Here is a 52,257-nt window from a genome sequence, read left to right as displayed (position 1 = left end):
GGCTTTGGGATGATGTTTCCCAGCTCATTCAGCCCTGGCAGGACAGCTACTGGTATAAATAGTCTAGAGGCGGCAGAGGCAAAACCCTGGGCAGCCTTTAAATCACAAAATAGGCACTGTTCACACATTCTTTCAGTGCTGCAGCATCTCCTGGCAAACTGCTAAATGAAGAGCCCGAGACCCAGGCTGACCCTGACCGGGCTAGCTGGCCTCGACTCCCTTATGAAATGAATACATGCACTTCCAGGGAACATCTGCTATCCAGAGACAGAGCCGCTCTGTCAGTGAGGTCAGCAGAACCAAACAACATCAGCCCTCCTCTTCACCACGGACTTAATATTTTCAGTTGCACCTGCCTTAAACAGAGAGTGCTACGTCTCTTTCTGAAGTACTGCAATGAGAAGCAGGTGTATAGGGTCATCTGGAAGATATGGCTTGGAAACATAATAAAAAGCAGCATGTTTTATATTTTATGGGACCTGAAGAAGAACACGCAGGCTTATCAGTGAGGAAATATGAAATCCTGTTCAAATACACCAGTTTAAATTGCTTAAATAATCAACGGTCCACTTTTACCGTATTGTATAATCATCCATGTTTCCATTTTACAGTCAAGCTCTATTTGTTTAAAGCCCAAACGGAAAAGGGGTGTCATAGCAAAAAGCCGTCAGCTGCGTTATTAATCTGGACAGAAGCTTCATTCAGCAGCTCAACGCAGAGCTTGTTCGCATGCAAGAAACTTCCAGCCCTGAGTAACAAGTCAGAATTGTAGCTGTTGGATCTTCAAATGATTTACTGAGAAAGCGAACTGAAAATGTCCACTTTAATCACTGAATTGTTGTGAAATGCGTTATTTTCGCTTTCCTTCGGAACCAAAGTTCATTTAGTCGTAAAAAACTGAAACCAAACACAACCAGACAGCTGCAGACAGAACAATAGCCAAAGCAGATGTCATACTGTACACAGAGACCTTCTTGGAAATGATGTTTGTAATTTGTATCCTGCACAGAAAGGCACAGGGCGTGTCAGTGAGCCAGTTCTTTGGTCAAAATGAGCCACAAATATCCAACAAAGTTCGACTGATTTGGTATTTCAGCGTTAGCGGGAACAAGGCAACATGTCAGACTGCAGTAATGAAGGGGACTGAGGCTCCAGTGGGAGTCACTTTTTCCTAATTGGACTGCCATGACATCATGATTGTATAGCAGGTGGGATAGGCTCACAATCCAGCTTGGAATGAATGACTTCTTTGTTTCAAATAATCTGCAGGCTAATTAAAACCATTCTGCACCTGAAACTTTTCCACACACGAGCAAATAAAACAGAATATTCCACGCTAAGGGGAACTTATGGACCGCGTCATTGACTGCAGATTAGATTAAAGACGAGCTTGTTATACAAACGAAGCAGCTTTAGATAGGCAAGATCGGATCAGACAGTGCCTGCTGAACCTGAGCGGTGGCCTCACGTACTTGGACTCTGTAATGGGAGGAGATGAACAGATGAAGGGAGGGCAAAGGCAAAGGAACAAGAGGTGAGAGAGCAGCAGTAGGGGGCCCATCAGTCCACAGACTCGGCCTTTCCTTACAGATTCTCTGAGATTTTCTGACAAATTAACAAATTCTGGAGCATTACTGTCTTCGTGAATGGCGAGTCTGCACAGAGATGATGCTTGCATCACATGCAGATTACACTGAAGTGCATACACAAAATTCAGAGGTGTTTTACTCCAGCTGTAACTCACTCTTGCTTTGCTCCTGCTAGGTTGAAGTCATATTTTTACGCAATCTGTGTGCATATCTTTTAAAGTAAAGCCAACTTTTCAAATTTTACAGTGCACAGCACATTCAAAATTGATTGTAAACTATTTAGTAGAGCTCAGTGGTGGTACTTAACAAAGAAAAATCACAGTCATGCATCTTTATTTTCATCTTATGTCTTCAGGTCAGCTGAAAACCTCACCAGGGTCAAAGATCAGTATTAGCAGCAATTACATGTGGTTCAATCAATAACAGAAATCATTTAACTGGTGGGGATTGGTCCAGTATGGCTGACTGCAATATATAAACCCTATACTGAAATGTTACTTCATAACACACACAAAAGGTCACGGGATCGATAAGTAATTCCAATCTTGAGCACTGGGTTTTCCATTAATATCCAAATCTGAGCACATTCATGCACTCCACACAGAGGAATGACCTGGTTTTAACCTTGCCACCCTGAAGGACATCCAAGAAATCATGTTCTCTCGAATAATTGCATGACATTTTTAGTCAACCCCCACCACGCGCATCCATCTGAGTGATGATCGAAAAGAGCTCAGGCTTTGCAGCTGCTTCACTGTCATCATTAGGAGCGAGAGGCTTTTACAGTAATTATGAGTCCTCTTAGGATTTGGCTCTGTGAGCCTGAGTATATCAAGTGTCCCCGTGCTTCATTATATCCTGTCAACCTGTCACCATCTCTAGGTTTCCTAGGTAGAGCAGCTTGGTAGTTCAGTTCAAGCCGCCACAAGCATCTCTGGAAAAGAAGACGAACCACAAGTTGCTCTTGATAGAAAGCAAATAGGTGAATAAGAATCAGATTGTAAAGCACCGTTTAGAAAGATCTCCATTCAGAGTGAAAGCACACTTTGTCACGTTTCATTGTGTAGGAGACACCAGCGTCGTATTTTGTTCAGTGTCCCCTGGGGCAACATGAGACTTCTGAATTAATAAAAGGTCAGTGGCTGTGCATATTACTCTTCTCCTCTAATCCCCAACACGTACCACAGGATATTAGCTGTTAAACTATGTGACAAAACACACACACAAAAGTGATAATGATCTCTGAACGATCTCACCAGTTCAATCCTCGTATCTCTGGGTTGAAAACATGCAGATGGGCACACAGGCTGCTGTGTACTAAGAAGACCTCATGCCTGTCGAGGAAACATAATATCCGTGCTGTGTGGACTCTCCTTGTGATCAATGCAGATATTTAGATTTATTTATTTATTTATTTTAAATATCTACAATTAAAAATGAACCCCTCCTCTGATGCTACACTAAACAGATTCATTACCAGCTATGGATCAGTATAAGTGGATAAAATAGTTTAAGGTGGTAATCATTATTAGGCTGCAGACATGACAGTTACATTCTTTGCCACTGTTACGGCCCTAGCAGGGCCTCTCTCTCTCCTGAGGGTGCCTGTGTGGGCGTGTCCCACTACCTCCTGCCTGAGGTGCCACCTTTCCCTCCTGTACAGCTGACTCCCATCAGCAATTAAGGGTATTTAAGCCCAGAGCAGGGTGAGCTCTGGGCCAGAGTGCCATTTTGTGTGGGCCCAGCTAGTGAGCTGAGTGTCTTGTGGTGTTTCCAGCTAGTGAGCTCCGCTTTCCTTTTGACTTTTTGCCTTACTGACCGACGCCTGAGTTTTGTTTGTTTCTTTTATGGTGATAACGGCTTGTCCGTCTCCTTTAGTTGAATTACTTCAATAAAACTGTTTTATTTAACTGTTTTGCCTCCCTGACTCCTTTTTCTGACCCGGTCACTTTTGTTACTTCCCCCTCCCCGCCTAGACCCCTCAGGGGAACGTAACAGCCACCAACTCAAGCACGCTTAGTATGTTGTTATTGTCTTCATCCATCTACCAAGGGAGGTTAGGCTAACAGGGCCTTGAACTACATGTCACTGTTTCATCCACACTAATTCCATTGAAATTAAAACAGGGTAAACTTGGCTTTAGATTCTCTCTAAATCTGCTACTCTTCTGCACCTTGAAACCAAATGAACCTCCCAGAAAATCCTGCAAGCCCCCCTAAGTGGCATGGTGCAAATTCCCAAGCTGCATTGATACAATAACGGATAAGGTGAGAGCATCTGAGGCATTTAAAGAAGTTGCACTGTAGATCCTATTGATGGATTCACAGCAGGGAGGGTAGATGCAATTCATTCCACAATCCTGAAAATGCCGGGTCAGTTCAAAGTGCATTAGGAGTGGATGCTACAGTTATGGTGTATCACAGAAAGAATAAAGCGAAGTGAACCTGCAAGTATCCCCTTGGGAAGGCTAATGAAAGGCCAGTGAGTTCATTCCATGCAACACAATGATTCTGTCGGTCCTGATCAGAAATTGTTCACAAAGTGGAGCCTAAACAGCAGTCGTCTTCATCCATTTTCCCGACTAGATGGAATTATTTATCCATATGGAAAATGTCATCATAGAAGAAGTTGTCCTGCATAATGCAACAGCAGCAGGTGAAAAGACAGGAAGTGCAGCGGAATGACAATGCGAGGAGGAAACAGAAGCGTGATCTCTTTTCTGGATCGGATCAATACTAGAGTCCACTGGGATTTTTTATATCCACCACAATTTGGTTATTAAACGTATCCACAATGAATCACCGTGAGGTTAGTCTAAATAAGACGTTTGGTGATTGACATTAGCTGATTCTCTGTGATTCATTATCTTCTTGGTTTATTGATTTTCTTGCCAAAAGTCAACTAAAAGAAAAAAAAAATGCTGCTAGTGTTTAATTTAATTTATTCATCCTACTGGGAAAAAAACAGCTGTTGTCAATTTAAAGGAAGGCTTGAATTTAAAAAGCACTTTGCGGAGATTTAGACTACAGATTTGCCTTCCTGTATCTTGGCTAGTTGTGGTTTCACAGGAGAGGAACATTAAAGAATTCAGAAAATAGATTTTGGACATGGAAATCAGAATATTACAGGGACATGTGTGAAAACTGACAGGCCTCCTTAAATTCTGCTATGCTCACTCCCAGTTACACTCCCACTCTTCCCCTCCCCTGAAGCCTCTATTGTGTTTCCACTTTGCATGCTGCATTGGTTTGTGCAGTGCTTCTGAACTTTGTGGCCATGAAGTGAATTTAGGTCGAAGATCACAAGCTGAAATTCTGCATGATGGATTTCAAACATCAGTTGAACACTGCATGCATTCATTGACAAAACTATGAAAAAAAAAACCTGTCCGAGAACCAGTTTGGGAACATATATTGTGAGCTTAATCTGTTCTTCTTCCACTATCTTGATAAGATCGGTCACCTATTTGTTATCTCCATTAGTTGAGATGGCTACAATCCTGGATGAGTGGGGAAAAATAGAGAGACATTAGGAGACTACATAAAGTCAGACTGTAAGTGAGGGTACATGAACGACTGCCCCACCCTTTAGCTGAGTGTGGGCAGAAAATGAAACAATGAGCTGGGAGAGCTCCCGTTTCTCTGACGGAAAAAGATGTTTCCAAATGTATTGTTGATGTAGGAAAATCATGTGTGTGTGTTTGCACTCTGCAGTCTAGCTGGGGCACACCATGCTAATTATTTGAAGTGTTAGTAAATCTCTTCTCCTCTCTGCAGCTTTTATTTTTCTGAAAAACACCTTTCAACTTTCATTTATTGTTTTTTTTTTTTTGGTATTTGGATAATATGCGGCATTATGTTGATATTGTATTTCAACCTTTTTCCCCTTTTTATTCAGAAAGTTTTTCAGTATCTCAAAGCTAGGATTTATCTGTCAGTAAAAGCTCATAACACTGTTCACCGATTAAAAAACACAGCCCCAGACTTAAACAACAGCTCATTTTATTCCCGCAGGTTATACTACTAGACTATTTTGAGTGACGATGATAATGTGCTTGCAGAAAATTCCCACTGGGAATTGCAGAACCATTAAAACGGTCGACACTCTCCTGTGCCAAGTAAGCTGTCTGCGGGCATTGCTGCTAAACCAAAATGGAAAGGGAGGAGAGGGGAGGGGTGAGGAAGAGAGCGGGCTCTTCAGACATTGCCGATTGTGGTGGTAAAGTAGTAGTCCATCTCTGTGGACTTGTGTTCTATTTCAAGAAGCCTAGTCCAGCTTTGGGAGTGAGGCCTGACCCCCAAACACAAAGGCACTTCCTCTCTGATATGTAAAGAGAAAGGCTGCATGTCTCCTGAGAAGCAAGAATGAGTGCAAAACATGAGCTATTGACTAAATAAGGAGCTTTGCCTCAGCACAGCTTTGCTGATAAACAAATATTAGCGTGGTGAAAAGGTTTTTTTGGAAATAGAAGTAGTAGCAGAAATAGAAGACTGAATGCAGGGATTATCATACGTGTGCATGTGGCCTCCCTAGTATGTGAGTGGGAACTTCCATTAACTCCACCACCATTCACATCGTGCTACAACCTTTTAAATAGCCCAGTGAAAGCTTCTCCCTGCTCTTTCTCACCACCTCTTTTCTCCACGCTCTTTAGGTAGCATTAGTTTGTAAGAGAGACACAGTGAGAAATAGGACGGCGTTGCCATGACAGTGTCAAGTTAACAAACTGCATCTCTTTTCACAATTTAATTGGATATCATCGGTAAAGAACAAAAGCACAGTTGTCTTTGTGTAGTTATGAATGATTAACGGTAATTACATAAGAGCTGCGGTACAAGAAGTGTATGTGAGTGTTCCAGGAGAGCATAGTGTAGTGAAGGTGCAATCTCCAGAGGGCCTCAGTATAAATAAATGCCTGACAATTACAAAGGCGCTGATGCCATCCAGTCTCACACACTCCTAAGTGGATGAATCAACTGACAATTCATTACACCCACTACAGTTACAGTTCTGCTCTCTCTTATGCAAGCCGTTTTCTTTCTTGCACATGGAGCTTTTCTTTAACATTTCATGGACTCCTTTAGCATCCAGTATGATGCGCAGCTTCAGAAAACCTTATGATACACCAGCGACTGTTAAATAATTGAGCATCCCCAATCCTCACAGGCAGACACGCACAAGCGATAGCACAAAAAAAAAAATGCCTTGTCATTCTCCCATGGGGTCAGACTGATTCCAAATAAAACTGCAAAATACAGTTTTAAAAGCAAAAGTCAAGGTAAAAATGATACTGAGTGATGCAAACAAGACCACCAAGGCTGCCAGCAAAAACACATGCAAGTGTAGGAAACAGACGTGTGAGAGAAAAAACACAAGCCTCTTAAACAAGAACACTCCTCATGACACACACTCACACACACGTGCATTAAATATTGCTTTAGAGGTTGAGCTTATTTACGCTGCTGTATTGTCTCAGTTAAGATTATGCATGGCAGCGAGCCAGTATTTATATTAGAGTAAATAGAGAAAAAAAACTTCACAAATAGAAGAAAAAATAATAAATCAAGCTGACTCGTCTACCTCTGACAGCTGATAAAATGTATTTGATAAAATGTGATGCTTGAAATCCACTTTAATCTATACACCTGCAAAAAATATTTACATGCATTGTCTGGGATGTGTTTAGTAGCTTCTTGTGTGCATTCACGCACACTGGGCACAGGTTTAAGTAACACTTAATGTAATATAAGAAGTGTAACTTAATGTCATTTAAGAATAATTTTCACACAGTTTTAGTAGCTTCAGTAAGTTGTTAAGTTGCTAAGACTCCTTTGGATGACGCAGGTGTTTCCTTTAACTTTCCCTTTCTGCTCCCTTTTTCCTCTTACTCCAGTTCCCTCCTGCTAAGAAGCGGGAAGTTGTGATAGTATACCTAATCTGTCTGCCCGTACACCAGGCAAACTGAGAGTCTTCTGTGTTTATTGCTCCTCTACATCTTAATCTTTTCATCCTCCATTTGGCCTCTAGTCTGTATCTCCACAGCAGCTGTCGTGCTGTTATGTGTGCCAAGGTGATGCATTTGGTGTTGGGGTGGAACAAAAGATCAGAGAGTTGTGTTACACATCACCCTGCTTTTAATTAAGAGGCACTTAAGGAGTCCACTGAGCTGTGCCATGCTGAATGAGTCTGATCTGATCAATGCTATGCAATGCATTTAACTCAGTCAAGCCGATCCTTGTACCAGTGTCATTAAAATATTTCTTATATATAAAGTTACCTTTATTACTTAATCATATACAAATAAGCACTGGAGACCAAAAAGCACATGGTGTATTTTTTGTGTCTTTATAAACCTAATAAAATGTAATATGTTTACTATACTGGGATTATACATAAGCTTTGACTCCTAAAGTTTTCATACTGCAGGACTAGTGAAAAAGCGAATGAGCTGCTGTTTATGAGTACGCGCTGCCCTCTATTGGCTACTGAGGCCTGGTGCAGACACCAGCTTTACCGCTTTAAACAAAACATAACTGGATTATTTAGGGAAAACTTAACCACACACTATGACTAACACTTCAGTGACAATATAAACGAGTTATTTATAATCCCATTTTAAATATATATCCGATACTTTATACCTAAGCAGGTTAAAAGGAAAATTTAGTGGGAACCACTAGATGGTGCTGATAGCAGACGGAGAATAAAACTAGTTGTGTGACTTTTCTGGTTTGCTAATTTTCATATACAAAAGGCATATACAAAGCCTTTGGGAAAACACATCATTTTCATAACGTGCAAAGCTGCACCTGCACACCTTTCAGATTGATGGACTTCAATGGTGTTTTCCTTTCAGCCTCATGATGCAGTGGAAAGTGAAAGGCAACATCCTGTCTTACATTCTCAAATCGAAAAAAACAGATAGATTAAATAGAGCAATGGAAATGACTGTTACAGCCACAGGCTAAAGAATAAAAAAATCATAATCTATAAGCGAAAAAAGGTTTATATACACAACAGTGATAAAATAAATAAAAACAATGACGTTCATCATGAAAATAATGACTGACATTGTGAAAAGTAATAGGGGCACTATACATTTAAACAGTATCTAGCAGGTATAAAAAGGAAATGTGCAAATACTGACATTTTGAGCGACATTATATTACATAATTTCGATGTTAGAAATATCCGTGAGTTACTTAAGTGTAATATAATAATCTTTATATAACCACCCTCAGGTTATACAGATGGTGACCCCTGAAGTCATGTTTACCTCCTTTTAATGTCGCTATAAAGGACCAATGCTGATATTTGAGATAAAGGTCTTGCTTTTTTTTTGTTTTTTTTACACCAACTTCGTTTTTGTCTTTTTCTTAAACGAGTATTACCAAAAACACCCCTTACGTCATGCTTTTTCTCCCCCTTCGCGTGTGGAATGGTGTAAATGACAGTGGAACGGAGGGGGGCGGAGCGTGCAGCATCCCTCACGTTTAAATTCAATTTGCCTCGAGGACCCCGAATCCAAATGCGGATTTACGACAGTGGCACTGGATAATGGGATTCACGTTCTCCGCACACAGGGGTCAAAAAATGTTGTCAGGGAGGGCTGGGTCGCCATCTCTCCACCCACACCGACACCATTGTCGACGTCATTGTCATCAAAGGTGTTGTACAATCGAGATAGTTCACGCGCTAGCCTTCAAAAGTAGCAACCGCTGTGTCCTATTTGAGCTAATGAAATTGAACGAAGATTATATTAAACGTTAGATAGAACAAACAAACAAAAAAACAAAAACAACCCTCAGCTCGTGAATAAATAGCGGTGGATATATATATATTTTTTTACGACAACTTACATTGCGCGTGCTCCTAACAGGAGTTGCCACTTTTCTTCAATGTAAATAATTATCATGCTGTGTAAGGCGAGAGGGGGCTTAAATGTGGTTTAGTTTTCAAACGTGTTTCTTTCTTGCAACTCGTAGCTAATACATATATAACTACGAGTTGCAAGAAAGAACATACGGGTAACTCTCTTGTTCCGGCTGCGTTATCTTCGTTGAGTGTGTGCCGTGGATGACAACAGTACAGCTCGTCGCAACAACAGCAGCAGCGGCAGGAACAGCGGCGGCGGCGGCAGTGTATTTGTCATTGCAGCAGCCTAGGGGAGCGAGGTGAACCGAGGGGAGGAAAGGAAACGAAAGGATTTACGGACACCGTCCAAGCATGGCTACCCAAACGACAGCATCATGCACTGGATCCACTCTGTTGCAGCCGCTCAGTGAAATTATCAACCTCCCTCTTGACCAGGTATGTGTTTGGATGAAGAAAAAAATTGATCGGTGAAGCGAAAGACACGTTACGATACATGTTTGTCACAGTTAGGAAGCATCCGTAGATCTGAGGTTAGCAGAGGCTGGTGATGCGCACTACCAAATCGTTAGCTTAGCATTTATACATTGCGGTTTCACTGAAAACGACTACACACACATGCACACGCACACAAATATCACAGTTGGTGGTTCACTGTCACCATCAGCTAGTTCTTAGCCAAGCTACACTAACGGTAATGCCCTTTGTGTCTTTATTTCGATGCCCAGATCCTAATCCAGTCTCTTCCAAACTGGGATCTCTTAAATATTCCATCGGGTCCTCCAGTCTAATTGAGGTCTACTAGTTTAAATGTATTTAAATTTCACTTAAATATTCCTTAAAGAGTCAGTATGCAGGCAGGAACGATTAACCCACTGCATTGTTTTTTCACTCTTACATACAAAATCTATCGCTGTATAGTTAAAGGTGAGCTGTTTTTAAAAAATCAGGCTTGTGATTATGATGTAAGGCTTTATTTTAGGTTCATAGCTGTAGGAATCTTAGCTCATGAATCCCTCTTTAAAAAATTCCCAAACCGCGAAAACATGTGACAGTGTTGTGTTGTTCACCAGAAGAGAGACCCATGCTGTTAAAAAAAATGCCCAAAGCCAGGTCTTTGGGCATTTTTTTTTTTAACAGCATGGAGACGGGTTGGGTAACTTTTGATAGCTGTGCCTTGTGTGGATTATTTTGAAGTATATTTGTCACTGGTAGATTCTTGAAGTAGTGCAAAACATTGGCACTTTAGCTGCACTCACAGGCACCACACCCACTAACTCTGGTGGATCAGTCCATAATGATCTGTAATGGTGGTTTCAAAGCTCTGGACAGCAGAGATGGTGTGTTTGTCTGTAAAAGCGTCTGACTAGTCTAAGACAGATAAGGCCCATTTTTGTGTCTTTTCTAATCTCGTGCATTTGTACTGAAATAACTACCTTGCTACCTTCCTTGTCAATGTCAGGTAATGTTCTTTTTGTTAACTGTGATCTGAAATCAAACCTCGATTTACTTTTTATTCCCCACATTGCTTTCGGCATTTGCCATAACTAGTCTGAATAACACTTTGTGAAAGCATAAAAAAAGTTCCCCAAAAATGTTCTCCTCCTAGAGTGGCATGCTCCTAATGCCATGCATTTTTCTTCACATGCAAGTCTTGAAGTCATTATAGAAGGTTTTTGGTGGGGAATGTTTGCTTCCCCAGCCAAGCACTAGTGCTAGTGTTTTACCATATTTTAAAAGTAAAAATGTAACTTTGTTACACAAAATAGTTGTGTCCAGAATCATGGATTTTGTCATTTGTGAATAAACTACGTGGTTTGCATCTCCATTGGCAGACCCTGCACACAGCTACTTAGTCAATGTTTAACTCCTTGTCTTGCTGTGTCAAGCAGTAAACCAGTCTTTCATCCTCAGTTGAAGCTACATGTGGAGACAAGAATGTGCCATTATTTTTCTCCTCCGTAGAATGTACCAGTTTCTGCAGGGAGTGTCATGTGTTGAGGACTCAGTCACATGAAGTAAGGAGTGTACATCCCTGGGATCCAAACTTATTTGCTTGTTTTTTGATTGCAATAGTTGTATAATAAGTTTTAGAATTATTAGAGGAATCTGTAGCTGACTGGAACCAAATCTCATGCTAAGCTGTTGAGATTTTTATTCTCTTGTATCCTGCAATATTTAGCATGTTTCAACCTCAGCGTTTGGCATTAAAATACCTACATTTCCATTTCTACTCTGTGCGGTCCCGTGGACATCAACACCTGCTTTGGTCTAGCACCTCCCTGTATGTTAGGACTCCTCGGCACTGGCTCGTCTCAGAGCTATAACAGAAGCTGTAAAATCTAAAATGACACTATGTTTTTCCTTCTCTCTTCTTTTTCTCTCCATCACACACTGCCCGCCTTCTGTCAGTAACATGCCGGCACTACTTTGAATAAGACCTCCCACTGCATTTTGTGTGCCCACACAAACACTATTCACCTACTCTGATTCAAGAGTTTTTATAGGAGAAAAGATTACACACAATTACATTCAAAAGATTACACACAATTACATTCCAAAATCCTAAACTGTGCCATATCTAGTACAAATTGATGCACTTAGTCTTAAAGATACAGTGTTCATGAAGAAATCATCCCCATCCCATCTTCCTCCTACTCAGTCTTCTTATGTCGACTGGTCTACAGATCCTTTTTTTTTATCAGGAAGCATGAAAGACAGTTTTTGTTTCAGATATCCACTTTCAGTGAGGATGCTGGACACTTATTGCTCTCTCTTACTCCCTTTAGGACTTGGTGTTCTATCACGTATTTGCACAATTAAGCAGAGCTGCCTTAGCTGCCATTTTCAGAGCTGGTGGGTAAATAAATCAAATCAAATCTCTTGGATTTAATGTTTGCACGTCCTGTTTTTTTGTTGTTGTTTTTTACAAACAGGTCGAGGCATCGCAGATCCAGTTTCAATCTGAAATGTCCAGTTCACATAACCTCACAGCTGCTTTGCTTGTTATCAAGGCTCATTGGGTCCATATCATCATTCAGCTGAGTGACAGAAAATCAAAAATAACCCAGTTGAATGAATTATGCAGTCCATCTATAAATGTATGACTCCATACCAGAAACGACTTCGGTAATGGCCAAATTCAATTTTCCTCTTTTTGATGACACTGAAGCTAGAAGGGACTTTTGTAATTTGCAGCATCAGCTGTGATGTTCCTTCTGCAGCTGTTTCAATATGCAGCAGCTGGAGGCCTAGTAAGAGACTCCATGAAGTATATATGCACTAACCCTTTGTTTTAGACATTTGTAGGCTGAAAGTGATGTTTGAATTAACTTAATATAGTTATAATAACTGGTGATAGCAATACCAAATGCATGTGAAACAACAGATACAGCCTTCTTGCTTGTCAACAGTGCAATAGAGATCAGTTGATAAACTTTTTTTGTACGTGCAGCTATTCTTTGTCTTGCATTTACATTGCAGTGCACCAGTTGTGCACTTCTGTACTGTCCTTTAAAAAAGCAATTCAGCTGATAGCTAATGCCATAATAGAATTTTTTTTGATTAATATAAAACGGGAACAAATCCATGCACATCATGCGGTGCAGGTGCAGAGCTGAAAAAATATAACATGGAAAAAATGAACGGCTTGCACACTACAGGACTCAACGGTTTTCTTACTTATTGCATCTAGTTGTGACATTTTAGGCAAACCTGCTCTTCAGCAGACAATGAAACACTGGGCGGCACAATCTTAAATCACCTGTGATAAGTCACATGACCCACGGCACTAACGTCTAATAAGACAGTGTCTTGTATAGGACAAACAACTGATAAATAATTGACAAGTCATACTTGTTGCCTTGGCATAAATCAGATGATGTGACGCAACAGATAAATATCATCCACTGACATCAGTAAATACCAACTTTGTGATGCACAGATGGTTGATGCAGCCATTACAGCGTGTTATTGTTTTGTTTCCTTACAGCGCTCAGGCCTAGTGGCTAAAACTACAGGGTGGTGATCGTGTCTGTAACCAATGATCTTGTTGTATTAAGTTTACATAGTTCACGCATGATATACTTTGCATTTCTATTCAGTGTTCTGGGTAAACGTGATGTGACTTGATAAAGTTTACTTGCATTCAAAAGGCTGACGGCACTACCACCTGTGCAGGTGTGTGGGATGTCTCAGAGGAGCATGGCAGTGTGGAAATTTCCAACTGTACCATGTTGTGTTTTGCAGGTGGTGCACTCATAGGCTACACTGCCACGACTGGCACGACATCACCAATAAAAGGCATTTTGCTCATTTACTTAGGGTCTTTATAGATCTCAAATATTCAGTGGAGATTTTGGATGAGATGTTTTTAATGTAAGCAGTGACCTTTAAAGCTGGGAGGCAGGAGCTTGCATGTATTCAGGTTCAGAGACAGCTTTGAGATTTCAGCTGATTATTGCAGACGTGAGTGTGTCAGTAGACCGTAGTGGCCCTGCCTTGTGATGCAGAGAAATACTGTCTGATGGATTACACAGTACTCTCTCTAGTCTCCAGTGATTTGATGGCTCAGCCACAAAAGTATCAATTTCTCACCTTTGTCATTTCATCTTGAAATAGCAGAGCATTTGTACCCGTGCTGAGAGGTATTCCGTGAACATGCAGGTTTTGTAGCTCAGTGGTAATTTCACTGTGCACTGTCTGATATAAAGATATAGTCTTTGGGGCTCACGGTGTACAGGCGGCTCTGCTCTGTGTCCTGTGCTCCCAAAAGGCCCAGCTGTAGAATCAATCTTCTGTTTGTGCTACATATTGGATTGCAGTCTGTCACAGTCAACGGACATGTCTGTTATCACAATAACAAGCTTTCTTTTGTTGCTGCTGCTGGATTGCCTACCCAGCTATTGTGCTGTAAGGCCTTTGAGCCCACACAGTGCTTGAGGGTTTGACTCCCACTTTTCTTTTATCCACTGTCAATTCCCTGTGATCTGTGACACAATTCAGTTTAATGGTTAGGTTAAAATGCGTTTAACTGAGGTTTGAAAGCAGATAAAAGTAGTCACATCTATAGTGTAAAAAAACGGGATCTTGAAAGGGGACTCAAAATAATTCCAGATACCTCTGATTTCCTGTAAAATGAACTTAATGTTCCTCTTATTAGCCTTAAAGCAAACATTTGCTTCTTTCAGTTCATTTAGTAAAGCGATAGCAGAGCTTGGATAAGCCTTGCCTGAAAAATCCTATGTTTGCTCCTCTCCAAAGTCTCCTGCCACTGACTGAGTTCCCAGAGTCCCCTGCCTTGGGGCTTCTGGTCTTCATTTTAAGCCCTTGGGTCTTGTTAGAGTTTCCCTACCTCCCCTTTGTCTTTAATTGGCTGACCTCTTGGGAGTTGTATCCTTTCAATTGATTTCGGTCCCTTAGCTCTCTGTAATACAGTGCCAGTGGCTGTTGCGTTATTATGGTTAGCTATCAACTATACAAGCATTGTGTAATTCCTCCTTGGGAATATGGGAATGCTTTGTTGTTAGTTGCTGATAACAGGCAACGCAGTAATAATAACAAGCAGACAAGCTCCCTCTAAATGCAATTAGACGTAATGATTATGTGTTTATGACACTTATCTGTTACAAGTGTGACATACAGCAAAATCCAGAGAAGTACAAGATCTGACCATAGAGGAAGGATCAGCCCATAGCTTTCCAATTTACACATCTTAATCAGTGTAATTACTAAAACTGCATTTTGTAGTACTTCTCCCACATAATGTCCTGATTAAGTTCCATTAAATGTTATTAGGAAAATTAAATTTGTTGCACCTCTTGTGAGTCTTGGACCATTTATTCTTAATTTCTTTTCAACAGCGATTAAAATTCTGCTGCTGCCTTTCATATATTTCTTTCCCTCACTGAGTCTGCTACATTATAGAGAGACAAACTGTGCGCAAACCTGCGTTCTATCATCATAGCGTGGCAGTCACCCTTTTATTTACCCTTTCAAGTGATTTTTCCCAAATTCTTAAGTTGTCTGGAGACTCACTGGTTAGCTGGTTTTGGTAATCTTTGAGCAAAACTTGGAGCTCCCCCCTTTTTCTTCCACTCTCAGTATTCACCATGACCTCATCCTGTATTAGGGTTGAAGTGATAACTCTGATGGGTATGGATGTATTTCTTACTAACCATAAATGCAGTCATGGAATGGCAAAGCCATTAGGCTGAAAGCATCAGTCAAGTGTGATACAAGGCATCTGTTATGTCACACACACACACACACACACACACACACACACACACAGTCAAGTGATTTCCGTATATCCTGTAATGTAGTTTATCTACTAATGCCTGTTGTTATGGGTTTTGCTGTTTGCATGGTAGAGCAAAGCAGGTAGGTTGTAGATTGAGAAAGAGAGGGAAATCTGTGCAGCTGTCGCTCCTCTTCAGTCTGAAGTGCTCGCCACAAAAGTGGATGTACACATGACTCAGCTATACTAACTCATTAGTTCTGTTGGTAATGGTGTGGTGCTATGAGGGTGGATTGGGTTTCTAAAAAGCCTGCACTCTCGGGCCTGGAGTGCCAGTTTAGTACTTGAGTGGCACAGCATATAGGTGGCACAGAGAAGATATTTTCAGGGGCTCATTTTAGCTGTTTCAAATTACAGGCTAGTCAAATTTCTATAAATTTGATGTTGCAGAATGTGAATTTATGTGACCAAGCAAAACTCATCTGAGAAGATCTGCTTTAGGTTATGATGGTGAAGGCAAAGCTCACAGTCTTACTTTATTAGGTGTCACTGAGCGAGGCTGTACTTTAGGAAACTGCAGCTTCGGAAAGTTTTCTCAAAGTAATTAAATGATAGATAATGTCAGTTTATCCAGTGGTGCACAGCAAAAAAGGATTTTTTTAAAATTTTTTATTTATTTTTTTTAACCCATATAAACAAATTTAAAACTCATGAAGCAGCGCCTGAACATATTCTCCGCAAGCTTATCAAATACAAGGGCTTCCTCGGACAAATAAAATGTCAAATTCATTCCACAGCCAGTTTTTTTTCATTTCGTCAAACAAGATGAAGGAGATGCATCCAATATAAATATAAATAAGAGAATATACAGTACTGTGCAAAAGTCTTGCACTGTATGTTTCTTAATATTTTGCTTCTATGGAGTCAGACTTTAATTTATTAAAGTAGTCTTGAACAATAGTTATCCCAGCTTGTATTTTAAGTTGCCTGCTTTTTCTACTCATTTTCAGTCCAGTCCTTTTACCCTAACCTGTTTGTTTTCTCTTGCCAAGTGGCAGGCCTGCAAGGGCAGCAGAGGAAGAGTACATGAAACTCCATGTCCTTAGGAAATAGGAAAACCTTTTAAGTTGATTTATCTAGACCAAAACCTCATCATTATTGGTCTCAGTGGGACAATAATGCCAAGAAAGTAAGGTAAACTGTAAAAAAAAAGAAAAAGAAAAAAAGCCTTAGGTATGCCAAATTAAACAAGAACTGGACTGCAAATCAGTGGCGATAGGTCTTGCGGGGTGATGAATCCAAATGAGAGATTGGTGGTTCAAATCGCCTACAGTGCAGAGGTGGTCAAGAGTGAAGTACAACACTGGTTATAGCCACCTGTAAGACACAGTGGAGGCTCATAGTTTGAGGCTGTATTTAAGCCATTGGTGTTGGGGATCATGTCAAACGTGATCCACCAAGCAACCATCTGGAAAAAAGCACAAAATGGAACACGATCAGTCACATATTGTCCTCTTCATAGCCCGGACTTAAACATTATTAAAGCTGTGTGAGGTCATTTTTGACAGAGAATAGAACAAAAGGCAGCCAAGATCCAAAGAAGAGCTTTGAATGTCCTGGAGAACTAGTCCCGAAGACTACTTAAAGAACTTAAAGAAAACCTGCCACGGGGAGTTTATTGGTAAGCTGAACAAACTGTTCTTGCCTTATATACTGTATTTCCATCTATGTTTGCACATTTCATTACGTTGTTGTTCCTATTTCCCCATTTCCTCAAAAAAATAAAGCATTGAGGAGTGGCTGAAGACTTTTGCACAGTACTACGTGGGCATACAACGAATTGACCCTCACTGGAAGACAGTCACATTCACCAGGCCTCTGTCTGGCTGTACATTCCAACTAGTCAACACAAATGTTGACTAAAAAAGTACGAGTTGTATTGTCATTTGAAAAGTGGGACTTGATTCATCGTGTTCACTCTCCAGCACCTTCTGCTATCGATTCCCTTGAACTTGATTAGTTGTGCCACACGATGCTTTTTAATTTGTACTTAAAGGTGAACAATGCTATGTGCACGCTTCAAGCTGATAAAGTTACAAATTAGTGTGCCATGGTCTGCTAGAATTGTTATCCCCCCCCACTTGCAAACATGAAAGCATATTGTGCTTGAAGCTTCGCCACATTATGTACATGTGCATCAAAGCAGCCTCGAGTGTTTCCTGTCACATTGCCAACTTCTGCTAATAGCCAGTCACTTCTGCGCCAATTGACCGAGCATTGTAACACATGTTCTTGATACTTTTTGAAGGATAGCACAGCCTTGAATTTAGAAAGAGCCATTGTATCCATTTTGCTTGTACGATGCCTGGCTGATCGTATTTGTCCATTCAGAAACATTTTAGCAGTTGCCACTCTGCACATGCTGAGTTGCACCTATTGCTATTTTTAATATAGAAAGTGGCCGCAGTTGCTTGGGTTTCTCTAGCATTTGATCGCTCTCTCTCAGTTACAAAGAGATATCAAAGACACACTGTTGATAATTTTAGAACAAGCGTGTCTACACACAAACTCCACTTCTACTTTCCTGTGGGGTACACTTGTGAAGGGGGAGGTGGTTTCAGATGGTATGTCTTTCAGCGACCATCAGTAGTAGAATAGAAATGTATTACCACAGAAGAACAACCACAGAACATTCATCCATCCAGCTAATGTCGGTTACTTAACTTGCTTATGTAACATTATCCCTGCATTTACAGTCTTTTGTAACTTTACACAAAAACCTGTCTTTTGTGCTGGTAGGTCCGATAGCCGAGCTAATAAAGCCTGCATCCTCTGTTGCTGATATGAACTGTAAATTCTTGTGAACTATTTGTGGCGATGCCAGCGGTCAGTGCCAGTTTCCTTTAACTTGCAAAGTGTTATCAAGCAGTTACTGGTTTGAATACATTTGACTATTTATGGCAAGTTTAGGGCCGCACTTTTCTTAAGCTGTTTTACTCTCTGCATTGGTCCTCATCGGCTGAAGAAAAGGCTTTCTTTAAGAGTTACACTCAGGAAATCTTTGCAGAGCTGGTTCACTGAGTAAAAAAAGGCCTTCAGGCAGTGTTTGTCAAAGCTGTCATGCTCTTGTAGATTAATTTATTATAGCTCTCGGCTGGGGGTGGAGAAGTTTAAATAAGGTATTTCAGAAACATGCAGATTGAGTCAGAGACAACAGAGCCACCTTTAGTTTAATTGCTGGCTTGATATGACGTCTTTAAGATTAGATCCAGCTCCTCTACTTCACTTTTAAAGTATTGAAGGGGATTATTAAAGCAAGGCTGTTCACACATGGCAGCCTGCCCTCCCTTTGAAATGCTGTCTTTGCACATTCCATGTGCACAGCTGTGGCCTCGTGTTCGAACAACATGAGGGTGGTGATTAAAGTTTGCTTAGACGCTCGAGATGTAACTAGCTCATCTTTATTAGCAATTCCCCAGCAGCTCTGTGTGAGTAAAGTGAGATGACCTGTGTGGGCAACAGCCCAGTATTTTCCAGCAAAATTTAATCATTCTAATTATTTGCATGCATTTTTTAGGGAGGGTTATGTGTGCATTTATTTATTTATTTATTTATTTTTTTAACTCCTGGGCACTATATAGGATACCCGATGCTTGAATAAATGCTACAGCCTGGTTGCTCTGACTCAACTTTTGTAAATCGCTCGTAAAACTAACCACACATATGAGTCCTATTTGGAGACTGTACTCACATGCTATTTGGGCCCATTTAGTACATGTGACTCATAATCTTAAACTGGACTGGACTTGACTTGTTTCTTCAGTTTGCATTGATTCAGTAATGTACAATATGGGTGGAATGAAGGTCGAGCTCAAGGTCAGTGCATCTGTGGAAGCACAACTTTATCGTAACACCTTCTTAGGGATCCAAGATGATTTTTGTGGGGGAGGGCTCAGATGATATTTATGATTAAAAGCTGCCATATAATCTTTGCTTGGGACAGGTTCAAACACTTTCCTGGAGACACACACACACACACACGCCATCAGCATGGTTCTGGCCCAGTGCTACTTTGTACCTTGTGGGGAATGTCTGATTGTTCGACTATTAATAGCAGTGACTGTAGAGCCTGACTGGGATCTGTGGATCAGCTCCGAGGGGGAAAGCACCACACTGCAGGGTTTAACACGTCTCTGTTTGTGTGTGTCTTTGTGCACCAGTGCACACTTCTTTTAGGTTAGCCTTATCCGCATGACACTTTCCTCATTATCTCCAACATAATATAGCCTTGGGCAACACGGTGAGTTTATGGCTCCGAGTGAGGCCTCTATTCCACAGTTTTCAGTGGCTATCTTATTCATCTGACAGCCTTTTGAACTGACTTAAGTGAGACTTTGTGAAAGTGTCAAACTTTTATTTTTTTTTTAATTTCTTCTTCTTTTTTCTTTTTTTTTTTTAATTCGAGTTAGCAAAGAGACATAGCCAGTGTCACAAAACATGTCAGAGCTTTGTTTTTGTTGGCTGAAAGAACAAGACCACTTTTGTTCTCGTACTGTCAGCACAACCTCGTTGCGCTGAGCAAACACACACACATACACAAACACACTCACACACACACACACGGTAGTTTGTCTTTGGGAGCCATGACCAATTGTGGCACATTTACTGGCAGAGGCTAAAGTACTCGTGACATTTCCCACGTCTTTGCCCGCAGAGAGTTTGTTTGGCAGAGGATGGAGCTCACTATATTACATGTTATTGAAATTTACTGCCTCATATATGCATGGACACATTTGCTCTTGTATAATTTTCCTACCTCCGTTTCAGAAAGAAAATTCCTCATCTCTTTTCCTCTGTCATCCTTTTGTTGTCCCCGCTTTCTGTAACGTTTAAGAACACTCTTATCATCAGCTGTTTTTAATCTTCCGGGGAATTAAACATGAGTGCTCTTTCTCGTTGTCACCTAACATGAAAACTGTTGCTTGCACTGCACCACTCTCTAAAGAGGATTAGGACAGTGTATGTGTGGTGCACCATATTTCCTCCGCAGACAGTTTTGCATCGAATGCAGACTGTGGAACTAGTTGAGTTTAACTTCGAGGCTTTGGTTCCCTCCCTCCACTCGAATCTGCATGAGTCACTGTGGACTACAGCTGATGGAAATCAAATGAGACTGTGCGGAGCGGGACTGTAGCGCTGCTTAGGCTGTATGGGTGGAGGAGTGTTTGGGGGGAAGGGTGGGTTTACTTAATGACATGGAAAAAAGGGCTTTATGCTAATGACTGTCTAAATTTATCTCTGTGTGTGTAGACACACACAAGCAGATGCACACACATGCTGAGATGGGAACTCACCCGTCACAGCGAGTAAAGGGAGGCTTTGTGCAGGAAGGAACTATTTTAGTCCCTGGGTGTTAAACACAGACTGCACACATGGAGAGGACAGGAATACTCTTCATGAAAAGTGATATTACCCCTGTGAGTGTGTATGTGTGTGTACCTGTGCTACTTAGGCTTACTGGAGTGAAATTTTGTCATTCCTTAAGCAAAGATCTCATCTATGGAAAAGGTGTTGGCACCAACAGACAGCAGGTCAAACTCATCAAGGCAGTCTTTAGATGTTTATCTCTCACGGTAACCCACGGGAACCTTTTGTATTGCATTTTCCCCACTCTTATCATAACACACAGTTTGACACAAGTGGGTAAATAAGCCCTTTAGTAGACTCGATGCAAATTCTCACTTCTGCTTAGCATTCGTGCTTTATACCTGAGGCGTGTGTCTGTGATTGTGAGCCTGTCATCGGTTTCCTCATAGGCCACATGTAGATTTCCACATAAACACTACTAATCACATCCTGAGTTTATTGGCGGTTAGTCACACAGGTGATATGGATATCAGAGTCTGTCTGTCAGTCAGTTGCTCTGAATTTTTTAAAAAGTCAGTTTTTTTCAATTACAGTCTGCAGACATTATTTTCTTTAGTGTGACTGTACTATTACTTGGCAAATGTTAGCATGCTAAATGAGTAACATCTCAGACCCCTTGTGACCCCTTGGCAGTTACTGGTTGCTAAATGGTTGGCAAGTGGTTGCGGCAGTTGGTGAAACTAGTTACAAAATGAGTGCTGCCCCACAAATATTCTTGTGAATGGTTTTGTCATTAAACGCTAGATTGCTGTGAATGCCCGCGGTTTGTATGGAAGATGCCGACTAGTCTGCAAAGGTGTCCAACTCCTCACTTAGTAGCAGTGAAACTTGGGGAAAAATGCAAAAACAAACAGGAAATGGCAAAAGTAAATTTCGCACCTTTTTAAGCATGTTGGCTGAGTGGTGAGAAGGTGAATGGTCAACAGGAACCACTGGTCAAGCAGTCAGGAAGTGGATATTTTCTGTGGGGACCAGACATTGCGATGGTGTCACTGAATGAAGACTGTAAACACTATAGCTGCATAACTTGTGAGCATGACATAATTGTTTTAATGTTAACATTTAGCTCAAAGCACAACTGTGTTTCAGGGCAGCGTGAAACTGTCGCTAGCATGGTTGCAGTCTCTTACTGTTGTTTTTGTGGAAAAGAGAAAAAAGATAAGCTTTGCCCAGAGTATAATAAAGGACTTGCCGCCCATCCCTTCGTTCCTGTACTATCCCTACTTTCTTTCCTCACAGCCTCCCTGCTCAGCTGCAGCTCCTCTCCAACACAAAATTCCTGGCTGATGAGACAGATAAAAACCTGAACAGAGCGGGAAGTAGTTGCTTTATAGACATGCTTTAAAATCCAGATTGTGGGTGAGGATATCATTTTGGTGATAAACGAACTGGAAAAACTGGAAAAAGATCAGCCCCGAAGGCCTTTATGTTTCCTCATATGCATGCAGGCACCCATACATGGACACTGGGTTTGACTTGGTAATGAGCTTCAGGAAACAGGCTTATCTGTCTTCAGCATTCACAGTGATTTCCTGCCTTCCTTTCAGCTTCTTTCCCAGTGCCAGTTTGTGTCAGTCTATAATATAGCGTCTTTAAGCTGAGCTGAACTGAGCCCTGTGCCACAGCTGCCAGGAAAAACTGCCTGACAGCTTATGGCCTCTAAGCGCTGGCTGCACACTGGCACTTGCTACCTATCAAAACATCCGTATGTTGCCTGTCTCTGTGATCTGTACACTCTGTAATGACATGTGATTGATTTGCTGAGACATCCCTGTTTGACATTGTATGCTGAAGACAAAGGATGGAAGGGGCTTTAGCTTCACAATGGTTCTCACCAGGCCTCATTGGAGCCACTTCTCAGCTTCAGAAGTAAATATTCTGTCAGTAGCAGGCATGGACATGGCACCTTACCAGCATCTCAGATCTGCAACTTTTTGTTTTTGGGGTCTTCCTCCCCCTTTCCCAAGCTGGTCTGTGTCCCTTTTTTCCTTGTCATAAATGCAGTGCATTTATCCAGAATAGCATTTTCTCCTCTTTCATCCCCTTGAATCTTGAACGATTCTGCAGCACAGATATTCTGCCTTAGTTTCTGAAACAATAAGAGTGCTGTACCCCAGGGTAAGGTTGACTTCAGAGTGAATCAATAATGGAAGAGGGGATCCATGTATTATGAATGAAGGAACAACGTACCTCGGCACAGGAGCTTGTCTACTGCAAAGTGTTTATTCAATAAACAACCATCCCAGGCCAAGAGAAAACACATTTAGCCTAATCTTTTAACAAATCCTGTGACTATCAAGTCTGATATTGCTTTTCTTTTCTTTTTGGCATGTGGCGGCTTCTATAACGATATAACTTTGTTGCAAAGTACTGCATGCAACCCAGAGGGAACACTGGTTCCTACATATCCCAGAATTCCTTAGATTTATGTCAAAGGCAGAGGGCTCTGGTTGAAAGCACCTTTTTAAAGCGAAGAAGGGGGAAAAAAATCACAGATGCTACAGTGTCCATTCACAGTGTAAAATCACATCTGTGAGTGAAATGTAGCAAGTTTGCTTGTCATCTGGTCTCATTGTGTAAGTGCTGCCTGGGTGAAAGAACCGTTCCGAAAATGGTTATGTTTTCCCTGACAGCTTATTTCTCAACTGCTGGCATTAATTTCTAATGTCAATCTCCTACATGATTTCACAGATTCTGCAGGAGCTCTTGTAATTGACCTGTGAGCAATAATAATATATCTTTCCCGCTGAGCTGAACACACAGCACTGAGCGGTGAGAGGTACTGCAAGCTGTAGCTTTTGTCTATAAAAGGATTCCGATTAACTAACATATGGTGCAGAAACACTTTGAGAATATGAATGCAAATGCTCTCATTTCCAATAAGCCACCAGTTAGTGGGGAGCCGCTCTTTAAAGTGGTCATGTATGTGCGCTTACTTTTAGCTATTCAGTGTAGATGTTGTACAGCATTCTCACAATGAACTCTGTGTGAATCAGTTAGTCAATGTTTGGCAACTATAAAAGACTCTCAGGTGCTTTCTTTAGTAATGAACCCCTTCATTACTCATTAATTCAATCTTTTCCATCTCAGATAACAATCAACAGGTAAAGTAGCAAGTATGTAATAAAAAAGTCATCTTTACTATTAAGGAGACTTTTTCTTGCAAGGACTTTAGTCCTTGAAGTAAATTTGTAAGTATACATTTGGTCTTAATCCTGCAGATTTTTCATGAACTCTCCTGTTCTCCTTTAGTCCTGGGCAGTGTTGGGTAAGTTACTTTAAAATAGTAACTGAGTTACATTACTAGTTACTTCTCTCAAAAGTAACTCAGTTACTTCAAGTTACTCGTTACTTTCAAAGTAACTAGTTACTAGGGAAAGTAACTTTGGTTTTACTCAGAATTCTCTTGTTAATGTGTTTCTTCCATAACTTTGCCAGTCTTCTAGCTTGCTTACTTGCCACAGTGCACTGTGCCACCTACCAATAGAAAGGAAAAGATAATGTGCATATTTCCACGAGAGAAATCCCATGCCTGGACCGTCATTGACTGCTGCCATGATTCTAGCCTACGTCACAGCGTCATGTGCGCCTTTTACATCAACACAAAAACTGCAGTCGTGGTGCTTTCGATTGTACTCAGAACTCGGAAATTCTGCCTTCTGAATAGGAAGATGTAGGTAACACCAGACTGCAGATGAGCTGCATACAGGGCTGGACTGGGACAAAAAAATTGGCCCGGGCATTTTGACTAGAGACCGGCCGCCATTATAGCAAAAATCATAAAGCCTTTGAATGAAAACAAACACTGTTGTGACAGTGATGTACACTGTTTTGATGGTATATATGCATCAATCTATCAATTGTTTGTTGTAAGATTCAGATAATTATTTTTTAAAAGCGAGACATTTTAAATGAGAATAAAAAGAGTATTTCTTTGTGCCCCCCATTCCCTGTTAATGCCCTACCTGCCCCCCTGGCAACACTTTGCTAGACCCGCCCCTGCACAGTTACCAGCTGTCAGCTACTTAGAAAAGGATCCTGGTGTTATTTGTCTCTCAGAAACAGTTCATAACTTCAACTCATTCATGCCACCTAAAAGGTAAACCTGTTTCTCCATCACCTCTTCAGCTCTGATGATCCAGTAAGGACATCTCCTGGTTTCATCTTCATGTTTCCCTCTCACCAGATAACCAAACCATATCATGACCAGCAAACATCAGCTGATACTAGAAATTAATATTAAATAAATTCTAACAACAGCTGATCAAGCTTAAACATGCTGCTGTTGTTTAGCGCGACATCCGCTGGTTTCCTCTTTCTGGCGCAAAGTGGGCGATAAACAAACAAGAGAGCCGATCAGCTGATCATTGATCAGTTTTCATGATTGAAGTAGAAACAGGAGAGGGAGGGGGGAGAATGAAAGAAGAAGAGGCAGCTGTGCAGCGTAAACACAGAATAACTCCAGCTTTGTGCCTTTTTCATTGTAGCTGAATTACGGGACAAACTGTTCCTTTTCACCTCAATAAGAAACGCGTAATATTTTCTCTGAATACCAGACGGGACGGTTGGCAACTCTAATAACTTATGAACAAAATAAAGTGCAACATCAGTAACATAGCACCCACCCAGCTGTATAGAAACTCCGTCATGCTAGCTAGCACGCAGTACGGGAAAAAGTCAGAATAACGAAAATAAACTCCACCTAAACTTGGTTTATATCTGACCCAGAGAGACTGCAGGTCATAACTTCTTACCTGAAGTTCAGTTCACACTTGGACCGGCGGCCGCCTCGGGTCTCATTTCCTTCTGTGTCCCTTTCCCTCCTCCAACTGCTGGCCTCCACCACTTGCTAATATTACTGAATCTGTGGAAGCTCCGCGATAGCCACCACACGAAGTAACGAGTAACGACCCTTTCTAAATCCTAGTAACGACTAACGCGTTCCTGGTTTTGGCATAATAACTAGTTACCGTGCTCGTTACCACAATAATAACGTAGTTATTGTAACGCGTTATTTAATAACGCGTTAGTCCCAACACTGGTCCTGGGTCCTCTGTTCTTTATTTGTCCTAATTAAATAGCTTGGAAGCGTAATAGGTGAACAACTGCAATCTCATTTCTCAGTTTAAGAATAAATGATTGACAGTTCTCAGTTGGCCCGCTTGAGGTTTTGCCACAAATGGTCACCCACAGCTCCGCTTCACTGTTGACTCACACAATGCTGTCTGTCTGTCGGTCTGTCTGTCTGTCTGCCACGCCCTTTCCTTGCTCTTAGGGCAATATTTTGATATCCAGGGAGGGGCCAATTCACACTTCTTGATTTTCCAGCTAGTCAGCAAAGGATGTTGTAACTTCCTTCAGTACAAATCCAGAGTCGAGGGGTTGTGGCTGTAATAATCTAAGATCTAATTTAAGATGCATACCTGTGGTTTGACATACTTTCAATGCTCATTGGAGTCATGCACATTTAAACGCTCCTAAAAACTAGTTGGGTTCCCACAGAAACATTCAACTAGTTGACTTTAACTGCTATTTTTGTCTTACTGGAACACTTGGATAAATCAGTGACTATAGTAAAATGTGGGCTGTTTGTTGCTTTGCATATCAGCCTGTTACCCCGTGGGCCGGTGTACAGGCACACAAGTCATATTCAGCAAGTGAGCAGCTTGAAGGTAATCAAAGTGTAAAGCAACATCCAAAGCTGTGGACTGGCTAAACACTGTGCAAAGAAAGAGGCTTGCATGAGAAGGGGTGGGTGGAGAGGGAGTCAGAGAAGGTTGGTTTAATGTGATTTCTTGTCATTACATTAGGGCATCTTATTTTATTTTTAGCACTTGAGCTTTAGAGAATTAGAAGCAATCTGCAAATGAACTGCGGCTTAATTTTGCCAAATTTGTTGCGCTAGAGTGCTACTCGGTTATTACTACAAGTCAGGGGATGATTTAGGTTGAAACTGGGCCTTTTCCCTGTTAACCATAGCTGAAAGATGGAAATGACAGACACTGTCAATAAAACTTATCTTTATTGGCACACAGCTGGGTGCGGTTGTTTGTCTTTCATCCATATGAGACAGATAAATGACTCATAGTCTTCTTTTGGCAGCCGTGGAGCTAAAATGACACATTTCTTCCCAGCGGATTGCTTGGATTTGTTTGCTTTTGGGCTAAGCTGAAGGAATATCAGCATCAGGACCTGCACACAGCCATCTGGTTTAGCTTCTCCTGCTTGATTATTTGTTAATTACACTCATCTCAGTGCCAACTGGTTTCCCCCTTTTAAACAATATCACTCGTAACAATAGAAGAACAAACCAGGGTAGCTTCTATTGTTGAGGCTCATATACATTGTGTGTGTGTGTGTGTGTGTGTGTCTGTGTGCGCATGGAGAAACAAAAGCCCTGATATTTTCAACCAACTAGATTCTGATATGAAACTCTCAGGCTAATGCTGCAGATGATTTGTGGCTACATAGCCCTGCAGACACGAGGGCTTTAGTACTTAGGGCTATATCTGTCCCCCTCCCTTTCTCTCTCATCAATCATGCAGGATCCATAGATAATGGATGGCGCTCATGGTGTTGCTTGTCTTTTACCGTTCACTGGCCAGACGGATCTGTTAACATGACCTATATACATTGGCGGGCTGTCATGTATTCAGACATGCATCGCTTAACGTGACATCAAACAAATGTGGGCTTAGTGCTTAACAGTCTGTTTCCCTTTACAATGTACTGATGTTTGAAATTTGTTTTGTATCTGTAGTTCATTTGCATCTGCCAAAGGAGGCTGAGGGCAGAGATGGACTTGGAGAGGCAATAAAGAAGTTACCGTGCAGCCTTCTGCTTTGCATTTGTGAGGGTGTATGTGGAATAGGCCTGTGCAATGTGCAATGACATGCTTCTATATTGCAGAAAACGTATGATGTTATAGAAAAACTATTATTAAAGATATCATAAGGTTAGGTTCTGAGGTTGCAGAGGTGAGGGTGTGGTGGTTCTTTCTTCTCCCCATATTCACAGTAAAGCTTCTAGCTAGCTATACTGTCATCCTCTTCTTTATTTCTATTTTAAAAATAGTTTTTAAGATAATCACTGTTTAGAAAAAAAAAAGAAACATGGATGGAATGGAAAAAAAAAAGTGAAATGTCAATGAACACAATAATATTTAAGACATGGAAAACCATTGAGTTTAAAAACATTGAAGAACCATAGACAATATAAATGATGTTACCCACTGTTAGTGAAGTCTCTTTATGAAGCCTTGATGAGTGTTTTCGCCATCATCATCTTGGTGTTGATGGTGAATGGCTTTATGAAACTTATACAAAATGGACCTAAAGTTTTCTGCCTTGAAGTGTGTGACTGAGCCCATAAATTCATCAGTATTAACAGAGGTCAAGTCCAAGGGGTTTTAGACTGAAAGTCTTTCACAAAACACATGGTCCCTGCAGGCTACATAAGCATCAGTCATTCTTTGTCACCTTGCCAGAGGGGATCGACTGCTGTCTTGGCCCACGACTAGCTTTGGAAGATTCAGCTATGTGAAGATAATTGGCACATTAAGTTACCAGTAACACTATGTGCAGAGCTTTTCTTATAACTTGTGTGGAACAATTCATATTCTCTGTTTATTAAATCACCTTTATCAAGATTAAAGTACTGTAAAAGACTCTGTTGTGAAGGCTGATTGCACGTACTTAAGCTGTGTTGTAAAATCTTCACTTCGCCTGGGCTTGCCTCTTTGCTGCCCTGCTGCGTGTGTCAGACAAAGAGGAAAGGCTTCAGCGTGGGACAACAAAACATGATAGGGAACAGTTAGCTTTTTATTGTTTATTTGGCTCAGATGCACTGCCTCAATAGTAATTTTAGGGAAAACCCTATGAGATGTTTGCAAGATATGTGTCAATAAAATAAATGTCCTTTCTCATAATGTGTTAGGCATGTTCATGTAGCATTTGTGTAGTGTGGTGAGAGGTTTTACAGCACACATGAAAAGATTATTTAGTTTTCTGTACCAGTATATGACACACGAGGATTTACACTGCGTAAAATGGTTCAGTGTTGCCTGCACATGTTAAAATGATCATAGATCCTTACTCACCTCTTTGTATACTGAAAGACATGTCAACACTTCCAAAACTACTTGAAATATAATGATGACAGACAGTAGGGCTGCACAATTAATCGTTAGAAAATCGCGATCTCAATTCATACTTATGGGTGATCTCATTTCCAAATGACAACGATTTTTTTTTTAAAAAAAAGGAAAAAAGATGACGATTGTACCGCATTTTGATCCGGGACATAATTTGCATGAAAACAAGCACTCACTCTTCCTGCTCAGCAAATGACAAGGGCGGAGCCTTATACCACGTGATACAGAAGCCAGCTGGCAGGGAAAAAACAACGGAGAGACGAAGCTGTAAGGCCAAGAAAGTGGCAGGAGAAAATCTGTCCCTGTCAACCACCCAAACATCAATAACGGGAACCTTATACAGCGCTTCCCTATACCCGTCGAACTCCCGCAGGCACAAAGAAATTACAGAGGCTATCACTTATCACCTGACCAAAGATATGGCTCCCATCAACACTGTGCAAAACGAGGGATTTAGGAAAATGATCAACACCCTAGACAAACGCTACACGGTGCCGTCCCGCAACTATTTTTCTATTGTTGCACTACCTGCTCTATACACGCAGCGTAGAGCAACGGTGGAGACGGAATTTCAAGCAGTACAACATTTTGCTTCAATGACAAAATGTGAGACATTTATTGTTTTGTTATGTTTATTTATTGTTTTCATGTTCTGTCTCAACTGTTACGAAGTTGATGTGCAGTTAAGTGCAATAAATATTTATATTGGAGAAGAAAATCGTGAGAGAATCGTGATCTCAATTCTAAGCAAAAAAAAATCTTGATTCTCATTTTATGCAAAATCGTGCAGCCCTAACAGACGGTGTGAGTCAAACAATTATTACAAGGTTAGCTTGGGCTGTTGTCACAATTGTGTCAAATAGCCTTGATATAGCAAAATCCAGATGGATCAATACCGTATAAGAATCTCTTTTCTATCTTCCACCTGTGTTTGGTGTTACTAATCAAACGGAGAGGTTTCCTTTGCCCCCTCCCACTGGATTCAGTCAATCTCACTATTGACTGGTGTAAAGCCTCTTTGCTGTGCCATTTGGAGACATTAGGAGATGAAACAAGGTCTCAAACACCCACTCTAACACCCTCCAACCCAGCTATGACCTGTCAGACTCATATTATATTATTGTTTTCATAAATGGATGGATATTTTTTGCTTTATTTTTCACTATTAGAGACAATTTAATTGCACAAGGTGGACCACACCTTTGTTTTATGCTCAGTGTCTTCTACTATAATCTTTCATATGCAAGTGATACACAGAAAAAGCATACATTTTTATCATTCATTACTGTGTCTCTGTGCGCAGGTTAACTTTGTGGCATGTCAGCTGTTTGCCCTGCTGATGGCTGTTTGGTTTCGGATCTACCTTCATCCCAGTAAGACCAGTCCCTTCATCAGACATGTGGTGGCCACTCTGTTGGGCTTCTACTTGGCTCTCTTCTGCTTTGGCTGGTGAGTCACCCCTCTGTTTATCCCGCAGCTCTGTTCTTGTCATCAGTGTGCTTTCAGACTCTGCTCCAACCTTCCTTCCTACATTATCACGTTAGTGACTTTGTTTTCCTGCAAACAGAGGGCATGTCCCAGTTTCATGTTATGGCTATGTGCTTTTTTTTTTAAAAAAATTTTATTTGACTTTACTTATGGTTCAATTATCAGTATATAGTATGTTATGTAATGTTATATAATACAAGAAATGTTATGTAATGAAGTGTTCATTTCTACTTAAGTTATTTTTCTACATTTCCCAGAATGCTTCTTCCTAAATCAGGACGTACGTGAACAGTTCACCCTCTGCTGGTTTTGCTAAACTAGCATTCATTTTTACACGTAGGTAGTGACTTTCTATCAAAACAAGTCGTTTTGATAGAAAGTCAGCTTTTAAAAATGGTGACACAGACACCCACATTTGCTTCTTGTTTGGGTTTCGTCTGTCACAGAAATTAAGCCAAAAAAAGCTAGACTCCCAAACCATTTTGGATTTCATCCCTCTTGCAGCAGTACTTATTTTCCAGTGTCATGGTTTCCGTTGGCCTTTGTTGTCCTTGTAAATATGAATGCGTGCCAAACATTAAGTCACAACTTGAGGTGCGCCTTGGTGTTGTTTTGGCTTTTCGTGCACCCCCCTACACACACGCACGTAATTTTTTTTTTTTTTTTTTTAACCTGGTGTGTCCAGGGCATTTTGGATCTGTGCAAGCAGGTCAGAATCTACTTGAGTGTAGAGATGCCAAATGGTGCCAAATGGCAAAGAAGGAGATTGGTTTTAAAAAGAAACCTCTCTGATGGCTTTCTTTCCAATGTCGTTTTCTGGTCTATTTGAATTTCTTAATCACCTGCAGTGTTTATTCTGTTTAAATTGAACTCTGGTTCATTTTCCTGTTGATGCATTTCATTTATGCAGGTGTGAACACAGTAATCACACCCTGGTGCTGACCAAAACAATTGCACCAAGACCCTTTGAGGAAGTGGTCTCAGTGCGTTTCAAAATGAATTTCACAGCGGTTCATTTATGGCGTGAATGTGATTTGACCTTGATCCTAACAAGCTACCAGGTGTACGTTACAAGGTTGAACTAAAACAACTTCCCAAAGCCACGTCTGCTTTTTCCTCCAAGATGCAGCAATGCACTACAGATGTGCAAAGGTTCGTATAAGCTACCAACTAACCACAAAATGAACGTAAACGCTCCGTGTTCTCCAGTAGTCTAGAACATTTTCACGTGGTTTGTAGTGATGAATTTTGGTTCGCTTGGAGTGCACTTGGATTTTTCTTTGTGTGAAGAGAAACCAAACAAGGGAAAGATTAAAAGTTAACAAATTCATCAGCTGATTCACACTAGAGTAAACAAACTATAGGTGTGAAAAACAAAATGTCACTGCTGGTTTTTACTCTGTTGCTTTAAGAAAATTCTTACCCTACTACCTCTACTGCACACAAATGGTTTACAATGAATGATAACCCTCAAGTGTCGTGCTCATATACAATAAGATTGTTGCTAAAACTACTAAAATGCTCATCAAACACTAGTAAAATCTGTTAGCGTGCAAAGAAACCAAATAATCAGTTAAACTGAATACCACAGTGACACTCTTTGGTCTGCCTATGGCCTGATTATTGTAGTTTATTTGTGTTGATGTTACTATACCAAAAATGAAACCAGACTTCCTGCATATTTGTCGGTGGTTGTTCGGAGGTTAGGTTTGATAGTACGATTGCCTCATTCGTTATTCCGGGCTTTTTTTGGGTTTTTTTTTTTTTTTTAAATTCTGTACTCATTTGTTTGTCTGCTGTTTGCCTGCCATCGTCTTTGCACTCCCTTGTCACTTCTGCCACTACCTTCACAGCCCTTCATGCCAAAGCAAAGTAATCGATTGGGTAGTAACTGCTGTCTCATTAGGAAGCTGTTGTCCTGTATTAGACCATCTACTGTACCTCTGGCACATTGCCACTGTGTGCGTGCGTGTGTGTATATATAGCAAACGCAGGAAACACTTGTTTCCTCCTAATCAGACTTCAAGCTGCACAGCAAGTGAGAAAGTGATAGCCAGATAAAGTGTTATCTGATCATCACACCGATGGGGTCTTATGTCACTTTACCAACAGACTGTTTATGACTGAGCTGACACCAATCTGCAGATGGATGATAGTCAATCATATAGTATCAGAAACACTCTCTTTATGTACAGTGACATGAAAAAGTATTTGTTTTGGTTTCTTTTGGATATTTGCCACACTTAAATGTTTCAGATCATCAAACAAATGTTAATGTTAGACAAGGATAACCAAAGCTGATGGAGTTGTCAGCCTGGTGGGAGGGTGGTTGGCATGGTAACCCAACTTTGTGAACATTCTCAAATTGATGCTATTGGTGCCACTACTAGAAATCTGTTTGATTCTCTGTGACCCTGACTTCAAAGTCAAGGTCATATGACTGCAAGGTCAGAGGTCAAGTTTTCTTAAAAGACTTGTGAATCCAAGAACTCAAGAAGAAAGTCACCTAGAAACTTCAAACTTAGACCACAGGTGCATCTACGTGGAGGGTGAGGGGTAGCACTAGTGGCCTTTAGTATTTTAAAATGATGATTTCATTTATTAAGGGAAAAACGTTATCCAAAAATAGAACCAAAATAGAAAATCATCAACATCTGTCAGTCTGGAAAGGGTTACAAAGCCATTTGTACAGCTATGGGACTCCAGCCGACCACAGTGAGAGCCACTGTACACAAATGGAGAAACCATGGAACAGTAGGGAACCTTTACAGGACTGAACAGCCTATGAAAATCACTCCAACAGTGCATCGACAATTCATCCAGGAGGTCACAGAAGAACCTGGAACAACTGTACGTCTTACTAGTCTCAGTTAAGGTTGGTGTTGATGATTCATGGTAAATGGCCTGCATTTGTATAGCGCTTTTCTAGTCCCTAAGGACCCCAAAGCGCTTTACACTACATTCAGTCATTCACCCATTCACACACAGGCGATGGCAAGCTACATTGTAGCCACAGCTGCCCTGGGGCGCACTGACAGAGGCGAGGCTGCCGGACACTGGCGCCACCGGGCCCTCTGACCACCACCAGTAGGCAAACATGGGGTTAGTATCTTGCCCAAGGATATTTGGCATGCAGCCAGGGGGCAGCCTGGGATCGAACCACCGACCTTCTGATTAGTGGCTGACCTGCTCTGCCACCTGAGCTACAGCCACAAACCTTAAGAAACAGAATGGGATCCATGGGAGTGTTACAAGGAGAAAACCAATGCTGACCAAAAAGAACTCAAAGGCTCATCTCACATTTGCCAAAAGCACAATGGGATGGTATTCTGAGAACTGATGAGATACAAATTTAACTTTCTGGAAGGTGTGAGTCATGTCACATCCGGAGTAAAACTAACATAAAAAGAACATCGTACCAACAGTCAAACACGGTGGTTGTAGTGTGATGGTCTGGAGCTGCTTTGAAGCTTTAGGATCTGAATGACTTGCTATAATTAATAGACTTATGAACTCTGCTCTGTACCAGAAAATCCTGAAGGAGATGTGTGGACATATTATATCTGGCAGCCTAATCAGTTTAATGTAAGTTTTGAAGCTGGCAACCACAGATGTTTTCAAAATTCAGGCAAAACACAGGCTGTGGTTATCCATGTGGATGCACTGCAATTTCTAAATCACAAGGCCCCGTGGCAATAACGGTCCCAAGTGGACTTAAATTTATTTTTGTAAATGAACAGCATTTGACTTCAACCACAGGCTACTTGGAAAAGTCGTCTCAAGCAAGGCTGTGGAACTTATCATCAGATACTGGCAACAGGGGAAGTGTAGTTATAAAGGAAGTGAAACACCGACTTAGTCCGACAACACAAGAGATGTGAGCAAACTTCATTTTTTCTGGCCAAAACCAGTCGTCTATTTTAGCACAAAGGGGCCAAATAGTCACTATTTGATATTTACCTCTGTGAGCGCCCGCCAAAGAGTTTTATTGTCTGCAGTAATTAGTAGGTAATAAAAAGACTATACACCCATAGAAATGTCATTAAGAAGATACGTTTTATGGAGGTAATATATAGCATTTATTGTACTTGGCTCAGTATTCCCAGTTAAGTGTTTTATGTTGCTAAGACTGAATTAGCCGCTAATCACAGGGTAAAAAGGTTGAACTTGACAAGTGGAATTGGTGATAAACATGTAATGTAGAGGAAGGAAAGGGCATTAAATGCATGAATGCATCAATAGTTTTTTTGTTTTGTTTTTTGTTTTTTTTGGGTGTATGCTTTTTTTCAGGGGGCATATATGATGGCTTTCGTCATGGCTTTCATAGCACACAGACATTCTGCTGCTGCTCTGTGTTAGAGCCCTCGACTGCTGGTCTTAAAGGAGCTTCCTTCCAAATGCTCCAGGCTGACTGGTTTCTTTTAGGTTGTATTTCCTCTCTGCCAGAAACATACGCTTTTTCCTCAATGCTGCTGGACAAACATTTGGAACTGATTATTTAGTACGTTTCAGGCAAACTGGTTGGAGTCTCTTTGTATAAGAATTTTATTGCCTTTTCCCCTCTCGGACTCTTAACCCTTGTATTTTCAGTTAATTCCATTCACCCACCCCTATGATCTCTTGTTCCTCGCCAGCCCTGATAGACGTGTTGTCTTTGTTGAGTCACAGCTAACACACTGTGACATCTCTCCTCTCCTGGAGGGCTTGACGTCTGTAGGATCACACACTGCGCCCTTCAAAGATCCATCCGGTAGCTGCTGCCACTGCTGAACTGTTTGTGCCTCGCACAAAGGGAGAGAGGTGGATATATGGCAGAGTTGGTTTAATATCTTGTTAGTATGTGCTGTTACTAACATGTTAATTAAGAACATAGTGTGATGTTATGGTCACATTCCTTGCCCTGTGACTAAAGATGACACTTTACTAGTTACAAAGGTCTGTCCTCACATGGTTGCTGGTGTGACTATGCTTTGTAATGCTGTAATTTCCTCTTCCTTACAACTATACAGGTAGATAAATAAACAGTGGTATTTATTATTTGTGGTATCTGTCTCTCTACAGGTATTCCCTTCATTTCCTGGTCCAGAGTGGCCTGTCTTACAGTGTGATGGTGTTTGCTGGGCTGGAGAACATGCACAAGTAAGAAGAAAACTCACAAACCTATAAAAAAATCTGTTTGATTTAATAAACCCTGAAACCAAAACTTGAAGTTTGCTGCACTTGAATCTTGTCATTAATGTTACATTAGATATTGGACTGTTTTAAGGCTTCATGTGCTTTATCTGTTTAGGGCACATAGGCCTAAGTCACACTGATACTGATTCTGCTCCCGGGCTTCTGTGTCCATGCCTCATGAAGACAAACACACACACTCAGACGCACAGGCATATTCACATTGGCTTAGATGTTATTTTTGCTAGAATTCAAGGTTATGAGTGCAGGTGTGAACATTGGATGTTTCCCCCTGGGAAGATCGCTCTAAATAGATACTAAGGAAATATTCATCACAACAGCTGCTCTCAGAAAGAAAAGGCTCCAAACCCAGTGACAGAATGGAAATGACAACTTTGGTTAACTAGATGAGTAACACGTTTTGACATGCATCACCCTTTGCAAGAGGTTCAACTCTTATTGTCCTTTGTAGCCCAGTGTTGTGTCTTTGCAGGTTGGTACATAAGCGCAGTCCACTCCCTCTTGCGGTAACACTTATGAAACCTTCACCTGCATTATATTTTTACATAACAAATTAGTTATTATCAGTCTAATAAGCTGAGATCGAGCTGGGGGTTTGTGCCAAGTGGCTGGACACGTCAGTCTGAACTTTAGATCGCAACCTTTGTTCTTTGAACTATTTCTAACATAGCAGCTTATGTAAACTTTAAAATATCTCAACACATAAAAGTGTGCCACTGGTAAAACGTTTACCTTAATGCCCTCTTTTCTTTTTTTAAAACTTGTCTGCAGTAATCAACCTAAGGAAATAATCTTTTGTCCCCTTTAATGGAGGCTTGCAGTGAATTATTATAAAGCTAAATACACTATTTTTTTTTTCCACTGTGAAACTTCAAGCTGCCATGAAAACACTGAGGGCAAATCGACATATTCTCCAGTGTTTAAAAAAAAAAAAATGCCAATCCATAGTAGGGGACATAAATGACATCCTGGATTTCAGCTGCCATCTGTGACAGATGGGGAAATCTAACGAACCCATACACAACATACAGTGAGGAAGGTCAAGCATACAGGGAGCTCAGTATGACAGCTTTTTGGGTCTAAGTGTGGATCGAACCCAAGTCTGGCTGTAGTCTGACTAGAGGTGCTTTGTTTAGTTACTATTCATCACGTGAGCTCCAGATCTCTTTCACTCCCAGCTCCCTGCTGTCTTTGACGGCTCACCTGTTGGATGTGGCAAATGACGGGGAATGTTCTAGATGCATTCCAACTTGCCTCGAGCGTGAACACAGCACTGCCTGCTGGTTGACGGCAAAGAGGGAGAACTGTGACATTGTTAGATATAGTGTAACTAATGAAAGAGGCTATCAGAGTAATGAAAGAGCCCACTTACAGGGATACTGGCAGTAAAAAAAGAATTGTAACAAGTCAGACTTCTACAGAAATGAGAGAAAAACTGCTGTCTTGATGCAAATGTGTTGGTACCTGATCTTTATAGTTTTCAGCTTTTGAGCCTTAAAATGAGGTAATTGTATCTAATTGGCTCTTTTACAGCATGTAGCTACTTAAAGCTGTTTAATCAATTGGGTTGTTTTTCTTTATTTTATGTGTTTTTCTTTTCTTTTTCATTTGTTTTACTGGCCTCAAGAGACATTTTCACACATGAGCTGTGGGCCTGAGCTATATGTGAGAACGCAATTTTCTACTTCAGTTTGATTTGATATCAAATGGTCTTTGCCCTGCCAGCTCCCTAGTTTGATGTCACCTTGAACCCTTGTGAGAATCGAGTATAGTCTAGAGAATTCACAGCCAGCCAAGAGCACTTAATGTATCCTTCCACCTGCACACTCTCTAACCAGGCAGCACCTTCACCTAAACCAAACAAATGACACATAAGTCTGGAACTTATGTGTCATTTGTTTGGGGAAAACATAAAGATAAAGAGATACTGGCATGATGCATATTCTCCCTGTGCTTGTAGGTTTCTACTGGATACTCTCACTTCCTCCCACAGTCCAAAGACATGCACAGTAATTGGTAACTCTAAATAGGGCGTAGGTGGATGCAAGCTAGGTAAAGCACTTAAGTGTGGAAAAGGCGGATATAGTGTAGCATGCATTGAGTGGTCATTAAGACCAAAAAGGGTCTGAATCCAAGTCTGTTGCATCCGTCTGTTCATGAAACCACTTTGCTACCCTTTAAACATCTGTAGCTCCAGTGCTAGCCAACAGAGTTAAGGAAATTTGATCTCTTTTTAAATTGACTGTAAATCTAAGGGTGATATTTGTATGAATTACTTCCTCAAATTTGCTTGGCCTGCTTTTAGTTTTCATTTCTGTATACACCGTGCACTGTATCCATACCTGCACCTCCAGTGTGGCTTGACCTGTCTACCGCTGTCCCACAGCGGGAGACCAGCCTGCTTTAGTCTCCAGGCTCCATCTGATGCCTTGAGTGGAAATGAAACACCCCCTTCTGAGCTGTAAATTACACAAATACAAATCAGGTGATGATAAGACAGGATCCCTGTTGGGCTCAGTACAAATATAGCCGGTCCTGCATATATAGTTCACATCTTCACTGATAAAATGTGGCTGCACACTTCTACTGCAGAGTGCTGATCCTGGCAAAATTAGGGTTTTTGATAAAGATTCTTTTTTTTTCTTTTTTTTCTTTTGTGGAGTCAAAAGAAAAATTCCCTTTTGTGTTGCACTAAATCACTAAATGTGCACTTTCTGGCATACAGTCTAGTCTTTTTGTTAAAAGTGAGTGTAATTTCTGACAGTGCAACTGAACAATGTACCTCACTCCAACGCATCAGTAATATGTTTTAAGTGGGCTTTCTCCAGGTGCTCCTGCCGCCTCTCACGGATAATTGGTGATTTTTATCTCGGCTGTCAGTGTCAGAATAAGCGTTAGTAGTCATTCTCTTTGTGTCTGCTGTGTGATGGACTGGCGACCTCTTAACGATTTACCCCTCTTTTCCCCAGCTAGGACAGACTGCAGATGCAGATTTCAGTTTTTAATTCAATGCTGGATGACTGTTCAGGCAACAGTGACTTACCTCTTTCCCTGACAAACACTTGACGACCTCCGCTGCACCCATAATGACGAGTCATGACACCTCAGAATATATAATTAAAGATGTAGTTTGACCACCATCAAAAAATAGTTTCCAGGTTTTTCCAAGGATAGCTGCACAGGGAGACCCCGCCTTCTCTAACTTGACTCATTTTGTAAAACCCCGTATGGGGGCTCAATAAAATGTGTATATTTTCACCAGATCTGACGCATGTGCAACGATACACGGAGCAGATATAATAGGGCGTTCACACTTTCTTGGGGACAAACTAATCTACTCCTTGCAAGTTTTCAAGGGGTAAAGAGTTTTGTCATTACATAATTTCATTGCATTTGTTTCTTGCCACCGGTATTTACCAGCCAGTGTGACAGATAGCCCTCCAATATTTACTGACCAAATGCAGAGTCTTCCTACTAATCTACTGCTTAGTGGGTGTTAATTTTGGACCACGTATGAATGAAGCCTTGAGAAATATTATGTGAAAGCGTCTGACGGACAGAATATTGTCAATTTATGCAAGAGAATAATGAAACCAGCTTTGAAAAAGCTACAGGCAGCGGTGTGGGAATCTTAGCAACATTGCAAAGAGCCGTTTGGTCTCCTATATGTGCAGAATGCTGAAAGAATATTGTGTAAACTGCTTATACCCTCGGATGAGATGCCAAGTGTGGGCTGTATACAAATCTCTGAGAATAAAAAAGGACTACGCAGTGATTATCACCAGTTTACTGTGCTTTGTCTGTCTCCTCTAAGGGTTTTGTGATTAATAGGAGTGTGCAATTGTAGTGTTTGATTGCTTCTAGAGAAATGGCTCTTGAAAGCTATACAAATGTTTCATACTGGAGAAGTACGAGTGCCTTCTTTTATTTTGTTTCATACGTGCTTGGCAGCAGATATCAGGTGACGTCTTGGATACAGTAGGCTGTGAGAATCAAGAGGTCCCGTTGTGGCTTATCTCCAGCACAGCATTGTTGTAGCTGGTATGCTGTATTGCTTCTCAGAGAGGCACAATCCTCTTATTGTTGACAGCGGAGGGATGCTATCTGGCTAGCTTTGACTTGAGCTGACTCTGCAGCAGCTTTGTGTTAGACCCTTTAGCGCTGCTCTGTTTTTGGGCCTTGTCTTGAAAGGTCGTGTTGTCCTCCGTCTTCCCTCCCTGACAGAGACACATTGCTGGAGCCTTCTCTGCCCTTTTGTCCAGTTTACGACTCCCCCTCCCCCCGCTGCATAGTTCTGCCGTGTTCCTGAGGCCACTGCGTACTGTGCTGTGTTGGGGGAAAAAAAAAAATCTTTGTTCAACCACAGAGATCAAAACAAAGAGATGAAAGTTTATTTTTTTTCTCCCCAGAACTCTAAAATGAACTGTTTATGTTGCACATATCAAGGTGCTGGTCTGAAAAGCTCCTCGTTGCTATGTTGAATAGTTGAGAACAAGTCGTACCCAAGTTTCTTAGCGGTTTTTGTGTCTGACTTTTGTGACTACTACTTTATTTCTTTTTTTTAAATGTCACTTAAATGCAGATAAAATCTAATAATTTTTTTTCTCTGCTTCTTTTCTGTGTAGATACTGCTTCATTGTAACACTGGGCTATTTGATATTGTGTCAAATCACACGGGTCTACGTTTTTGACTACGGCATGTACTCTGCAGATTTCACAGGGTAAGCTAACACTAGAACTCTTTCATCCTCATTTTTCACATTTCAAAAGAATGCTTTTTGTTGTACAGCCCATCAGTTATCCATTTTCTGAAACGAGCTATTTCGAATGCTTTCCTTTTAAGACCACGCTCCCTTTAAGCCCAGTTTGATTGGCTAGCCCTTGCATATACAGTGTGTTTAAAGATCAGGTGTGTGGGGCATCTGTGAACTGTATGCCTGAGCTGACCAAATTTTAAGAATAATCCCCTCTCTGTCCTCTCTAAAGTCTGAGGGAAACTGTGTGTTTTGAGTAGACTGAAGCCTGAACGTTTGGCTCACGGGGATTACTTGTGTGCTGACCTCAACATTTGAGACTTTGCCAAATGACAGAAAATGAGGCATAATCAGTGCACTTTTAAGATATTTTGGACCTTAATTTAACATTAAAGACCTTCAGTGATTGAGCTTGAATCCCAAATGGACTACAAATGACGCTAAAAGGAGAAGTCGTCGATAAGAATCGGCCGAATATTGGATGTGACTCGAGCTAAATGGATACAAGACTGAGTCCCACTGCTCATCTGTGTCCGCACGAGGACGTCGGCAGGGACTGCAGTTCCAAGTGGCTGGTTCCCATTTCTCCAGACAGTCTGACAGTTTGAGCACACAGCCCGCACTCCCAGCAGGTTGGGGGTGGCTAGTTACTAAGCAACCTAATGCAAAGCCATACTTCCTCTGTGAGATTTCACTCCTTCAGCTACATCTGTTGTCCCTCTGTTTTCGCTCAAAATGTCAAAATCACATGTTTTCTTAAATGTCATTGTACCTCCCACCCCAGCCAAATGTGCATTTTTTTTCTTTAAGTCACTTAACACTGACCTATGAGTCATTCAGGCAGAAAAAAGACATACTCGTGTTGTGTCAACACATAACATACAACGCATTTTAAATTCTGGCTTTAGGCACTTTTTGCAGAAATACACAATTTCTTCCAATTTCTTTGCTGAATCTGCAAAAATGCTTGATGCCAAAAGATGAGACAGTTAGGCATAAAATAGTAGTTTTGCATCAATAAGGTGATTCCTAAAGAGCTATTAGCTGAAAACTTGAAATATTTTGGCATGGTGGTCAGTGTGTGCGTGGACAAGTGGAGGGCAAAACGTTGCAGGCCTAAAAAACCTATCAAGAAAGCTTGCCTAAGAGAATTTAGGTTTTATTAAAGAATAAAGGTGGTCTTATCAAATATCGACTTTCAGGCTGGTTAGTATTATACAAACTGTTTGTATTTAATATACTGCATTTCCATGAATCTCTGCAACTATTTCTCTTCTTACCAAAATATAAAGAAATGACATGTGGCTCAAGACTTTTGCACAGTACTATAGGTAAATAACGCCTCATTTACATATTTATCCGTAAAACGTGCAAGATAAAAAAAAAAAATAATAATAATAATTGGCTTAAGTCTCATAGTAACATCCCATAGTTGCAACTTTTACCCAATTGGCCTTTAAAGAGCAAATAATCTCTACCCTGTGGCTTATTCTTCCGTTTGTAGCTCAACTTCATGCCACCAGCAGCTTTCATGTATAAAATTAATCCAGAATGTGCTGATGCAAGCACCAGGAGAGGAGCTGTGTTTTTCTGAGTTCAGGCTTATACATATCCCGCACTGATAGAGAATATCATTAAGTCGGGATAAGGAGGGCTGACCAGCACAGAACTGGAGAAAAAAACAACAACAGGAAGTTTAATAAAGGCTGCCGTTATCCTGGAGGAAACTAGCCATTGTGAAGATACTACCACTCAGTGTTTGCACTGTTATTGGAAGATTCCACATAAAATATCAAACAATAGTTGCTAAATGAATATGGGATAGCAGCCAGGCAGGAAAACTCAGGACAAAGGTTTAGTGCATGAGGAAATGTATGTATCCTAAAGTCAGAACACTGAGACTTAAATGTGCTGCGTGTTTGTTTTTTGGTCTGTTTGGGTTTTTTTTTTAATGTTTACTCTGTCTTTAGGCCCATGATGGTTATCACACAGAAGATCACCAGCATGGCATTTGAAATCCATGATGGTAAGGACAAGTGTCGTTAAAGCCCGTGTGTCTCCAGTGTAGTGTGCGTGCGTGTGTGTGCATACTTTGAAAAAAAGAAGTAGCAGATGTGACAGAAGTGAAAATGTCAGTTCAATTCTCTTTGGAGTGTGAAAACAGATCAGATGGCCACATTTCTGAGCCAGTTGTCAGTTCCTACAGTGGGCTACTGAACCAGAAGGAGAGCATAAACATAGTTATATAATGGAGCAATGACCAACTTTGCATTGTTTTTTTTCCCCCTTCTCAACCGTTAAGACTTTCTTTAATCCCAAATCTAATTAAACTAGACTTTGTGCTTTTGTGCTGTCCAAAAAGTCAAGTCAAGTCAAGACAAGACATGTGATGGAACAGCCCCGTGTTACATTGTGACATACTGCAGAGCCTGTGATTATTTCTTTGTTTTTTTTTTTAAGGTAACACAACTTTTAGTGGACGTGCAAAAGTCCAATTTGTCTCCCTGTGGCTGACCTGCATTTGACTCTCCCTCCGCTCCTGGAACAAATAGAGACTTTGCTGATATAATTGAAACACCACATGTGCCAATGAGGAGTAAATAAAGATCCAGAAGTGAAATCATGTTTAAAATAGGAACACCTAACCGAGTATCAGAGAGGTACTCACAGCTGTTTAGCGCCCACTTGGTGGCTTAAGTCACCTCAGTGTACTGACTGAACACAGTCATCAGTCTAATGACAATTTGGATGATGTTTACTTGAATAGTGTGATATAAGGATTTTAACTGCTTCTCTTTGCAATTATGCCAAATGCATTGGTGTCACTGGATGATTTTGCAAAGTCTCACAGGAGTACATGTTTTCTGGAGATTTCACTGTATTTTGTAGGAAGCCAAATCATTAAGAACAAGATGTAACATGTGAGTGGCATGGACAAAATCAACAGGTTGGGCAACCAGAGTTTTGAATCATCATCACTTTTACAGAACTTCTTACTGACAACGCATTTCCCATGGCCTGCAATGCAACAATGAACTGAGCTGGTTAAGCCAAGGAGCTGTACCAGCATGTTTTTATTTTAAGTTTTTGCAAACATTTTCACAAAATTCTTTACATACGGCTTAAAAATTTGGATGTCTTTTACTCTTGGTAGCTATGCAGTAACGCTGTTAAGTCCAGTCCACTGAGATAAAATGGCCCATGAATTAAATGATTTTTGACACCCCTGGTCTTATAAGTGGCCATGAACGAAGTGCCGCATCCTGATTACCTGCCCAATATTTATTGTCTCCCTTTGTTAGAATACATGTGTCGATGGCACAGTTTACAGTCTCAGAGGTCAATATTTAATTTGAGTTTTAAATTGAGTCAGAGGGTTAAATTGTGGCCCGAGGAACAGGAAAGTTTAACCAAATATTAGCTTGCACAACAGGCATATAATCTCATAGTATAATGAATTGCATAGCCACTGGTCTTCATAACAAAGAGCAGACTGCAAAGTGGAACAGCCAGTGTTAGGCGATGAGGTTATGCACACACAACACCCTGTTTGCTCTGTTGCATCATCTTTTCTTTACACCCTTTGCTTTTGCTCTCCGTCACTCACTGTCCTCTGCTAACTCAGCTGTGATTGATATTGTATTGAATTTTTAAACAACATAATAGCTTAATGAATGTGAAATGGGGACAAGGGGTGACGGGTATCTTAAAAAACAAGCACTGAATAGAGAGATGAGAATGTAAGAATGAATATTTAAAAAAAAAAAAAAAAAAAAAAAAAGAGTGTGTTGGGTTTAGGATCAGGTAACAAAGGATCAGGTGTGTGTGAGCCATAAATTTCCATGTAACGGTCGTTAATATTGTAAAGAAATCGTTCCTGTAGCAAGTGATATTGTTGTGTCCCGCTCAGCTATATGCTGCCAGCCAGGAAGGAAAATTTACCAGCCTGCGATTGATGGAGCATAAGTTAATTTCCACTGTTAGACAGGTGGTCTCCTTACCAACATGATGGTGGTCTGAACCCATTCTATACCTATTCTGTGAGCGTACATTGAACTCATCATCACTTCCAAGAAACTGGTTTGCGATGACTTGAGCTTTGTGGCATCAGGGCATGTTACCAGCCATCAAAAGATGGGTACTGTGCTCACAGGGTCAGCAACAATACTCAGGTAGGCTGTGGTGCTTAAGCAAATCAAGACCAGGAAATGTATTTTCCAGTCTTCTATTATGGTGATCCCATGTGAATTGTCACCTCAAGTTCCTGTTCCTTTCCTGTAGATTAGATATTTGCCTTAAGAACCAGTCAATCAGGTTTTCCTAATAAAGTGGCCGATGAGCATAAATGAAGAGGGAATTGTGTTATTAAGGAAGGCCAGGGCTGCGGACAAAAACAAATAAAAAGGGGATTTACGCGCCTGCAACTTTCTGGATAAAGCCGTGAAGCGATGTCCAAAAGTTTGCAGTTTAGGGCAGCCTCATAGGATGTGAGGTTATACACCCTGGTCAGGCCCTGTGTAGCACCTACGCTAACTTGTACAATTAACGCTGCAGAATCTATGGTACAAAATGTTTTGTTGATAGTTTTAAATGGTATTAAGCTGCTGTGGCAGGAGTGTAATCCATTTCAATCCATATCCTGTTGACAGAATAAAGAGCTAAAATAGCATAGTGTATTAGAAAAATGCTTGTGACCCTTAACAAGCTTAAAATAATGCGTGTGTGTGTGTTGTGAAGCTGTTATGCACGTCACCTGTTGGCATTGAAGTGTCTCTCTACATTTGTAGGTTTGACCAAGCGAGAAGGGCAGCTGACTCCCGGTCAGAAATACTTTGCTATCAGGTATGTGACTCAGGTATGTTTTTGATGCTTCAAATGATGAGTTCACTGAATCAAGTGGAATTAAAAAGCTGCTGTGATTTTTAAATTGGCATTCAGTCTGAGAGCAATGATCCTCTTTTCTTTAATAAAGGCGTTATTGCTTTCTGCATAGGCAATCGCCACACTGCCCTCCCCTTTCAGTCTCTCTGGCGCTGTCAAGCAGTTGTTAGGCACTCTGTATCTAGGAAACAACACATTGACTACTCTCTGGTGACTTGTACTGTGGGAATGCCTATCCCCTCCATCTATCCTGCTGTATAACTGACCCCCCCCCCCCCTTGGGTGGCTGTAGCTCAGGTGGCAGAGCAGGTCAGCCACTAATCAGAAGGTCGGTGGTTCGATCCCAGGCTGCCTCCTGGCTGCATGCCAAATATCCTTGGGCAAGATACTAACCCATGTTTGCCTACTGGTGGTGGTCAGAGGGCCCGGTGGCGCCTGTGTCCGGCAGCCTCGCCTCTGTCAGTGCGCCCCAGGGCAGCTGTGGCTACAATGTAGCTTGCTATCGCCAGTGTGTGAATGTGTGTGTGAATGGGTGAATGACTGAATGTAGTGTAAAGCGCTTTGGGGTCCTATGGACTAGAAAAGCGCTATACAAATGCAGGCCATTTGTCATTCCTATTGGAGACCATAATGCAGCAAAAGTAAAAGTAGTTGTTTAGAAACAGGTAGTTTATATTTGTCAAAAAGGTTAGAAAAGACTAGCCAATAAAAAGAACAGAATAGAAAAAAATGCACAGCAAAGAATAACACATATTTTACATGTGAATCTTACACAAACCAGCCTAGATGGTTATAAAACCGAGCAAACATAGTGATCACTAGAAGACCTACTCATTGTAGCTTTAAGGCCCTAGACATCACAATCCTTCGCTGGGCTACTCTGAGTCAGCCGCTTACTCTGAAATGGCTGCTGGGAAGGACATCCCGCATGTTCCAGCAGTCAGACTGTGCTTCACCTAGCAGATGAAATTTAAATAGGAAAAACTAGGAGAAAAAAAAGTCTCCAGGGTCAGTCGAGATTCTCCATCTTTGCTTGGACCGTTCAGTCGAATAAATCCTACTTCTTCTCAGTCGATATGGACAATACTGCTCTAAGGCATTATAACATGGGTTTAGTCACTCATATATGTTTGGTCTGGTTTCTGTAATGAATGGATGAATATTTTCTAATGTTCAATCCCTGTCTCCTCAAGTCGTATGCCCAGTTTGTTGGAATACTTGAGCTACAACTGTAACTTCATGGGGATCCTGGCAGGGCCAACCTGCTCCTACAACGACTACAAGGCCTTCATTGAAGGAACGTGCTACCAGCCGCGGCACCAGGAGAACGCCAACGGCAAGGAGAATGGAAAGTACAAGCAAACTGAACCCTCGCCCAAGGTACAAAGCACATTAGTGGACACAGTTAAGTTCCATTTAGATTGGTTAGGCAGATGAGCCTAACGGTCAATACAAAATTGCAGTTTTTACTTGACAGAAGGTACTATCTTGAATCTTGAATGCACATAACTGTGATGTAAAATTGCACATTTCGATAAAAGGCCCAAAGTGGAGCAGTCCTAAGAATAATATATTGCCATACATATACAGGGTTTTGATTTGCGTGACAGAAACTGGGACATTACTGGGAATTTGTGACGCAAATATCGAAACCTCAAGGTTTTTCATATATTCTTGATGCATAATGCATTAATATTTTAACGACAGTCCAAGATTAGCGTTTGTGTTTAAGTGTTTCATAAAAGAAAGGAACAAAGTGAAAACAGATGTTGCTAAATATAAAACATGAAAGGATTCTCAAGGACTTGATTTACCTTCAAATCAGCTTAACCGGGTTTCTGTAGAATAACATCACCTCTCGTCATGTTGCCAGCGTTCGTTTTTGAATATAATAGAGTGCACCGAGTTTAATTGGATTGCTTAATTGCTTTTATTGTCTCCCACCTTTGTCCAGAATGATGTCATCTCCAAGCTGTGTACCTGTGCTATCTCGCTGGCCGTCTATCTGTCCCTCTACAAGCTACTCCCAGTGGAGCGCTCGATAGACGACGACTTTGTAAACTCCACACCCTTCCATCTCCAGGTTGTCTACCTTTACTTGGCAATGCTGGCGCTGAGGCCAAAGTACTACTTTGTCTGGACGCTCGGTGAGTTTGACTTGGCTTTCTTATCAGTGAATAACACATTTCCTCCCATAAATGTGTTATTCAGAGATTTGAATCTGTCATTTGAATGTTTGCAAATAAAATCTGTATATTCTGATTTTATGCAGATTTTAAACATTTGCATAAACACTGTATATCCTTATGCTGGAAAGGAAACAGTCTTTAAATAACATGTGTAACGTGCACAAAATGTTAGGAAGAGCTGGGACAGGAGAGGGAGGAAATACCTTATGCCTACTGGCATTCAAATTTTCAAATTTGGTGATAAGCTGGACAGTCTGATGAAATGTGTGTCTATAAGTGTTACTAAGATCATATTGCTCAACCCCACTGCCTCTTTAAGTTTTATAATTGAACTTGTCTATGTGAAATGCAACCTCAAGATATTTTTTGAGGTAACAGTGCCATCTAGTGGTGAAGATCTAGTGGTGTCGCGCTTAATTTTAGACAAACGCATCCAAGGCTCCATTTGTTTCCGTCACTACTTTACAAACTGCAGGGAGGGAAGCTCTTGTCATTCTTTACTGTAGTCGCTCTACTCTGAAGCCCATGTACCTCTGTCCCGCAGCTGATGCTATCAACAATGCTGCCGGATTCGGCTTCAACGGATACAACAAAGATGGCTCCCCACAGTGGGATCTGATATCAAATCTCAGAATTCTGGACATTGAGGTCTGGATCTTTGTTCTCATTTTATTATTTTGTATCCAGATAAAGCTACTTTTTATGTAAAGCCTGAAAGAATATTTTTTTCTGTATTCGTTTTCAGTTCGCCACCAGTTTCAAGTTGTTCCTAGACAATTGGAACATTCAAACAGCTCTTTGGCTTAAGAGGTAAGAGCATTTCTGTTATAATGCTGTAGCTTTCTTAGTCTGCAAGAGAACAAGTTGTGCATGTATATTGTCCTTGACACATAAGCAAAAATGTTTGCTTGATACCTGCATCATTTATGTGGAGACATTTTACAGAACCTATAATCTGAAGCATTTGTATTTGATGCAGTGAACTTAAATTAGACAGTTTTGCCCATTTATGAGATTTTGATTCATTGGTCTCCACTTTTTTGGACTGAGCGCTAGATGTACGCGTTATGTTTTCTTCTCAGGGTGTGCTACGAGCGCTGTCCCATTAACCCCACTGCTGCCACCTTCCTGCTGTCAGCCATGTGGCACGGGGTGTACCCTGGCTACTATCTGACCTTCCTTACTGGCATCGGCATGACCATGGCTGCACGTGCAGTGAGTACACGCAGTGCACACTGTTCAATTGATGAAAAGCTTCTGAATTTGCATATTACTTACTTTCAAAAAACTTGCATTAAAATTTTGCTACAAAAATTGATTTGTTTGCCACCGCCATACTAGACTTTAAGACCTCTATAGATTTACCACAGCTACTTAACAGACCAACGAACACACAACAAAATCACTTAATGGATTGCAAGTGGATGATAATAATGAAGTAGTGTGCCACTTGAACCTCATTTTGAGCGTGAGGCCATTACCACTAATCTCAGCAAAGCCAGACATCTTCATTCCAGTTATGTCAAAAGAGGAGACAGGAGGAGATTTATGCAGAGACAGTGGACTGATAGTACACTAGGAATGCATTAAATCTCTGGATAAAAGAGATAAAATGCAGAAACGGTCAATTTTGTGTGCGGGGCAGTGAGTTGTGAGTTTCTGCAGCGACTGTATCCTTCTTTATCTGAAGGAAGACAAGCAGAGCATTGACCTAGTTATGCCAACTTCTGGCCTTTGCCACACAAAGCTGTTTCAGAGATAGATTCCTCCTAAGATCTACGAGGGACAGAAAGAGACGGCGCAAAAGAAAGATGGGCAGATAATGAGTGGAAGCCGACAGTAATCCCTGCTGTCATGTGGAGATTTTTGGAACTAGGTCAGTTAGCTCAACTTTAGTCTATCGTACGGAAGAGTGGGTAGAGTATAATTCGAACTTTACAGCTTCATTTACCTAAAATGTTTAAATTGACAAGTTGAACTTGCAGTAAGAAAAATACTTTCTCTTTCAGGTAAGGCACAACATCAGGCCGTACTTCCTGGTGTCTGACTCATACAAGGGCATCTATGATGTGATCACGTGGGCATGGACTCAGGTGGCCATTAGTTATACAGTGGCGCCATTTGTGCTACTTGCAGTAGGACCCTCACTCAAGTTCTACAGGTACGTCTATGAGCTTCTTATACACTGTGGAGTAGGAGACACAATGTCAGCCTTTCTTATTTTAAAAAAATACATTCATTTTGCAAGCAATTCTGTTGTGTGAGATTACCGTGGTATTGTAGCAAACTTAAACTTTATTATTGTTGTAGTATTAAAAATGTAAATGAAATCGTTGCCCGTAGTGTTGAAATTTACATGTTTTTATTAGCCTGTCAGGCGGTAATGGTTAACGAGACAGCTTTATGATTGAAGGATGAGGAGGAAATAAAACAAGTGACCTTAACATTGACCAGTCGCTGCAAAGAAATTACGATCCAAACATCAACAACAGCTGCTAGACAGGCAGTAAAGAACAGACACTGTAGTAGTGATGTGCGAATCATGAATGAATCGTTCAATACTCGAGAATCACTTTACTGACTCGTGAATCATGATTCACAAGCCCAACTGACACACTGACGCATCCCTGTTGCTATTAGCAAACGAATTTCATTAGTAGAAATATATCTAGCTTATAATTAAAATTGTGTGGGGGGAAAAAAAAACAACAGCCAGTTTCTTAACAAAAACATTTCTGCTCTGAACTGGAAGAAAAAACCCTGAGTCACATCAAGACAATAGCTCCTCGGTTCACAGTAGCATCGCTCTGCTAGCATGCTAACAGCACATTTGAGTTACTCGCCCCCTCCCTCTGTGCTGAATCATAGCATGAACGAATCACTTACTCACTCACAGCTTCGTCTTCTTCTTCTTGGTTTCTTAATGTTAAGAAACATTACTGAGCTGCAAATGTCATAAACCCATAATTTATTCACAATAGAGTACAGAATGGTAAATGGCCTGCATTTGTATAGCGCTTTACTCAGTCCCTAAGGACCCCAAAGTGCTTCACACTACATTCAGTCATTCACCCATTCACACACACATTCACACACTGGTGATTGCAAGCTACATTGTAGCCACTGACAGAGGCGAGGCTGCTGGACACTGGCGCCACTGGGCCCTCTGACCACCACCAGTAGGCAAACATGGGGTTAGTATCTTGCCCAAGGATATTTGGCATGCAGCCAGGAGGCAGCCTGGGATCGAACCACCGACCTTCTGATTAGTGGCTGACCTGCTCTGCCACCTGAGCTATAGCCACCCACAGAAAACATATCAAATGTTTAAACTGAGAAAATGTACCATTTTTAAGAAAAATATTAGTTTGTTTTCAATTTGATGGCAGCAACATTTCTCAAAAAAATTGGTAGAGCCATGTCTTGTAGCAGTCTATGAATATCCTGGAACTGAGGAGAGCCGGGCTGGACTTTTGGGAGAAGATTGTCTAATTTTTCAGTCCCGGGTCTTAATTTTTGTATTTTATGTCTGTGATGCGCCAGATGTTTTCTGTTGATGAAAGGTCTGACTGCAGGCAAGCTAAACTGGCTTGTTTGTTTGTTTGTTTACTACAAAGTCATGTTGTCAAACATGTGCAGTATGCAGTTTACTGTTGTCTTGTTAACAACATTCTCTCTCATCGATGTTTTCGCAGGACTTGGTACTTTGGGTTACATCTTCTATGTCTGCTGGTGGTCCTGGCCCTACCTGTCAAGTCGAAACGCCGGCAGGCCAAAGAGCAGCAGGACGACCTCCAGAAGGACAACCAGACAGATCACAACAGCACAGACAACAACTGCAACCAGAAAGAAAAGACCACATGAGGGTCGGGACGGTGACGCGCCGCCCCTTCAGCAGCAGAAACACTGAGACGAACTATAAACTACTGAGACCTGGAGTGTGTTGAGTCCGTTTACCTGACAAAGAACCAAATATCTCCTATCAGACAGAAAACACAAGTCTACATCCTGGCAAAAACTTCCAGTAGCAAGGCTGACAGCAATCACACTTCTGACATGGATACAAGACCAAGGTGAAGAAATGGCCAAGGTGTAAACTAATGAGCGGTAGTGGTTACTTTACAATACATTAGTGAAAACGAACACCTCCAAGCTGCCTTAAACCCTCTATGTACTTTGAAGGTGAAATAACAGTTTGAATGGCACGCTGCAGGAATGCAGTTACACCAGTGTGGTTTCATGTAAGGTAAACAGATTTAAAGCGCAGTATGTGGAGGGTTTTTGTCATTGTCTGGGTACAAGCCTCTGTTAGGTGGCAACAGAAAACCGTGTACATGTAAAAGAAACATAACCTTTATCATCAGCTGCCAATTTCAAACAGGCCTTAGGATCCTCAACATATTGTTTGATTTCTATGTCTTTTTATTTTTTAATCTCTATTCCAGAAGAATTCACATCGTGTGTGTTTTGTACT

General features: G+C 41.1%; 1 protein-coding gene across 1 annotated transcript; it reads left to right on the top strand.

The window, feature by feature from the left end:
* Window positions 1–9,113: 9,113 nt before the first annotated feature.
* Window positions 9,114–51,993, top strand: mboat2a (membrane bound O-acyltransferase domain containing 2a). Its single transcript, XM_085441027.1, has 13 exons — window positions 9,114–9,899; window positions 30,582–30,727; window positions 35,828–35,905; window positions 40,585–40,680; window positions 42,684–42,739; window positions 45,501–45,555; window positions 46,788–46,974; window positions 47,549–47,741; window positions 48,328–48,431; window positions 48,529–48,593; window positions 48,866–48,998; window positions 49,793–49,944; window positions 51,479–51,993. The coding sequence occupies exons 1-13, from the start codon at window positions 9,816–9,818 to the stop codon at window positions 51,645–51,647; spliced, it is 1,518 nt and encodes a 505-aa protein (XP_085297153.1). The 5' UTR covers window positions 9,114–9,815; the 3' UTR covers window positions 51,648–51,993.
* Window positions 51,994–52,257: the final 264 nt, after the last annotated feature.

The sequence above is a fragment of the Copadichromis virginalis genome, linkage group LG19, assembly GCF_057382275.1.
Source record: "Copadichromis virginalis isolate Kocher_CV1m ecotype Utaka linkage group LG19, C_Virginalis_male_GT1.1, whole genome shotgun sequence".
NCBI lineage: Eukaryota > Metazoa > Chordata > Actinopteri > Cichliformes > Cichlidae > Copadichromis > Copadichromis virginalis.
The sequence above is the reverse complement of the archived record's forward strand: the minus strand, read 5'-3'. Positions and strand labels throughout refer to the sequence as shown.

Coding starts and splice junctions, on each gene's coding strand:
- mboat2a (XM_085441027.1), top strand. CDS start 9,816: ATGGCTACCCAAACGACAGCATCATGCACTGGATCCACTCTGTTGCAG. Junction 35,906..40,584: donor GGGCTGGAGAACATGCACAA/GTAAGAAGAAAA, acceptor TTTTCTGTGTAG/ATACTGCTTCATTGTAACAC. Junction 48,594..48,865: donor ACAGCTCTTTGGCTTAAGAG/GTAAGAGCATTT, acceptor TTTTCTTCTCAG/GGTGTGCTACGAGCGCTGTC.